The sequence below is a fragment of the Phascolarctos cinereus genome, unplaced genomic scaffold (genome assembly GCF_003287225.1).
Source record: "Phascolarctos cinereus isolate Bilbo 61053 unplaced genomic scaffold, phaCin_HiC Scaffold_4;HRSCAF=312, whole genome shotgun sequence".
Taxonomy (NCBI): domain Eukaryota; kingdom Metazoa; phylum Chordata; class Mammalia; order Diprotodontia; family Phascolarctidae; genus Phascolarctos; species Phascolarctos cinereus.
In genome coordinates, this window is record NW_027555847.1 from 474,505,989 (window position 1) to 474,578,077 (window position 72,089).

Here is a 72,089-nt window from a genome sequence, read left to right on the forward strand (position 1 = left end):
AATAAGGGGCTTAAAACATGATGTTCCAGAAGGCAAAGGATTGAGGATGACAACCAAGAATAACCTACCCAGCAAAACTGAGTGTAATCCTATAGGGGAAAAAATAGATATTTAATAAAATGGAGGATTTTCAAGCATTTTTGACGAAAAGACCAGAGATGAAAAGAAACTTTGCCTTTCAAACACAGGACTCAAGAAAAGCATAAAAAGTAAACATGAGTGAGAAACCATAATGAATTAAAGAAAGTTAAACTTTATATCCTTATATGGGGAGATGACAATGTAACCCCTCAGAACTTTATCATCACCAGGAGTTCTATAAGGAGTTTAATTTGACAGAAGGCCTGGATGTGATTCTATTATGTTTGGATGATCTCAAAAGATGAATGATGGGGAAGAGAAATTCACTGGGAGAGGGAGAAGGGAGAGGAAGAATGGGGAAAATTATTTCCCATAAATTGGACATGCAAGAAGAGTTTATACAATGGAGGAGGCAGTGGTGGTGGGGAACAAGCAACATCTGAACCTCACTCTCATCTGAACTAGTTCAAAGAGGGGAAGAATACATACATGCACAGTTGGGAACAGAAATTCATATTACCCAAGAGGGAAGTAGAAGAGAAAGAGATTATGAAAAAGGGGAGGAATAAGAGGGAAGGTAGAGTAAGGGAGGCAATGATCAGAAACAACAGATTCTTAAAAGTGAGGCAGTGCAAAAAAAGTATAATAGAATAGGATGAAAGGAAACAGCAATTGCAACTGTGAATGGGATGAAGATGGAAGTAGCTAACAGAATGGATTAGAAACCAGAATCCATCAATGTATTGTTTTTAAGACATGTACTTGAAAAGAAATATACCATATTTCACCACATAATTGTCACATCTTGCTTTGTTTTGTTTTGTTTTCAGTCCAAAAATTGGTTTATAACCTTTCATTGTGTAATTGTTGCATGGTATAATTCTGTTGGTCACACTGCTTAAAAGGTAAACAGCAGCAATGTATTCACCACGCTTTTATCTCTTGCACATTGTGAGGTGCAAGCCTAGAATTCTCAGCTTAAGTGCACTGTCAGTATATTTCTGAAAGCCAACTTGTGTGGTTGTTTAGGGCACTATAGTACTAATGGTGTTATCACTTAACCCAATTAAGAGCCACAGGAGCAAGGGGAGTGGGCATGCAGGCAAAAAGCCATGAGTAAGTCACATGATATGGTAAGTATATTACCATATAAGTATATTAACATTATTTATGAGTATTCTGTGCATCCTAATTTTGCACCAAAGACAGTTTAGTAATAAATTATTTTTAAGTAATACCAGCACTATTTTTTAAAAAAAGTTTCACATAATGGTTGCACCCCACCCCACTTTTTTACAAAAAGTTTGGCATAAAATCTGTGATGATTATGCGGTGAAATACAGTACACTCAGAATTAAAATAAGCGTCGGGTGCAGAATCTTTTATGCTTCCAAAGCAAAAAAGGCAGGGGTAATAGTCATGATCTAAAACAAAGTAAAGGCAAAAATAAACTTAGTTAAAAGAGATAAATAGGGAAACTACATTTTGCTGAAAGTACTATAGGCAATGAGTTGATATTAATAGTGAACACATAAGCACCAAATGGCATAGTATCTAAATTATTAGAGGAAAAGTTAAATGAGTTAGAGAGAAATAGTAATACTATAATGTAGGGAACCTCAATTAATCCCTCTCAGACCTAGGTAACTAACCATAAAATAAATGAGAAGTAGTATAGGGATGAATGGAATATGATCTGAATAGATATGACAGACACCTGGAGAATACTGAATGGGAAAAGAAGGGAATATATGTATTTCTCAGTGATCTGGCACCTTTACAAAAACATGTATTAGGGCATAAAATCTCACAAACGTCAAAATCAGAAATATTAAATGAATGGATCTTTTTCTGACCATAATGCAATAAAAATTACATTCAATAAAGTGTCTTTGAAGCATAGATTAAAAATTAATTGGAAAGTAAATAACTTAAAAGAATAAGTGGGTCAAAAAACAAATCATAGAAGCAGTAATTTCATTAAAGATAAATGAAAGCAATGAGAAAACATACCATAATTTGTGGGATGTAGTCAAAGCAGAACTTAGAGGAAAATTTATATCTCCAAATACTTACATCATTAAAAGAGAGAAAGCAGATAAAAGAATTGGGTATACAACCCCCCCCCCAAAAAAAACAGAAAAACAAATTTAAAAACTCAAATTAAACACCAAAATATAAATCCTGAAAATCAAAGGGGGAGATTAACAAAACTGAAAGTAAAAAACTACTGAACTAATAAATAAAACCAGGAGCTGGTTTTTGAAAAAAAGAAAAAGACAAGCTATTGGCTAATTTGCTTTTAAAAAAGGAAAAAAGAAAATCAAATTACCAGTATCCAAAAATGAAAAAGGTGAATTAACACCAAAGAAGAAACAAAAGCAATTGTTAAGAACAATTTTGCCTAACTATAAGCCAATAAACTGTCAATTTTAATGAAACGGATATTTACAAAAATATAAATTACCCAGATTAACAAAAGTAGAAGTAAACTACTTAAATAACCCTACCTCAGAAAAAAAGAAATTGAACAATCCATACATAAATGAACTCCCTAAAAAAAAAAACCTCAGTACCAGCTGGATATACAAGCAAATTCTACTAAATATTTAAAGAATTCCAATAACACATAAACTATTTGAAAAAAAAAATTGGTAAAGGGGTTCTACCAAATTCCTTCCTTGACACAGATATGGTCCTGATACTTAAACAGGGAGAGTCAAAACAGAAAAAGAAAGCTATAGACCAGTTTCCCTAATGAATAACCTCACTACAAAACTTTTAAATAAAATACTAAAAAGGGGACTATAGCAAAAAATAACAAAGATCAAACATTATGACCAGGTTGGATTTACACTAGGAATGCATGGCTGGTTCAATATTAGGAAACTATAATTGACAATACTGATAACCCAAAAAACCCCCAAGTCATATGATTATTTTAATACAGAAATTTAAGAGATACAGAAATATATTTCTGACAAAACATAACACTCATTCGTACCAGTTGGTTGGTTGGTTGTTGTTCTTTGTTCTCAAAGAGGGCCCAAATGACATCATTATGTTGAGTCAAGTTACAGTGTGCCTGACTGTGGCTGATCAGACCAATATGAGCTTGGAATGCTCTACCACAGGTCAGGCACAAATAGCTCATGTGAACATTTAGAGTGGATTCTCTAAATTTGTACATCTCACATTTCTTTTGAGCTGCAGCAATTCTATTTTGCTCATAGATCAAAGCCCCTTCTTTGATGTGGACATGGCATACTGGGTGGTCCTTTGCCAGTGTCTCCCAATGTCACACAATCAATTTTTCAGAGAGACTTTGAAAGTGACCTTGAATCACTTCTTCTGATCACCATGTGAGTGCCTTCTTTGCATAAGTTCTCTACGAAGTAGTCTTTTAGGCAAGTCTTTTAGAAAGCATAGAAATAAATGGAGATTTCCTAAAATTGCTAAGTTGTATCTATCTAAAAATGAACTACAAGCATTATCTATAATACGGATAAACCAGAAGCCTTTCCTATAAGATCAGAGATGAAGCAAAGATACCTATTATCACCACAATTATTCAATATTGTACTAGAAATGCTAGCTATAGTTATAAGACATGAAAATGAAATTAAAAGAATAAATATAGACATGAGGGGAAAAAACTACCACTTTTTACAGATGATATGATGGTTTACTTGGAGAACCCTAGAGAGTTAATTAAAAAACTAACTGAAGCAATAACTTCAGCAAAGTTGCAGAATATAAAATAAACACACAAATAAAGAATATTTCTGTGTCTTACCAATAAAACCCAGTAGGAAGAAGTAGAAATTCCATTTAAAATAATTAGTCAGTATAAAGTATTTGGGAGTCTGCCTGTCAATATACACACAGAGGAATTATATAAACACAATTACAAAACACTCTACACAAATAAAGTCATAACTAAATAATTGGAGAAATATTAATTGCTCATAAATAAGCCGAGCCAATGTAATGACAATACTACCTAAATTAATTTATTCAGTACCATGTGTGAGGAAAATACCTTATTATTTATTACTAGCTTGAACTTAGCTTTGTTGTTGTTCAGTAGTTTCAGTTGTGTGTGACTCTTCATGACCCAATTCAGAAAGGTTTTCTTGGCAGACACTAGAAAGGTTTGCCATTTCCTTCTCCAGCTTATTTTACAAATGAGGAACTGAGGCAAACAGGGTTAAGTGAGTTGCTTGGGGAAGGGAAAGGGGGGAAAATTTGGAATTCAAAATCTTGTAAAAGTGAATGTTGAAAACTAAAATTAAATAAAAAATAAGGTGAAAAAAACTGGGCATTGTAAGAACCTGGTGAATACTCAGACTGGTACTTGGGTGGGTTGAGAACTAGCCTGGATACCCTTATCAGCAAATTAGTTTTCCTTGCATTTTTTTGTTTTTATGCATGACTAATGTTGAAATGTGATTTGTATAGGGTTTTGTTTTTCTTGCTTTCAATGGAATATGGAAAAGAAGGGGGATTTGGAACTGAAAATAAAATAGAATTTTTAAAAATGACAGAGGATTTTATATTTGATTCTGGAGTTATCAAGAGAACAGCTGGAATTTATTAATGGGGTAACACAGACTTACATTTTAAGAAAAACACTTTTGGCAGCTGAGTGGAAGATGGAGGGGGTAGGGACCTATTAGAACACTACAGCAATAGTCTGGGTGAGAGATGATGAGGGTCTATATGAGCAATCTAAAAGCTTTTGGCCTTTTAAAAAAATCTCAAACTACAATCTTATTTTCAAACACACACATACATATATAATACCCGTATATGCATATATACATGAGTGTGTATATGTATTTATCTATTCACTCTCTTTCCTAATTCCAAATTGAACTCAGCAAGTGAGCATGATGTACACTTGACTTAGTTTGGAGGATCGTGCTTTTGGAGCTGCAAGGGAACCTTAGAGTCGATCAATTCCAACTTCCTCATTGTACAGATGAGGAAACTGAAGCGTAGGAGTGAAGTGACTTCACAGTTACTAAGTGATGGACCACTAAATTTCCACATACCACAATGCCTTTCGATAATTCAGTTTTTTTTACTTCATCTTCTGCAACAAATGATAATATGTTGGCTTAAGTCATCTTCATTGTGGTCTTTTTTTATGCATGCTCATCAAGAGCACTGACTGCAAAGGCAATATGACAAAAAGGTCCACGAAATGTTGTTTCATTTAGATGTTCAACGAAATGAACTTGTCTGACTTTTACTTTTCTCTCCTAAGTGAACTTGTGAGGCTCCCCTAAAAAAATTCATCTTATTAAAGTGAACATATCAGTATTGATGAATGAATAAATTTAAAAAGCATTTACTAAATATGTAAGGCAAATATTAAATATTTACAAATATTTGCTAGGCATTTGCTGATTCCGGGGGAAATAGATACAAAAGCAAGACAGTCCCTGCCCTCAAGGAACATACATTCTAATGGGGAAAACAACACACACAATGAAGTGGTAGACAGGGAAGAGTACTGGCCTGTAAGGTCACTGGATTGGTCTGTGGCACAAAAAGTCAACTGATAATGACTTTCCAGAATCAATGGTAGCGTTCATTCAATTACAGTTCCTAGAGCAAGGGAAAGCAGGAACTCTATGTACAGATACAGGGTGGAAGGCTGGAAAATGGCTGGAGTAAAAAAGTATGGTTGGATCTGGGCCTGCCTGTATAGTGAAGTCTCATCAATCAGGACACCCTCACCCCCTCCAATAGTGTACAATTTCACAAAGCTACTCTGAAGCTTTTAAACTTAATAAAGATTTCACATTTGGAACATCAACAGCTAAACTAATGTTTCTTTACTGCTGATAGATACAGATTGTTTTATTCTTAGGATACACCCTTTCCCACCATTTTGCTACCAGCACTAGAGAAACAGAATAGGACAACAAAGGACAAAAGGACATTATCTATGGGGGTTTTTTGTTGTTATGGTCGGTTTTAATCAGCTGCTGTGGCTAAATAATTCAGGTAATCAGCCTATGTGATTTTTGGCTAGGACTTTAGTATTTGGACAACAGGCTGAGTCTGGGGCTGGGACCATGTTAAACCCAGTTTGATAGAATCTAACTGTGTTTTGCCCACCCTGGATCTATCCTAATGAGGCATCAAAGCAGGGTTTTTGTTGAAGATGGTTGTCACATATTTTTAAAAGCTGATTAAAGACATATACCTGCATATACACATATAATGACTTGCTCTGACTCCACTCTAATAAAAATACAGATCGAAGAAATTTTGAATAAGAGAAACCAGTGAATTTATCAAGTACAAACTTCTTTATTAATTAGCATAAACTGAAAAACATTGTTTACACAATCATGCAAAACTACTTTTTGAGGTCAAAATTTAAAATAAATTATATTAACTTAATAAGCAAAAGTCTTTCAGGAAAACAGCATTCAATAAAGTAAAATATTATGAAGTATTTGTTAAACTAATGTTATCTCTTCTGAGGGTTTGATTTTCTTTTCTTACATGGGTCCAAGTATTTTGGAAGAAAGTTATGCATAAACATGATAGCCAATTTTATACATGCAGGCCACTCTCATCAAATGTAGAAGGAAACCCACACAAATGAAATTTCAAAGAATACAACAGGGTTGGGGCTAAATTTGTTCACAATTTTAACTTGCGTATCACCACAGGGCTGTTTCAAACTACTGGCAAGAGGCAAGTATCTCCTCTATTCTGAGTAAAACTTGGGGTTGGTGGGAAAAATTCTCTCAAAGGGAAAGGTTAGCAGCCTCATTATTAAAACTACTTGCAGAACCAGGCTCTGTCTATGTCCAACGGGAGAAAAAAGTGAACTGTTTTCATAATAGCTTTGTCAAGTTCACTTACTCCAGTGCTATAAATTTAGTAATAAAATGGCAGTGACAAAGCATAGACAGACATTCCTAAGTGCCCTTGTCATAGAACATACTGGGGAAAAGCTATGTAAGCAAAAATGGTGACTTTGAAAGAAATAAAAAAGCATTATCCCAACACTTCAGATGTTGCCATTCATATCATCACTTATCTCTCCTGTATCATAGTTCTAGTAACTATTTCAAATATCTATGTGGACAGTTTTTCAGGCTAGAAATGCCTGAAAAGGACCATCATAATAGTATATTTCAAAGAGATTACAGGAGTTACCTCTTTCTCTGGCAGTTTTGCCAGGGGGTAGGGAGGGATAGAAGGTAGTGTGTCCTAGGCTGAACAAGACTGTGGAGGACCAGCAAACAGCAGAATTCTACCACTTGACAGCATTTGCTTACATCATTACCTCTAGTACTGCTGGCATCTATATGTTTTTGTCTGGTGTTTGAGATGGTAGTAGGATTAGAATGGAGAAAAATTATATATGCTTGAAGGTCAAATTAGATTATTTGATATCACAAAATTAATGCAATTGATGGAGATGCATATGCAAAAACTTAATGTATTGAAAAATGACTTTTTGCATAATTAATCTGCTTCTAAATCAGAATATAGTTATATTTTCAATATAAATTATAGTGAAAGAAAAATTTCAGTTAAGCTGATCAAGAAACTTTTGAATGGCAGTTTGTCAACATAGCATCAAAATACTTTAGTGTAAATCTTACCAAATATAAGTTATATATTCAAAAAGGTGGTTTTATTTTGCAAGGGTTAAGCATATTTTAAAAAACTGTCATGTCACTGTGGAAGTAATTCATTTTTAGTAGAGAATTATGGAATTTATAAACATAAGGAAGTTCAGTTATAAAAAATTCTAAAAATCCAAATGAACAATTACTGTATTGGACCAAATATTGGCTACTCCTGGATACAAGCTGTATCCTCCTTTTTTTCCTTTCAAAGAAATCTATAGCTGAATATTTAGGGAAAAGTTACTGACTACATTCAGGTTTTATACAAGCCATATTTGGAGGGAAAGTGTGGCCTATATTTGGACCAACACAGAATAGAAAAAGTCCATTCATAAAATGGATTTACGTACACTGGAGCTGGAAGACAGAACAATAAAACCAAGATTGATCTGGGAAAAAAATAGTTGTGGTGATTCCTATTTTTTCTGAAGTACTTTTTTTTCCTTTTTAAAAATATGGCACATTATTTATCCCACATGCAGAGATAGGAGCAAGATTACTTTAGCTGTTGAAGAATCACAGTGTTAAGTATATCTGCTTCTTGAAGCGTCAGGCTTTCATCAGTTAGCTCTTTGTTTGGAAATGATGTAACAAGAACAAAGCCAAGAGTTGCAAATTCAGGGCGGGACTGTACAATAAATTCTCGGACATCCACGATCCTGAAGAAAGGACATCATAACAAGTTATGGTTGAAAAGATTTGTTTATTCTAAAGAGATTGAGGATACCTGAAAACAGAATTACAAACATTCCCCAATAATCTTGTTTATATGACTAATTTTCACTATGCAGATTTGTTTTCTTTTTTTTAAAAAAAAGCAATGTTCAAACCAGTCTCTTTTAGGTTGATCATAAATTCCCAAATAGTGAAGTTCAAAATGAATAAAGGTTACATTATTAAATAACGGTTTTCAGAAAAATTCAGATATTTATAATTTCTATACATTCACTCATCAATAATGTCTCTATACATTCCAGCTCTCATGTTTTAGAATCCGTGGGAAACTATGCTTTTTTTTTTTTAGGCAATTGGAGTTAAGTGACTTGCCCAGGGTCAAACAGCTAGTGTCAAGTGTTTGGTCTGAGGCCGGATTTGAACTCAGGTCCTCCTGACTTCAGGGCTGGTGCTCCATCCACTGCGCCACCTAGCTGCCCCGTGGAAACTATGCTTTCTGTTTTGATTTATTTTTGTATGAATATTAAGATGCAGAAAAATACTTGTCATGTAAAACTTTCTTACATTTAAGGGCACTTTTATTTTTCATTTTTCACTGAATATTTTCGAAGGTACATACCCACACCATTTATATTTCTATATTATTAAAGTCATTTACTATTTTGTATAATTTTAAACCAGATGTCATAATATATGCTTATTGTAACTGATAGTTTGACAGTATTGTATTAGCTTACCTATGTGTATGGTTGAATCTTTGTATCAACCGGCTTCCATCTGCTAACCTGATTTGAATTTTTGTTGTTGGCACTGAATCATCAACAAGCACAACTGCATTTACTATTGACTTTTCCTCCTCTTCAGGGGAAGAAGGTGTACTGACTATTTCAGGTGTAAGACTAGGAGAAGGCAGAAAATAAAAAGAATTCCAAACCAGAATTTGCAAAGAAACCCAGCGTTTTAGCAAAAATGTAGTTAAATAAAACACTAACACAGTAATAAAGATGATTCAACCTTTCTCCCAACTAATGCAGTACCTGATGATTCTCAATCCCCCCCCCCCCCAGTGGAAGCTGTCAGAACACTGCAACTTTTGAGTTTGCTATGCTTTCCACTCTCATCCTAGGGTTTCAAACATAAATTTTACGTTAATTATGAAATTTGGAGCATTCATCTACTTGAACTATTGTCAAAACCTTTCTCTTTCTAACCTGTTAATCAGAATATTGTCTGAGCAGAGACAGAAACGATCAAATATATGATAAAGTTTGGGAGCTATAAGCACCTTCGCCTTATTCTGTTATTTGTATAAATGTTCAAATAATATTTAAAATAGATATCTATTAACTCATTCTAATGCCTCATTATATTACACAGATAACCTTAAATCCTCAAGCTAATAAGCATAATTCTTAGTACATTTTGCCAATGGGGAAAATCTTGGTTACAGTCTCATAGCAGACTGTCCAGAAGGGCTGTCAAGCCATGTCTGAACAGGCCCATCATTAGAGGCCTGACCACAAAGGGATGATATATTTTTTTTGCCATGGCAACCCAAAGAACAAAAGCACATAGTCTAGATGGGCCTGCTTTCATAGAGTTAATGGAAAATGGCAGAGAAGGGGACAGAAGGTGCTAGGAATTTAGAAGTTCTTGAGACTCTCTTTAATTATTAAATTATTGGTTTCTAAATGTGATCTTTGCCCAGTGAAATTGGTTGACACACTACAATAGAAACCAAAGCACATTTATGCTTATTATTCTTTATATAAAAATTTGAATAATAATACATTTTAGCTACTTAGGACAGTTCGGAACTTCTCAAAAAGGTGAATAAATGAACTGGTTGGTATTTAATTACTACACTGAACCCAATTCTACCAATCAGAGATATGGAGCTAGAAAACTGGGGATGAGAAAATAAATTTTGTCTTCATAATTGTGTCTGCTTACTTTCAACTGTACACAGATGAAGACACTCTGAGTATGAAGGTACAATGATGCATATATATTGAATAGTAGGAACATTTGTTGAGCACAGAAAAAAACAGCAATATTTTTTCATATGATTTGTCAAAATTTTTAAAAAATATAACTGAATTTCTTTTATGAAGACTTTCATTTCTAGAAGATCTATTAATTGAGGTATAACTATAGCACAACAGTCTGCACATGGAGAACTTACTTATTATTTTTAATTGTATACTCTTGACTTTAGAGATTCAACACCTTAAGCCTATAGAAATTTGTTGCTCTGTTCAACTTATCCATTAGTTTTAGAACTAATTAATTCTATTAGGCTTGTATAAGTAGGACTATGGGGCAGACTTAGTTAAAAATGAGTAAAGGCGTGGAAAACTCCAAAGGAGTAAATCCTAGTAGAACTCAATCCAACTAGTTTTAATCTTGATCAAAGTCTGGCCTTCCTCTCTGTAGAGTCAATGGTGTTTTGGTGCTACCTGTCTGTCTCATTCTTTAAGTTTTTAATGTAATGGCTTTCATAATTCAAGAACAATTTCTCACAGTTGATATTTCTTTTTTCCTTTCCCTCCCAACCCTATGCTAAATATGTAAAAAGTATTTTTTTCTTTTGTGTTTTACCTTCCAAGTTTTTGCCCTTCTCCACTAAAAGCCTTGAATCGCAATCTTGGTTTTATATATTCTTGCTCCTGGTGATCCTCCATATCCAAATTCACCTGTCCACCATGGACCAGTCGCTGAAGCTCCAGAGGAATTTCACTTTAAGAGAGGGGAAAATTTAATTGATTGTTATTGTAACCAAATTGGGGTGAGGAGGGCAAAAATGTATTAGTACAATAGCCTTAAGTAGAAATTTTCCATAAGGAAATTAAAGCTTGATAGCTTTTATTTCCTAAAGTTTTATAAATTCATTATATGATTCTAGGGGTTACTTTTAATTTTTGGGATAGCAGAACCTTGAACAAGTCACATCTGAATTTCTGTTGATAAAAGAAAATTATGATGAAATTCTCACTGATTTTTTTCAAAAACTATTTTGTGAAATAAAAATAACACATTTCATATGTGAGCTCACTTAAATTTACACATTACTATGCAGACTTATGTTTTCCCTTTCTCTCACCATTCCTCTCCCCAGTACCAATTTCTGCTGCAGTGGGAAAGGCACTGCTTTTGCTATTCACTAGCTGAATACTCATATTGACTTGCCTCCAACCCCTGGCTCTGCCCCAGGCCACTAAGGCTAAATAACAAATCCTCAGCCTGGATCCCTGGTAGCATGTGAGTGATCTGTTGATTATCACTACTTGATAATGGCAGGATGGGTTAGGACTTAGAAAAGTAAGGACCTCTTGTAGCTTGTTCATAAGCATTTTTACCTGGAGAAAGATTTTAAAAATTTAAAGGTGAATTTAAACATGGAGTAACATGGCACTCCATTCACTCAGCTCAAAAGCTTTGGAGACTGTATTTCCTTCTAAGACTCATAAGTCAAACTTACCTTATGTTTCACTGACAGTATTAACAAAGATTATTTTCATATTCACATTTATAAAACACCAAAAAAAATTAATAAGATTTTAAAGATAAGGACAGTGTAATTTGTAGATACATTCAGGGCTGATTATAGTACAAATGCAGATCACAAAGTTCCTGATAATTTAGGGAAAAGGAATATTTCTATTGTTTGAGATCTACTGACAAATTAAAAAAACATAATGGTAAGACTTCAATACAAATAAAACAAACCTGACTAATAAAATTTTAAACTTGACTAAGCACTCAGTCTCAAAAATCATTTTAAAATATCAAGTTTTCACTAATATATACAGCTTCTAAGTGGAAAGTGCTACAAAAAATAACCAAGTGATTTTGGAACCAACTGACATAGTAAAAGATTCACTGATGCGTTTTCAGACTTTCTCATCATTCTTACCTAACTGTAAAGGGAGTGAGTAAAAGGAAACAAGTTACAAACTTCTTACTGTCCACTGTCAATATCAGTTAACAACCTGGTTTTTTTTTAAGGCAATTGGGGTTAAGTGACTTGCCCAGGGTCACACAGCTAGTAAGTGTCAAGTGTTTGGTCTGAGGCCGCATTTGAACTCAGGTCTTCCTGATTGTAGGGCCAGTGATCTATCCACTGCACCACCTAGCTGCCCCAACAACCTGTTGTCTTGAAGTCTGTGATGGCAAGGATATGTTTTATTTAAACTTTCTTTTCCCTTTAACATCTAGCACAGTGCTCTGTCTATATTAGGGGCTTAATGATTATTGAGAGGTATCATGGTGTAATGGAAGGAGTAGTCAGCATGGAGTCAGGAGGGACCTAAATTCACATTCCTACTCTAATGCTTCCATATTACATGACCATTGGAAAGTCATCTAACCTTTTCTGTACCTCATAATAAGGCCTATAGCACTTTCCTCCCAGGGTTATGAAGATATTAGATAACATATATAAAATACTTTGTGACCCTTAAGATACACTATCAGCCATTTTTACTATCATCAAATGAATGAATAAATCAAAAGACAACAAGAGTTATTATCTACTAGTTTTCCTCATTATCCTCAACACTTTCTCAATTACTTTAGATTGGGGGGGTCACAATATTCCTCTCCAACTGATTTCATTATCATATTCTGTGATATTCAGTGTCTATGTTTACAACACTGATAACCTAGCCTCAAGATTTCTCTGTCTTGAACTTTATCAACTTTTATCTCCATTTTATTTTAGACACCTACAAACACAATAGTACCTTAGATGACACCAACACTCAAATGCATTACTGCCAGACATTGAACTCATTAGAATGTGAACTCTCTGAGGAGGGACCACATTTCTGCCTTTCTTTATATCACCAGCATTCAGCACAGTGCCTGGCACAAATTCTGAAATTCCTCTCCCTGGTTATAATCAATAAACTACAAACTCCATGAAGGCAGAATCTGTTACTTTGAATTTTTATGGCCCGACATAGTAAATGTCATAGGTACTTAAACAATGTTGAAAAAAACTGAATTGAACTTTTTTACTTATTACTCTCTCAACACCAATCTGAATCTATTGTTTACCCTCACTGAGCACTCTAGTCCCTTGACTTCTCTCCAGTGTCTCTGTCTACTACTCAATTCCTCTACTCCATCCTTATTCTAGCTTTACTTACCTTCCTATCCAGGGTAAAATTTATATTTGGCTACTTTAAAAACTCACTATCATTTGCCCTCAGATTTTTCTGCCACATCTTCCTTGCTAATTCCCAACCCTATACACTCTCAACTTGTATCACTCTGGCTCTGAGTCAGTGATTTAGTCTACTGCAAATTAATGCTATCTCTCCTCATCTGAGAAGCCTCAGTGAAGCTTGGTAGCTTTTATTTATCTTTGATTAACTGTTTCATGTTCCCAACATCAGCTGCTCTAAAGCTTTTATACTCTCTCTAAGTCTCCCTGCCCCTATCCCCATGCATTCTTGGGATCTTCTGAGTATATTCTTCCTCACATAATATCCTAATGTTTGATAGACCCAAAAGCAAACTATTAGGATAAGGCCTCCCTATTCAACAACAACCATCAGGAAAACTGGAAAGTCATTTAGCAGAAACTAGGTTTAGATCAACGTCTTTTACACCATGAAGCATAATAAGCTCCAAATGGACTTGAAATGTAAGTACTACCAAAAACGTTTTGGTAACATTGAAATTATCCCCCAAATTTTTTAAAAAAGAGAATGAAAGGAGATACTCTGCATGATGACAGTTAGGAAGAAAATTCTTTTTTTGTTTTCTTTTTAGGCAATTTGGATTAAGTGACTTGCCCAGGGCCACACAACTAACGAGTGTCAAGTGTTTGCTCTGAGGCCGCATTTGAACTCAGGTCCTCCTGACTTCAGGGCCAGTGCTCTATCCACTGCACCACCTAACTGCCCCAGGAAGAAAATTCTTAACCAAACAAGGCATATGTAGAGGTGATTATAAAATGTAAAACAAATAATTCTGGCTACACAAATTAAAAAGCTTTACACAAACAAAAGCAATTCAAGTAGAATAAGAGAAACTGCTGACTGGGGTAGACTGGGGTAAGTCTTCAAAACAAATATCTTTGTAAAGACCATACATCCAAGACATATAGGGAACTGAAACATACATAAGAATATGAACTACTCCCCACAACATAAAATGGCTAAAGGATATAAAGAGATATACTTACCAACAACCACATGGAAGAATCTCCAAATCAGTAAGAATATATGAAACAAAAACTAAAACAAATCTGAGGTTTTACTTTATGCCCACTGGATTATCAAAGATGACAAAGGATTAAAAATGTTAAGTGTTAGAGGGAATGTGGAAGCAGGTGCTCTATTTCACTGTTGGCTCAATAAAGATTGGTTCAACCACTCTGAAAAACATGGGGAAGTATACTAGAAGCCACTAAACTGTACGTATTATTTGACCTATCGGTATCACTGGCACACAGGCCATGGAGGTCAATGACAGGAGAAAAGAAAAAAACAACACTTAAAGTCATCATAATTCTGATCAATGCAGCTTCCAATCTTGACTTCAAAAGGAATAACAAGTCATGATTCCTCAAGAAAGAGATGACAGTCTTGTAGGTGTGGAATGAGATGCATGTCAGATATGGGGTATGTTTTGATTTATTCTGCCTAACTGTACGTATAAAAGGGAAGATGGAGGGGAGCATCACTAGAAAGTGACAGATGTTTTTTAAAAAGAACATCAAAACATTAATGAAAGTTAATTTTTCAGAAAAGTATACACTACCCCTATTTCAAAATTTCACCATTATCTCCTTCACACATATTCATCTCCTTCCCTCTTGTCTCAGAGAAGAATTGTCTGTTCCATCTTTCTGCAGGCCAACCCCTCTAATCTGTACTCTTTAAAAAATTCACACATATACATATATACACATGCCTGTATGTATAGATGTGTATTTGCCCTCCCCCCAAAATGGGCAGCTAGGTGGTGCAGTGGATAGAGTGATGGACCTGGAGTCAGGAAGAAGAGACATCCTGAGTTCAAATGCAGCCTCAGATACTTATTAGCTGTGTGATCCTGGGCAAGTCACTTAATCCTATTGTCCTCATCTGTAAAACTGAGCTGCAGAAAGAAATGGCAAACCACTCCATTAAAGAGTCAAGCACGATTGAAACAACTAAACAAACAAAATATCCCCCCCAACTTTCCCCTTCCCAATTAATAATGAAAAAAATTCTGTTATAAACATACATATAGTCAAGCAAAATAAATTTCCACATTAGCCAGGGTAAAAAGGAAAAAAAGTCTCATTCTGCACTCTGAATCCTTCACATCTCTATCAGGAAGTGAATATAATATTTCATCATTAATCTTCTGAAGCTGTGGTTAAGTCATTATGCTGAATCCCTAATTCTTTCAAAGTTGTTTATCTTTGTCATTGTATTTTAATTATTTTTCCTGGCCTTGTTTATTAGCTCTGCACCAGTTCATATAAGTCTTCCTGGGTTTCCCTGAAACCATCTTCTTCATCATTTCTTATAATACAATAATGTTCTATCACATTTATATATAATAACTCGTCTGCCACTCTCCAATTGATAGATACCCTCTCAGATTCCCATTCTTTGCCACCTCAAAGGAGCTATAGATATTTTTGTATATCCTTACATAAATTTGTTTTGCTTACAGCTGTTTCCCACAATCTAATCTCCCTCTAGAATTCCCACTCCTTCCTTCTCCCTATTTCCCTAATGAGTAAAATGTATTTTTGTACTGTGAGTGTGTATGTACGTACATGTATTCTTCCCTCCTTTGACCAATTTAGATGTCAAGTGCTTCTCCCAATCCCTCCTGTTTGTTTGTAGATGTCTACTGTGTACCCTTATTACATTTCCCCTAGCCTTTCTCTCCCTGTCCCACACAGTATATTGTTCTTCCCCTCTCTTTCTATTCTTCTTTTAAGATCATGCAAACACGACAGAATTCCCAGCCCTTATTTAATTAGACTGCCTCTATGACCCTTGATGAAGACAGGGTTCAGGAGATGACAAGATTCATCTCCCCATATTTGAATTTAAGTAGTTTATCATTGTTTAGTCCCTTGTGATTTTTCATTCATGTTTACCTTTTGTGTTTCTTTTGATTTTTGTGTTTGAACTTCAGAGTTTCTATGCATCTCTGGTATTTTCATCAGAAATGCTTGGAAATTCTCTATTTTATTAAAGATCCATTTTCCCCCTATGGGATTGTACTTGGTTTTGATGGAATTCTTGGCTATAAAACCATGTCCTTTGCCATCTGGAATATCATATTGTATGCTCTTCATTCCTTTATAGTGGTAGCTGCTAAATCATATATGATCTTTCTTTCTGGCTGCTTGTGATATTTTTTAATTTGACCTGGAAGCTCTGGATTTTGGTTATGATGTTCCTAGGAATTTTCATTTTGGGGTTTCTTCCAAGAGGTGACCAGTGGGATTCTTTCTATTTCTGCTCTGCCTATGGTTCTAAGAGATTTTGGCAGTTTTCTTTTAAGATTTCTTAAATTTTTTTTTTGGTCATGGCTTTCATGTAGTCCAATGATCCTTAAATTTTTTTTCTCCTTGTTCTGTTTTCCAGGTCAGTTGTTTCTGTTATGAGATAACTTACATTTTTGTCTATATTTTCCCCCATTATCTTGACTCATATTTCTTACTGTCTTATGTAGTCACTGGCTTCTATTTGGTCTATTCTAATTTTCAGGGAGTTTGTTGATGGGGTAAGGTCTTTGTAATTCTTGTGCCAAATTGTGAATTCTCTTTCCATTTCTTTGTTCCCCAGTTCTTGTTCCTCTTCTATTTTGTTTCATACAGCACTCTCATTTAATTGATAATTTTTTTTTTCTTTTTAAAAACTTTTGCTTCATCTCTTTCAGGGATTCTAGTCCAACTGGTACCCAAGCTGTGATTATCTTTGAAGCTTTACTTGCAGACATTTCGGAATCATCCTCTTCTTCTTGGTTTGTGTCTTCAGCATCACTGTCACCATAATACCTTTCTGTGGTAGGATTCTTTTATTATTTGCTTATTCAGCTAGTGTACTTTATGACTTTGAATAGGATGTTAGGACTGGGGTCTGTGCACTTCTGGAGGGAAGGTCAAGGCTGATTGCTTTCTTGGGGGTACTGAATTTTGGGTTACTCTTGATAGCTCAGTCTGAGGATCTGCAAGCATCAATGTTTCCAAGCGGTCTGAGCCAGGGCAAAGTTTGAGTGCTGCTCTCCTGGTCTAAACTCTACAAGCTCCTGACCTGGGTCTGAACAACTACAGATTGCTGCTGGACTCAGCCATTATCGGTCAGCTGAAATGTTTTGCTGGTTCACAGTGACAAAACTCAGATTCCCACTGGCCTGAGACTCCTATCAGTGTTATTTTGCTGCAGACATCCAAGTGAACTGGAGACTGGAACTGCAAACCCATTCTACTCCTGGGTTTTGAGCCAAATTGCTACTGAATGCTTCTAAACTCCCTCCTCTCAGTACATAGCCCACGACCTGTGACCAATCCTCACCTGGACTGCCACCCTTGGGCACAGGTTCCCCCTCTTCAGTCTGTCCTGAATCTGTGAGCCACAACTTGGTAATATGTGACAAAACTGCCAGTTAGCGCCTGTTCTTGCAGTTTGCATGAAGTCACAGTGCTCCATATGGGTCTGGGACCACATCCTCCCCTTGGACACATCCTTGCCCTGTGCTTAAGGGCTCTGCAAGGGGCTTGCTCTTTGACCACACCCCACCTCCAATATCAAAGATCTATGTCTCCTTATGCTGATCTTGCTGGAAAAATGACTCACTATGACTTTTTCTTGGATTTCCCCCTCAGAATTCAATATGGCACTTTTCTAGATATTTCAAGGTTTTGGGGGGATTTTTTTGAGGGGAAGAAAGTTGGGGGAGCTCAACTATACTTCTTCCTGTTACTCTGCCATACTGGCTCCACTGCTTTGCTTTCACTCTTGATCCCATCTTCTCTTTACATAAGTGCTTCACTAATTAGGCCTCTATTTCATGTATTTTCACTGAAAGCAGCATGGTACAGTGGTTAGAATGCTGGTTCTGGATTCCAAGAACTTAAGTTCAGATCTTGTATATGACACTGGGCAAAGTCAGTGACCCTCCAGGGATTTCAGTCAGTGACACAGTCAGTCAGTCAGTCAACAAAAATTTAAGTGCTCACTATGTGCCAGGCACTGAGCTAAGCACTAGAGATACAAATAAAAGCACAAGCATATCATGAGAGAGAGCTCATATTCTAACAGGGAACTGAAATTCTAATGGGGAAGGCAACGTGCAAAAAAAACCTGTACACATCAGATAAAGAGTAAATGGAAGGTAATCTCAGAGGGAAGGCACTCAGGGGCGGTGAAGGGGAGGGACTGGAAAAGGTCTCCTGTAGAAGGTGGGACTGGAGCTGAATCTTAAAGGAAACTGGGAAGTCAGGAGACAGAACTAAGGAGGGAGAACATCACAAGCATGAGGAATAACCAGTGAAAAGGCACAGAGTTGGAAGATGGAGTTTGTGATGAATTGCAAGAAGGTCAGTGTTACTTAATCAGAAGAACAAATGAAAAGTAAATTATAAGAAGGCTAGAAAGTCAGAAACAGAGTCAGTCTGGGAATGGCTTTAAAAATCAAAAAGAAGATTTTAAATTTGACTCTGGAGGTAATAGGGAGCCACTGGTGTTTATTATGTAAAGAGTGAAGGGGTGGGGTGACAAGGTCAGACCTGCACTTTAACAGCCTTTTAAAGGGTGATGTACTAAATGGTCTGTAAGGTCCTTTCCAACTCAATATCTATTATTCTAAATGTTGGTTCCTTAGCCTTTGCCTATAAACATGCACATACTCCAAGTTAAAACAGAACAAGAAAACCCTTCCTTTGCCCTAGTTATCTCTCTGAGGTACTATCTTCTTTCTCTTTTCTTATTAACCAAAGTTCTCAAAAACGGTAATTTATATTCCACTCCTTCACTGCCAACTCACCTCTTACCACTTTGTAATTGAGCTTCTGCCAGGAAGAAGAAGGTGATAAAACCTTACTCTTCCCTGGTTAGACAACTCAAGTTTTGTAAAGTGATTGATATTAGAAAGTGCCAAACTTCACTGTTGATATAATTCACCTTTACTCCTTCTGTTTCAGTAGCAGACCTTAAGCATGGTGATTCTGAGATTGATTAGGCACAAGGAGTGATATGCAGCAGTGTGAAACCACACTAAGATCCAAAAAATCAGGTTAGGCAGGCAAGCTACAAGCATTACTAAGCATTTACTATGTGCTAAGTGTTAGGGATACAAATAAAAGTAAAAAGAATGACAGTTCCTGATCTCAAAGAACCTAGATTCTCATGGGGAAAGACAACACAAAAAAGAGAGCAATAAAGCAGGGGCGCATGGTAGGAAAGTCCAGAGAATCAGGGACATAGCAGAGGAGAATGAGGTATAGCGGCATTGGGCCCCTCCCTAAAATGAACGCTCCAGGGAGAACTCACCAATAGGAAAAAGGGACCATAAGGATATTCTAGGGATAAGAGAACTGACTTAATGTAGGGGAAAATTCCAAAGTAAGAAGGCAGCTGAGACATGGTGTTGGAGTCCAGAAGAAACCTGAGAGGCCAGAAAGTCTAGCCCACTTATTTTAAGATGAGGTAACTGAGGTTCACAGAAGCTAAACGACCTACCCCTGGTCACAAAGGTTTTGACTTCGACATTCTTGCATAAGATATACTAACACAAACACTAAAAAGTGTCTATTCTTTAAAGAACAAGGGAAGAATTTCCAGAAAAAAAAATACACACACACACACACACACACACACACACACACACATACACACATATATATATATATATATATATATATATACATACACACACACATATATATATTCTTGGGGGGGGGTGAGGCAATTGGGGTTAAATGACTTGCCCAGGGTCACACAGCTAGTAAGTGTTATGTGTCTAAGACTGCATTTGAACTCAGGTCCTCCTGACTTCAGGGCCGGTGCTCTATCCACTGCGCCACCTAGCTGCCCCTCCAGGAATATTTTTAAACAATGACTCTGTAAGGTTAAACACAAACTGTTTTCTGCAAATCTAAATAAATCTAAATAGATAAAATAAAAAATAATAAATCAAACATAAAAATAAAAAGTATTTTCCATATCTGTCTGTATTTTATAGATATAAAAAATATGTATTTATTAGCAAAGTAAATTTGTTTAAATCAAACATATATTTCTGTCTCATTCAGTTCACTGAATATAAAGTTACTGCTGATCTATAGGAGTTATTTTCTATTTTTTTTCATGTTACCCAACTATTACTATGTTAGAACAAAATTTTAATTAAAGCTCCTATAATGCATAAATAGGCAAAACTGAATTTGAGAAATTACCAAAAAGAAACCCTTTACTGTTAATGAAAATAGTTTATTAATTTTTTTTAAGATTATGTTTATATTGTAAAGCTGTTGTAGTAGGATTCTAGCAAGGTCTCTCCCTCCTGGGGTCAGGGCAAGATTAAAGGAAAGAGTCTTGAATAATAAAAGCTAACCTAGGGAAAATGTGGAGCTGTTAACTCAAGTGAGTTCTGACTTCTGGGACCCTGGACTTCTGATCTGTAAGCATTTTAAACATAATCATTAAGTTACCTGACCCAAACCCAACATGCCACTTCCTAGCCATCTCTATTACAAATAGATATACCATTCCATGTCCCATACTTCTTGTCCTCTGTATAACTCTAGTTTTGAAAGCAAAAATCAAATTTACACTATATTCCTGGAAGGGATGTGTCAATATATTGCCCTGTAACTCTAATCACTATGCTTTTTGACTTTTCTGTCCATTCCCTCTCTTTAGAATGTAAGCTTCTTGAAGGCAGGGCCTTTCAATTAGTCAACAAACTTTTATTAGGAACCTACAACATGCCAGGCACTGTGCTAAGAAATGAGGATATAGAGTAAAAACAAACAACAGCAACAAAACAATCCCCACTCCCAAAGAGCTCACTATCTGATGAAGAAAACAACATGCAAAAAAACTATGTACAAACAAGACATATACACAATAAATTGGGGACAATCTCAGAGAAAAGATACTAATATTAAAGAAGCCTAGAGAAGGGCTTCTTGCAGAAGGTAGGACTTTAGTTAAGACCTGAAGGAAGCCAGGGAAGCTAAGAAGCAGGGGGTTCAGGGATGGGGAACAGCCAGATAAAATGCTCAGAATTCGAAGATGGAGAAATCTGTGTAAGACACTGCAAGGAGGCCAACGTCACTGAATCACAGAATACACAGGGGTAGGTGGGTGTAAGAAGACTGGAAAGATAGGAGAGGGCCAGGTTATGAGGGGTTTTAAAAGTCAAACAAGGATTTTATACTTACTCTGAAGATAATAGGAAACCACTGGAGTTTTTCTGAATGAGGTGGGACAAAGCAAAGCAAAGCAAATGCTTAGAATTAATGAAGATCAACTTGATAGGTGAGCAGAGAATGCACTGGAATAGGGAAGGACTTGAGGCAAGGAGACCAAACAGAACGCTACTGCAACAGTATAGATATGATGAGACAGGCCTGTACCAGAGTGGCGGCACTATCAAAGAAAAGAATGGGGTATACATGAGGGATGTACGAAGGTAGAAACTGACTGACTGAATAAGTGGGTGGGTAAGAATGAGGAGTACAGAATTTCACCTAGGTTGTGGCGCCCACAACAGTAAGAGGGAAGTTAGGAAGAGAAGAAGGTTTGGGGGTAAAGATAATGAGTTCAACTTTGGACATATTATTTAAGATCAATGGGACATGCAATTTAAGATGTCTACCAGGCAGCTGGAGATGTGAGACTAGGCATCAGAGGAGAGGTTAGAGCTGGATAAAGACATCTGAAAATCATTCATAGACAATGAAAATTTGGCAAATGAGATTAACAAAGAGTGGTCAGACTGGTAGGAGAAGAATCAAAGTGTCACGAAAACCTAAAGAGAAGAGACTATTAAGAAGAGGGTGAATGACAGTGTCAAAGGCTGCAGGGAGGTCAAGAAGCATGAGGATTCAGAAAAGGCCATTAAATTTAGCATCTCTTTATGTAGTAATCAACATTCTGTTTATGACATTTTGACTTCTCTTCAATAATACATCTCTGTAAGCTAAAAATGGGGATATTTACCAAGGGAAAAAGTACATTGGCGACACAGGAAATTTAAAGGGCTTCGTAAAGGGATATAAACTGTAATAAGGGATATAAACTGTGATAAAAATAAGAAACCATTCTTCTCAACTTTTTTTCCCTTCTTTTTTTTGCTAGGCAATCAGGGTTAAGTGACTTGCTGAGGGTTACACAGCTACTAAGTTGTGCCCTGCTCCTCATCTTCTGAAGTCTTGATAACGATTAGTAGAGTTCTTATGGCAAAGCCCAAGCTTCAAGCTAACTCCTACTACCTCTAACCATGCTCCTCTGTCCCAGGCTCCCTGGAATTTCAGATGCCACCTTTTCTGATAGTACTTACAATTTTCTAGCCCAAGACAACTTAGAAAGTTGGCAAGAAAGGTCTAACTGAGGTGAGAATGGAGTGCAGGCTGTGCTCCTTCAAGCCAGCAGCAGGCCCTGGGGGTGATTAAATCACCAGCAGAGGCTTCCAGAACTCTCAGCCCACAGATGGTAAGAGGGCTGGACAAGTGGTCAGAAGCAGATTACAGTGGACCCTCTGCTGGCACTGGGTATGGAACTCTGTTGCATTGCCCATCCTTGGTTCCAGGTCACAGTCCCAGAGTGAGAAGGAGGGGCAGTGAGGTGGTGCAGTGGATAGAGAACTGGCCTGGAGTCAGGAGGACCTGAGTTCAAAGTCAGCCTCTGACACAACAGTTACTAGCTGTGTGACTCTGGGCAAGTCACTTAAACCCAACTGCCTCATCAAAAAAAAAACCCAAAACAAAATAAAAAACCAAAACAAAACAGAATGAGGAGGAGCACTAGAACTCTTGAGCTTATGGCTGCAGGAGAGTCACAGTTCCAGGGCAGAAAAGAATGCTTTCAGTCTTTCACAGACTAGAGCACAGGCCAAGAGAGCAATGACTACACCTCTCCTCAGATCATACTATCTTGAAAGAACTCAACCCTAAGAGACTAGCTCTGAAAACAGCAGCAGAAAAAAACTGAAGAGGTTTTTTGCATCCTGGGAGCAGTGCCCAACTTTAACGTAAAGTTAAAAGAAATAGGCTGAAAAAATAAGAAAGCAAACAAAAAAGAACCTGATCTTAGAAAGTTACTATGGTGACAGGAAAGTTCAAAACACAAACTCTGAAGACAAAAAAGCCAAAACTGCTACGTCCAAAACCTCAAAGAAAAATGTGAAGTGGTCTCAGCCCCAAAATGAATTTCTGGAAGCGCTCACAAAAGGATATTTAAAATCAAATAAGAAAGGGAGAAAAAAAATGAGAATGATGCGAAAAATCATGAAAAAAAAATCAATAGCTTGGTAAAGAAGGCACAAAAAAGACTGACGAAAATAACACTGTAAGAAACAGAATAGGCCAAATGGGAAGAGGCACAAAAATTCACTGAAGAGAAGAATGCATTACAAAGTAGAAGTAGCCAAATGGAAAAAGATATAAAAAAGTTCACAGATGAAAAGAATTCCTAAAAAATTAAAATTGGGTAAGTGGAATATAATAACCATTGCACAAGATATCAAGAAACAATAAAACATGGGGCAGCTAGGTGGCTCAGTGGATAGAGCACTGGCCCTGAAGTCAGGAGGACCTGAGTTCAAATCTGGCCTCAGACACTTGACACTTACTAGCTGTGTGACCCTGGGCAAGTCATTTAACCCAAAAAATTTAAGCCAAAAAATAAAATAAAAAAAGAAACAATAAAACAAAGTCAAAATAATGAAAAAAAAAAAAAGAAAATGTGAAATATCACACTGGAAAAACAACTGACCAGACAAACAGATTGAGGAGAGATACTTTTAAATTACTGGACTACCTGAAAGCCATGATTAAAAAAAAGAGGTTAGACATCATCTTTCAAGAAATTATGAAGGAAAACTGTCCTGATATTCTAGAACCAAAGGGTAAAAGAGAAATTCAAAGAATTCACTGGTCACCACCAGAAAGAAATCCCAAAATGAAAACTCTCAGGAATATTATAGTCAAATTCCAGGGTTCCTGGGTCAAGGAGAAAATGTTGCAAGCAGCCAGAAAGAAACCATTCAAATATCATGGAGCCATAGTCAGGATAACACAAAATTTAGCAGCTTCTACATTAAAGGATCAGACAAGGCTTGGAATGTGGTATTCCAGAAAGCAAAGGAACTAGGATTATAACCAAGAATCACCTACCCAGCAAAACTGAGTATAATCCTTCAAGGAAAAAATGGATATTTAATGAAACAGAGGAATTTCAAGTATTCCTGATGAAAAGATCAGAGTTGAGTAGAAAATGTGACTTTCAAATATAAGACGCAAAAGAAACATAAAGAAGTAAACAGGAAAGAAAAATCATGAGGGATTCAATAAGATTAAACTGTTTACATTCCTACATGGGAAAATGATACTTGCAACTCCTAAGAATTTTATCATTATTAGGGCAGTTAGAGGAGTTATATATAGAGAGCATGAGTATGAGTTGACTATGATGGGATGATATTTAAAAAAATAAAATGAAGGGGTGAAAAAGAGGGAAGCACTGGGAGAAGGGAGAAGGCAGAGGTAAAATGGTGTGAATCGTCTTGCATAAAAGAGTCACAAAAGAGCTTTTACAGTGGAGGGGAAGATGGAGGAAGGGTGGTGGACAATGCTTGGATCTTAATCTCATCTGAATTGGCTCAAATACACTAACATACACACTCAGTTTGGTACAGAAATCTATGTTACCCTACAAGGCAGAATGAAGGAAAGGAAAGGGATGACAGAAGGGAAGGTAGACTGTGAGAAGCAGTGGTAAGAAGCAAAATACTTTCTGCGGAGGGACTGGGTGAAAGGTTAGAAAGAAATACAGTTAATAATCATAACTGTAAAAATGTTAGAGTAAGTTTCTCTGATAGATGTTTCAGTTCTCAGATATACAGAGAAGTCAAATTGATAAGAATACAAGTAATTCTCTAACTGATAAATGGTAACTATATCCAAAGGGCTATATAATCTTGCATACCCTTTAACTCAACAATACCACTACTAGGTATGTTTCCCAAAGAAACTAAAAAAAAAAAAAGGTAAAGGACTTATTTGTACAAAATAGCAGCTCTTTCTGTGGTCGCAAGCATTTAAAAATTGAGGGGATGCCCATCAGTTGGGGAATGGCTGAACAAGCTGTATATGATTATGACAGAATTCTATATTGCCATAAGAAATGATGAGCAGGATGCTTTCAGAAAAACCTGGAAAGACTTTACATGAACTGATGCAAAATGAAGTGAGCAGAACCAAGAGAACAGTGTACACAGTAACAGCAACTTTGTATGATGACCAACTATGAATGACAGCTATTCTCTGCAATAGAATGATCCAAAACTCTTTAAAGAAAAATGTTATCCACCTCCAGAGAAAGAATTGATGGGGTTTGAATGCAGATTGAAGTATACTTTTTTTTTAACTTACTTTATTTTTCTTGAGGTTTTTTGGTCTGTGTTTTCTTTCACAAGACAACTAATATGGAAATAAATTTTGTATGACTGCACAGGTATGACCTATCAAATTGCTTGCCTTCTGATGACAGATGAGAGGAGTCAGGAAAAGAGAAAATTTGGAACTTAAAACTTTTAAAAAAAACCCATGTTAATGTTACATGTAATTAAAAAGAATTTTTTTTTGAAAAAGAAAGAAAAGATAGGCTGGAGCCAATTTGTAAAAGCCTCTTAATGCCAAAAAGAAGAATGTATTTTAGTCTAAAAACTAGGAAAACCACTGAAACTCTCGAGCAGGGAAGTGGCACGATTAAACATGCAATTTAAGAATATCAATTTGGCAACTGTTTGGAGGATGGATTGCAGACGGGAGAGCACAGAGATCAATTAGGAGTATACTGCAATAGTTCAGGGAAGAAGTGATGCCAGTCTAGATCAGGATGTGTTTGATGTGAGCAGAAAAGGTAATACATGAAAAAGATTTTGAGGAATACAATCAACAAGACTTGGGAACAAAATTAATGTGAAGGGTGACAGAAAGTCAAAAATCTGACAATTAGTCAACAATTGAGGCTTATGAATTTTTAGATGGAAGTCTTGAGGCTCCTTCTGTAATCAAGAAAGGAAAGAAATTCTAGCTCAATCACTCACAATATGAAACCTGGCAAGTTCCCTTGGAAATACAGATGAGGGAATTTCCGTCATTTCTAAGGGGCTTAAAATATTGCTCTGAAAACCATGTGAAATTTTCATCTTCATCCCACAACTGAAGGCAGGTGACTAGACTATTCTGTAAAAAAGGGGTCAAGTTTTTTTGACCTGGCATTACCTCAACTGTGTCACAGATTTCTATAGTGTCTTACTATTCTCACTTTTCAAGGTAAAGTAAATTTGGTTAAAATTCTCTTCTAGGCTCTTACCCTCTTTGATACAAAGATTCATCCCCTTTGATATTCTAGTGGCATCCTAGAGACATGATAAGAGCTGTGGAGTGAGGACAGAAATTCTTTCCTGCTTCAGGGGAATATTTTAAACCATTTTAGCCTTTAGAAAAGTGTCTAGTTCTGTAATTTTTCCTAGAGAAAATACAATTTTATACTTTCATAGCTTTGTAAGAGGCAGAGCAAATATGGCTCACACATATGAAGTGTTTAATAGGGTGCAACATAACCAAAAGAGTTTCAAAGGAGGTAAAATGAATAATTTTCATTACATAAAATTAAAAAAGGTTTTGTACAAATGAAACCAATGCACCTATATTAGAAGAAAAGCTGGAAACTGGGAAAAAATCTTTGCAACAAGTTACTCTGATAAAGGTCTCATTTCACAGGGAAATTGAGTCAAATTTATAAGAATAAGAGCCATTCTTCAACTGGTAGGTGGTTGGTTAAAGGATACAAATAGGTGGTTTTCAGAGGGAGAAATAAACTCTATTAATAGTCATAAGAAAAACTGCTCTAAATCATTAAAAATTAGGGAAATGCAAATTAAAACAACTTTGAGATACCACCTTACACCCATCAGATTGGCAAAAATGACAGAAAAGGAATATTACAAATGCTGGAGGGTATATAGGAAAATAGGTACATTAATGCACTGCTGGTGGAGCTATGAACTAATCCAACTAATCGGAAAGCAATTTGGAACTATGCCCAAAAAGCTATAAAACTGTTCAATGAAAACCCAGCAATACTGCTACTAGGTTTATAACACAAAGTGATGAAAGAATGAACAAAAGGATCTATTTGTACAAAAATATTCATAGCAGTTCTTTTTGTGGTGGCAAAAAAATGGAAACTGAGGGGATGCCCATCAATTGGGGGATGGTTGACCAAACTATGGTATATAATGTGACAGAATGCAATTGTGCTGTAAAAATGATGAAGGTCATAGCTTCAGAAAAATATGTGAAGACTTAAATGAATCAATATAGGGCAAAGTGAGCAGAACCAGATCTACACAGTAACAGCAATATAATCAACTGTGAAAGACTTACTAATTTTCACTAACACAATGACCCACCACAATTCCAAAGGACTCACACTGAAAAATGCTATTCATTTCCATATAGACAAATGATGCAGTACAAATTGAAGCATAATTTTCTCTCTTTTTTGGGGGACAGGGGAATAGCTAATATGGAAATCTGTTTTGCATGGCTTTGTATTTGCAATGGGTTTTATATTTCTTGCCTTCTCAATGGATGGAGGAGACTGTGAGGAAGAGGAAGAGAATTTGAAACCAAAAATAAAATAAAATTCAATGAAAAAAAGGCACAACACAAATTATGTTATTATCAATTAATATTTGATAAGGGCTTCAAAATAACCCCCTTATGAAGTCCCTAACTAGAGTATCTGAATATAATTTTGTTTATATTTTTTAAAAAACTGAAAATACCTAGAGTTTACCCTCTTCTCGCACTAACCTTTTGAAATCTTCTGCCAGTAGTAAATGCCACTTAATAGATTTCTAACATAAGTTGCTGAATTTCAGGCATACATGCACTGAGAGTCACCCTGTCAACAGTAAGCAGGACAGTGGCTTAGTGGATGGGAAGCTACATACTAATCCATTTAGTTAATAGTATTAAATCATCAAGATCAAACAGATTTGGCATAAAAAAAATAAAAGTCTCTCCCTTAGAAACAAACCACTTCTTACAAAACAAACTGTTACGAATTTTCAGGAAATGGCAATGATTCTCCCTCCTACTTCCCAAAGGTATTTCCAGTAACTCTGACAGAGCTCCTATAGTACATGAGCATTTGAAACATTGACAGCTTTACACTGGATACATTAAAAAGTAAAATAAACTATGTATTAAGGAAGTAACCATTTGATAAGGGAGAAACACATAATGATTTTTTCATAGTATATCAAATGCTTTGCATTTTAGTAGCCATTCCTTGAAAACTCTTAAGTTTTCATACTGAATCATAATGGTCTAATTAAAAAAAGTCCCCATTTTTCAATACTGCATAAAAGATAGACTACCACCAATATATATCTTACCCTCTTTTAACAGATTCCAGAAACTGGGCATTTGTTGGATCAGAATAAGATCTTAATTCTCCATCATCTAAACTGAAGCCATTGCTCCAAAGTTTGAGCAAAATTTGAACCTATTGAGCAAAAACAAATAATTAAACATGTAAAAATAATATCTTTTGGACAAATGACTATCTATATTTCAAATATTAACTTATCTAACAACACACAGAGCCATTTATTTAATCTAAAATAGGACACACTATTACTTATATCAGAGCCCAAAACATATCCGAAATCATTCTTTTGCTTGGCAGATTATATATCTGGACTACAGAATGGATATAACTTTCCAAAATTACCTGTGGGTCATGAAGTCTTGATAATGTCTTTAGAGGTAAAACTATATAATAAATTAATAAACTATACAACTTACTCAGAAAATTAAAATCAACTTTAGTCTTACAATCAATAACTTGGATGAGATATCTAATAAGGGTGGATTTTACAAAATGTGCCCTGTATCAAGTGAGTGATGCTTTTTTTTGGTACTATGCTTTATTCTAATCTGTGCCGAAATATACACATGCTTTCAAATTCATAATTTTCCAGTATATCAGAGTTGGAAGGGACCTCAATGTCCACCTAGTAAAATACAAACCTAAAAAAGAATTCAGTATACAATATAATAGGACTTAGTCATTCAGCCTCTGCTTCAAAATCCCTAGTTATTATCATTCCATTCAACTTGAATGGTCCTAGCCCTTTCTTTGATTTTTTCTTCAAAAAATTATTTTAAAAACTTCTCCCAAACCAAAACACACTTCAGCCCACAAAGAGAAAATAACACCAACAAGTGTTTTTTGTTGTTCTTTGTTTTCTCCACCACTCCCAGCTCATTCTGAGCTTTACCATTCCTGACACTATTATTACAGTATTATGCCATGCATTTATGCTCATGTACCACCTTCTACATAAAGCCTTTCCTGATTCCCCCAACTACTAGTGCCCTCACTCCTTAAGTACCACATATTTATTTATATTTATTCTATATAAACTTACATAATGTACTTGCTCTCTCCCATTAGAATGTACACTCCTTGAGTATAGGGATTTTTTCATTTTTGGCATTTATATCCCAAGTGCCTAAGATAGGGCCTGGCACAAAGCACAGATTTATTGTTTGTCAATTGAACCTGTTTCTTGTTTTTTGTTCTAGCTTTTGTGCATGAACATTTAAAACTCTACCTACACAAAGTTCTACACTGACGTAGAGGTGATTATGGGTTCTTTAGGGCTAGGCAAACAGAGCATAAGCTCTGGTAGACTCTATTATGCTGGAAAGGCTTAACATATAGGTCTGGCAACAGAATGAGTCTGTTTTCCAAGTATTAGCCTAGCTAACTAAGGAAAGACACAATAGCAGTAGGCTGGCCAACTAGTAATGAATCTGTTTGGTCTAGCAACCAATGAAACAAAGAAAAAAGTGTCTTTTAGTTTTCTATAGCCCTGCTTCCACATCTTTACTAATGGTGGCGTGGAGGTGAAAGGTGTTAGAGGGTGCTAAAAATCAGTTTTCAGTATGTCAATAAACTTTAATTTGCCTTTTGGTATTCTAAATGTGAGATGCTTGTCCAATGACTAATGAGAACATATTACTGAAAAAATCCCATCAAAAGAATCTAGACATTCTTGTTATAAATGAAATAGAATAAAGGAGGAAGGTGTAGCAAAATGGAAAGATGACTCATTGCTATACTTTATGAAGATGCAAAGAAAGGAGTTGATGCAGTAGATTTTACCATACGCCCCAAGGTAACAAGAAACATTATCACATGAGAAGTGTTGTCATCCATGTATTATAGCACAAATGATAAAGATTGGCAAAAAGACCACCATGAAAATAACTGCAGCTTACCTAACACATTGGTTGCTAAGGATGAAATACAAATAATTCTGCAAAGAAATTGCCACAAAAGAGACCAAAAAGAGGCCAGAAAGCACATTAGTTGGCAACACCTGTCTTATCTGCCAAATAAAGATGGCTGTCAACCATCTCAAAGGCAACACTAAGTAAGAATAAAAGCTAATTTGTAAAATCTCACAGAGGATGATGTACAATTATCAGCAGTATCATCTCATAAAGCAAAGAGAAGCAGTGTAAGGTAAAAACCAGTTTAATGAAGGCTCAGCAAGATACCCAATTAATCAAAATTATCTCATGTGCATTAAAGTAATGAAAACAGAAGGAAGACTATGAACAGAAGAAAAATGGAAAAGAGTTTTTTAGAAACCATTTAATAGTTTTCATCATCAAGGACAATGAAACTACCACATTTGGACCCTAATACTGCAGTACCAGATATGCTTTTAAAGGAAACAGAAATAGCATTATAGAGATGGGGGAAACCACCGGAATACATCAAATGTATAGAGAAGGAGATGTAATTGCAAGGGCAGTGAAGGTCCTATATACTAGATATCTGAAGGAGAAGAAAAAATTAAAAGGATGGAAAAAAATCTTAGACTTTATCCATACTAAAAAGACAGCTAAGAGAATATCAATAACTATTCAACTATATCTCTACTTTCCTATCTAAACAAAATCCTTATGAGAGTCATCTATACACAATTGAGGGTATCCTTGATGAGACTATCAGTGGGGAACAATCAGGCTTACAGAAGTGATATTCAACAGCAGACCACACTTAGATCCCTGTGCTTACTAATGCTGATTATGAAAAAGCATTTGAATCAGCAGAACAAAATGCTTCCTTACAGGTTCTTTTGTAACAAATTGTTTCACCTCCATTCACCGAAATCATTCATGACTCTCTGGAAGATAACAAAAGATAACAAAAGAAGACTCTCTGGAAGATAACAAAAGAAATAACCCTCTTCAATGGCCATTTGACAATAAACATCAGGCGAGGCATAAAACAGGGAGATGTATGCTCACCAAAAGCATTCACTACTGTGAAGGAAGAGATTTAGTGCAGAGTCCAGGTCAAAGAGGGATTCCTTAGGGATGGTGAGATCTTCCATATGCTCCTGTCTGCAGACTGACACTGTGCTGATTGCATCAAGCCCCAAAACATTGCAGAGCCTCCTGGAAGAGATCTATAATCACTCAAGAGAATTCGTCTTGACTATGCACACAGGTAAAACCAAGCTGATGAAGAATGTCTATTACCCAGGTTATAAAACATATTTGGACAAACAAAATGTAGAGCTTGTTCATCAATATCTACATCTGGAACAGACAATACAGATGCACAATGAGTTTGGTTCAGAGTTAAACAGGAGGAGAGCACCTTGGATGGCATTCAGAAAATCTGCAAAGTTCCTTTACTGACCCCAAAGTTCCCATGTAAGCAAAGGCCCATCTTTTTAACATCCACATCCTACTCAGTGCTGCCATATAGGAGCAAGACATGGAATATGATGTTCTCCAATAAATTAGAAAATGAAGAGGCCACCACACATAACCAAAGAAGAACCTAAGGCAAGTAGGAATAAAAGACATCATCAAAGAACCAACAGGAAGAGAAGATGGTCTGGTTATATAACAAGAGCAAGGGATGGCAGATGGTCAGCAGAAGTGCTTTACTGCTATCCTCACACTGTCAGGAGACTGTAAGGAAGGTTGCTTGAATACTGGGTGGGCAACGACAAATATGTATGAGAGCAAGATGAGACTTGCACGAGATAGAAAGGCATACATGGGCAACAATCTGCTTCATTGGAGGGGACTTCCAAGTGAGTATGATCAAAAATTTGAATTATTAAGATCTAGTTTGAATAGGGAATTTCCTATGCAACCACACTGGTCTCTTTAGACAATTCCTCCATTTCTTCCTCATTAGAACTGTTTCTTTTTAAGTCTAGAGGATTTCATTGTTCAGAGCTCCCCATCCCTCCTAGGCTGAATTCCCTTGTAGCACATTAGGTCATAGGTTTGTACCTATCCTTTCTTTGGAACCTTTAAAATATGCTCTCCAAAATATAGGGTGAATATCAGGCCATTTCCAGTTTTCCTTTCCTTTTCTTTCACAAACCCTAAGATGAAGTGGCCAGTTTCCCCTCAAGGGTCTTATAATTTCTAACTGAGCAACCAGTTCTTCCCTGGTGGTGAAATAGATCCAAGGGAGATTGATGTTTGTTCTTTAGCTTTTTGAAGGATGAAATAATGATTATGGTAAATAATCGTTCTACTTTTGGAAGAGGGCACTCTAGCAGATATGCCTGAAAGATGAAACATATAATATGGATAGTCTAGCCCACAGAGCATGTATAGAAATTCTCCGCTTTGGTCTAGTTTACCACATGAAACTTTGGGGGTATGCTTTTGGTCATTTGTTACTGAAAGATTTAACCTGTGAGATGATGAAGAGTCCCACAATTGGCTGCTGAGCTGGAAGAGCAGATGATTCAGGAGTGTGCAATGGGAGATGTCAAGGGTTCCCTAACTGCTGAGGCAGAACTCATTAGATATACAACAGCAGCAACTTGCTTCTCTGTAGCATTTTTTCCTTCATGGCTGTGAGTGAGCTACTTTCCAAGAATTAGGTAAGGGGAGGGATAGTTAGCCTCATTCCTGTATCTGACCATGGCAACCACAAGCATGTTACTACCTCTCTTTGTACTCATTCTTATTTGAATTTTGGTGAAGAACCATCTCAAGTTAGAAGTGTCCAGGCAACCTGAAAAGTTCTGAATGTCCTGGTAGGATTTTGGTGTGGCAACTGTGATATTGCAGCATTGGCAGTAGCTGATGACATGGGAAACGTCTGAATTGGGTGTAGTGGGACACAATGAAGTCAGATGAGTGCAGAAAAAAGTTACCTAAGCAATGCTGTTACAGGGAACACTACCTCTCAGAGCAGAGATCTGACTGTTTTCTTTAAGCATCATAAAGGTTCTTACAATTCCTTAAAGGGTTACAATTCATTTAGTCAGTGATAACTTAGTGCTAATAGGAAAGCACTGTATCTTAAAAGCATCATATGTTATGTCCAAGCATCTCAAGCCCAGCTTAACTACAGCATTTGGATTTTGTTAAACTTGCAATTCCTGCCATCAAGTTTCAAAACCATTTTGATTTATATAAATGGTTCAATTTGCATAAGAGATAGTAACAATAGGATTTCTTCTCATAGCTTATTGGGATGAACAGCTTTTAATACATAATACACTATTTTCTACTAGCTTCACTGTAGGAAGATGCAAACTGTTGAAAAAACTGTAAGGCAAGCTAACAATCTGCTATAATAGTCCTTATAATTAATAAATGTAATCAAACAGCTTGTTGCTACAAATAAGAAACTGAGTAATTTAAAATATATTTGAGCATAACAGATTCAGCATTTAAAGTGACTTTAAAGACCTTGGAACACAACTCACAGAGCACTGGTTCAGATATCAGGAAGTTCTGAGTTCAAGTCTTAAGACTGACTTAACAATATGCAATTCATTTATACTTTCTCAGTTCATTTCCTCAGCTGTTAAATGAAGATCATAACTCCAGAATTTATTTCACAGAGTTGTTGTGAGGATCAAATTTTACACACACACACACACACACACACACACACACACACACACACACACAACTTTAAACTTTAAAAGTTCTATATGAATACTGGCTTTTATTTTTTTTAAATGCAGTAATTGATTTGAATAGCTGGGATTTTGCCATTTGCAACATTATAAGACATTTGTCAGTGGTGTTTCCTAAACATTTTTGTTGATTTATTTATACAACTTAAAAATATTAGGTTTTTTCCTCCTTCCTCTGGATTATTTGAAATATTTTTGCAGTAAATGTTCTCTGACTTTCATTTAGGATCCTGACAGATTTTTCTACAGAGATAAAGCAGATCAAGGCTAAGATTAAAGTTTCAACACTGGCTAGCATCAAGGTGGTTGAATAACAGTTTAAAAAATGAAGGACCTCAATATCAATAAGTAGCTTAAGTTTATTAAGTGCTTATTGAAGCCTTCATCTTTACAAATGGACTCAATCGATATAAATAACACAGACCTGGACAGTATATAGCTTATAAGTTATTTTTAATTATAAATTTTACTTTAAACAATTTTAAAAAGAGCAAGACTGAGTTGGTGGTAAGGATTCAAAATGAAGTTTTATAGGAAGAGTAAAGTGTAAAGTGTACTAGGTTTGCAGTAGGCCTAAGTTCCAAATTCTAACTTTTCCACTTATTCCCAGTATAACTTTTAGCAAGTCACATCCCCCTTGGCCTAAGTTTCCTCATCTGTAAAATAATGGGGGAGTGAAATGATCTAGTGATTAGAAGCCCATTAATATCTCTTCCAGCTCTAAATCTATGATTCTAAAGTCCTGTGAAAAATTCAAAAATACTATAAACATTTTTAAATATATAAAACAAAACAAACCCCCCCCAACTAAACAAAAAAATCTTCCATCTGAAGTAAAATCATGATATTCCTTAAACCATAAAACACTGGTAACCAGAAGTTGTTTTTTAAAAATTGTAAATTTCAAATATTCCACTTACATCTTGTAGTTGATTTTCTCCATAGACATATTCTGATTTCTTTCGAGAGGAGTCACCCAATCGATATCCACCACCCAAAAATGACTAAAAAATTAAATGTATATGTAAGCTAAAATTTTATTTAGTTTCAATGTTAATTAACACAACCATTTAAGAACTAGATTATTTGTAATTAGGCTTATTTATCTAATTAATAAGGAGGTTTAATATTAGAGCAAAGGCACTGTGGTATAAAGAACTAATGTAGTAAGGCAATAAGTTAATTTGTCTATGGAAGAAAAACCCAGAGACTTAAAAGCTGATGATTCAGTTCAAATAATCTTAAGCATAGAAAAGGGAATAGGATAAACACTTACATTTATTTATTAAGCGTATAGTACATCAAATTAAATTCATCACAAAAACTTTAAAAGTAATGGTTTTATAATGAATAAATACCTCAACTAAATTTTAGAGAGATGCCACAGAAAAGCTCCAATTTTACATGTGGTTTTACATGCTATACTGGGGAACAGACATTGAACTCATCTTTAAAAATACTTTTACTTGAATGTGATGGCTCAGCTGTATCTGCAGCTTTTCTAATTTAAGGTAATTTAGTTTATGAGTTAAAAACATGGCATGTATAATGAATTCATCTACCTTATATTCATAATTCACATTCTTGAAGATGGTTACTGATTAATTTTAAATATTCTCTTCTTGAGACCACATAATTCCATTAGCTATTCTTCAACACTGACAAGAAGTTATTTAAAATCTTAATAGAATATTTCAGTGTGATTGTTAGTAGTGAACTGAAAACTAAAACTTAAGCTTCATTTGGAGCACATAAATTATACAAGCATAAAGATAATAAGTATCCTTCTTCAAAATATCCATGATGTCCCAATCTTAATAATTATGAAACCACTGTAGACAATTTGAACAAAATCAACTATTTTAAATATCTATAAGAATAAAAAATGAAATACACATTTATTTAAAAAATATGAAATAAACATGTATAAAGACTCTGCATTATAATGCACAAAGATTACAAAAGTGGAACAAGTAATAAAAATGTGAACCTTGTAACCTTCTATATTTCAGTTAAGGTCTAATCAAAAACATGATATTTGTCACTTACTTTAGATTTGTTACCATCACCTGAAGCTCTCGTGGTTTCATTCAGAGGAACTGCTCCATGCTCCTTTGCCTCTTTGAAAAGTTCATTCACAATTTTTCCAGTTGTCTTTGAAGGTCCTGATATATGTAGCCCACTGTACTCATGTTCACCTGAGTATAACCTTTAAATATTGTCCATGATTAGAAAGTATTAACATGTAAGTAAATTACTTTTTAATGAAAATAACTAATTTTCCATTATATTAACAAATGTTAACCTATAACTGGTCACTCTGTAAAATAAGAGTCATTTCACTGATTTTCTTGGAACCTTATAATGTACAATAATGTTTATTAAAGCCTGTGAGGAAAATAACAAAAACAATGAATTCCTTTCTGAGTTTACTAAATAGGTAGAGAGGTAGCAGAGGGCACAAATTGACATGGGATGGAAAACACTATCAGAAAAGGAAAAATTATGCAATTCTTTAGTAGTATAGCTGCTTTTTTTTCTTTTATTCAGATGTTTGGAGCCAAAGCTTAGGTAGGTGACACTGTGCATATGAAGACTTGTAAAAATATGTAAGCCAAAGCAAAAATTCAGATTATTAGAAACAAACTGAGAGCTTAATACCAAGGCAGTATTTAAATATTAAATTCAATTCAAGATTATACCCTGTCTGAGGAACTAGAAAAAGACATTAAATCAAAAAAGAAAAAAGATCAATATTCTATTGAATAGGTATGAAGTATTTACAACTTCTTATCCTTTCAGACTCATGCTCCCACTCTTATCAAAGACTTCAGATTCTTGTTATGCCTGCTTTTCCACTTGGGTATTTCGATATTTCAATGTTGATGTCTGAACCCTTCAATTTTGAGTACCCTGGTACATCATTTTTGAACATTTATGACAGGTCTTCATTCCACTTCAGTCACCCCAAGTTGGTGTGTTACCGTCAGGGTAATTGTCACTCATAAATGTCATCTATTACTACGTTTATCTCAAAGATCCTGAACTCTAAAATGTCCCTCTCTGATGATAACTGCCTGCCCTTCCATCTCTCCCTTTGGTTCATTCCTCCTAAAGTCATTCTTTGTCCTCATAATGATCTCTAGTCCTTCCATTCCTCCCTGTTTCCCCAGTCTAACACTACTGCTCTATTCTCATGTATCTATTTCAGTCTCGATCCTACAGTGGACCTATTAACCTATGTATACTATGCTCCAATACTGAAGTCCCCAACACCAACCCCCACTCCACGTACTGCTATTGCTCATACTCACTCTGCCTTGGAAAGACTCAGGTATCTCTACCATCTGCCTTTCTGGATATAGCAAACCTCTCTGATATGCTCTCCCAACTCAAACTACCATTGCTAGACTGGTCCCCAAAGAAGTGTTACTAACCTCAGGTTCCAGGTAAACTCCTAAAACTTTACCATTAACAATCAGCCAGTGCATCCAATTTGCTCTTAGCAAAGCATTTACTAAGATACCACTCTAAGAGGAGTAGCAATAAAACATTTCCCCCCTCAAACCCTGTGTGGGATATATTCTCCCCAAAACATGTCTAGTATCTGTGGGCACTTGACTCACTAGTTCCATGTAGACACAATCACAAAATATTAAAAATTTGAAACTAAAGCATTACTCAATAGGAATTGTCAAAATACAGAATCTGTCAAGTGAATACATAAAAACAGTGGCCTAACCATAATTATTTGGAATACTTAAGCCATACTAACTATAAAAGCTTTGGGGGTCAATTTCTTCTTCTTTTTTTTTTTAAAGTGTTTACACTCTTATAGAGGAAGATGATATGAGGATTCCCTCAGAACCCTAATGTCATCAGAGGTCATAGGTGAGTTAAATAAAACCAAAGGCTTGGGCATGGCAACTACATTCTAAAAAATCAATTTCCATTGTAGAATGAAAGGAATAACAGACTAGGCTGAATGCATACTGACTCTAAGATATAGTTTGGAATTGCTATTTTTAATTGAATCCATGATACTATCTTTTTTTGGTCATTTGTGTCTTTCTTCAAAAAGTAGAGAATGTAAAAGTTAAAAATTACTTGAGCTATTCAGGACTTACTGTATCTTACATTTGAATGGCATCTTTATTATACTTCTCCTATTGGAAGACTACAGAAATCAAGACAATTTCTATTGGATAGGCTTATTTTAGGCCTGCCTTTTAAGGTACCAAAAGCAATTCCCTGGAACTCCTTCAGATCTGTCATGGAGCAGAAGAATTTGCATTAACTCCTGAGCCTTCCCTTCCAATGGATTCTCAAAGTAGTCCCAACATTTTTCTTATACATATTCATCTTGTTATTTGCTCTATTATGTGAAATAATTTTCATTTGTACAAAATCATATTCTGTATAATGAATCCTATGCTCCAAACAAAATGGATGGTTACCCATCCTGACACTGACACTTTGTAACCTCCATCCTTTTGTGCATGCTGTCCTGTTCTTTGGAATACTGTCTCACTATTTAAAGCTCAGATTAGGTGTCATTTCCTCCAAAAAAGTCATCTCTGATCCCTCCACTCAAGAGATGATCTTCTCTATAATTTGACTGTCCAATGGCATGGTGGTGCTGACCATATGGACATTTGGGGTAGATGTGCACCTCTGCCTCTGGAAAAGGGAGCCCTCTGAGGACAGAGGTGACATTCTGAATGTGAGGGCATGGGGCGTGGAACACTGTACTGGAAACTAATAGGGATTTGGGAAACAGACTCTTGTTTCTTGTGTTGTTAGGTGAAGTAGTGTTGGTACACCACTATCACCAACACCGGAATGTGGAAACAATAAAAGCTGTCTGATATTACCCCAATCCATATACACAGTGGGGACCTTAGCACTTACAGTACTCATGAAACTTATAGCCACATGTCTGACACTGAAATACATTCAGCAGAAACTTCTGCAAAATACCACAGAAGGCAAACTTTAGGGAAGTTTTTTGAGGAAAACTGTGTTGTGAAAGGAACATGATCCAGGAAATCTAATCAAAACTCTTCTCCCACCAAAGAGGCTGCATCAGTGTTCCAATCTAAACATGACGGGTTTTTTTTCCCTTTGGGTTAATGGAAAAGCCTAAAAACTGCACAACACTCTGGCTGAAGGCCTCTCACTTTAAAAGTGTACTTTTTGGAAGGGAGGGAAAGAGAAAGACCAGAATAAGTAAACACAAGTTTAGTTACAATGAAAAAAGCAAACATTGAAAGAATTAAAAGTATTAAAAGAAGTGAAGTAGTGTGGCATAATGGATAGAGGGTCAGCCTTGGAGTAAGAAAGATGTGAGTTCAAATCCTACCTCTGACATAACAATCTGTGTAACCATGGCAAAGTGACTAAATTTCTTGATCTCTTTGGTAACTAAGAGAGTAAGAGTTCTTCTCTGTTAATTGATGTTTCCATGTCAGAGGCTATGTACTAATGAAATAACAAGTCTGCACAAAAATATACCCCCACCCACATACTCTCTCTCATACCAGAAAAAAAACCCGAAGCAAAAATGTAAGAAAAAATATCTGAAACATCTACAATAATACTAAAGCAGGGCTAAAATATTCTCAAAACAAACAGAATGAATAAGAAAAAAAATTTAAAGGAAGAAGTGAAATCAGTAAAAAATACCATGAGACAATAAAGACAAAATGGAGTATGACTAATAAAACTCTGGACAATACATTAACTAAAAAAAATAACTACTTCACTAAAGACTAGAATGGAAGACACAACAGAGGAAGCAGGAAAAATAAGTCCAGGAAATCAACCCACTGGATACAGATGTAAAAGCTACACACACAAAAGTACCAAGTCTAAAAAAAGAGAGATGAGGAAAATATAAGAATTATTGAGACTTTTGGGAAAAAATAATAATTAGCTTCTGACATTTACACAATAGCACTTTAAGGCTTGAAAACCACTTTAAATATATTGTCTAATTTTTTAAAACAGTCTGACGAATTGTTATAACTCATAACATAGGTGGTTTATAATCCATTAACAGTCTTATTGCTGCTTCCATATACAGAGATTTCTTTATTGCATCTCTAGTGTAAAGTTCAGAATATCCAAACTCTTACTTCTAAATGGATCTAGTGGAGGACACAGTATAAAGGGAAGTAATAAACCTAGCTGGGTCCCAGGAATCCTACTTCACAGGACCTCCAGATGAAGATAGGAAATTGGGGAGTGAGAAGGTAAAATATAGAAACATATCAGCTTACTAGGTCCCATGTTTGAGGAAATCTCATTTCTAGAAACAGTATCAATGCTGAGGCAGGCCTAGGTTCCTCTCTAATCTACTCCCAATGCTCCCTCTGTTTCCAGGACCACATAATAACAAAATAGGAAGGGAAGTAACTATGTAGCCTGGGCAGGGGACTATTAACTACCATCTAACCATTCTTATCCAAGTTCTCCTGGAAAACCTATCTGGGGTCAAGTACTTGGGTATTCCTGTCCCTATGACCAAGGTTGACCAAGGCTATCTAGGCTGATGTCCAAATAAGGTTCTCTTCTAGCTTTGGAGTTCTGGTTATTTCCATAGTTCCTAGTGTTAAAGTTAAGCATATTTAAAGGTAATAAAGAAAAGATTTTTCCTCACTTAATGCTGCCTAATTTTATTCCTAATTCAATCATGCTTCTCTTACTATTCTAGCAGACAGTCCTAGATAGGTAAAATATGGAACTATTCTGCTCTGAGATTTAAGGAGAGACCTCTCTTCTCATTTGCTCAGGGATATGGATTGGTTACATGAGCCAGATATAAACAGTCTTTTTCTGCTTCAGGGACCATGACTTCCATGAAGGAACTGATGACCTTTAAGGAGCAGCATTGAAAATAAAAGCTATTTCTACAGTTATTATAGCTCTGCCTTCTTCTTCAGCACTGAAAAGATAACAGAGCAGCTCATATAGTTTCTGAAATTATGGTGGGATAATATTTTCGGAGCTTCTCTGTAAGGGAAGATACCTTGCTTCAAATTATTTTATTCTTGTTCACAAATAGGACAAAACTGAAGAGATAAAAATCTGGAGTTTTGGTAGAGAGGGTAGGTCTCAAGCATAGCAGTGGGAGTGCTCACTGGCTAACAGCCACTTTGTTCTATTATCTGCATCTTCACGAGACTGAATGACTTATTTATAATTCATAAGACCAGGACTAGGACCAGGCCAAACTCAAGTCTAGTTGGGACAGCCTGTCCTCAGTCCTTACCAGAGGTTCAGGATCTCTCCTCTAGGACCTATGTATTTTCATATGATCTCTCATTATAATAACCCTTTGAAGGAGGTAGATACTACAGATATTATCCTCACTGTAGAGATTAAGAAACTAAGGCTCAACAAGGTTAAGTGGCTTGAGACTAGACCCCTCCTTATTCCAAAACTAACACTCATTCCATAGCACCATGCTGCAATGAAAGAAGGTTATTTCAGGAAATAAGATAAGAAAATTTCCCCAAAATACTTACAGTAAAGGGCAGATTGCAAATCGAGAGAACTCACAGTATGCAAGAATTAAGCTAGAAGTAGAGATGATTTCAGGGGCCTTGGGCTTACTTATTTGTTTGTGGCAGTTGACTAGAAATGTGTTGGTGCTAGTAGAGATGTTGAGACCTTTTCCCAAAAGAATGGCTCCCTCTAATCATGTCTGCAAAGGTCAGGTGGGAAGAAGGGCTGGTGGTCTCGAGATGAGCACTGATATTTATGAGGCTCTTGGACATAGGATCCTAGGTTATCTTCATCACATTCTGAGAGGATGTAACAGTCAAGGTGGTTTGATCCACCTGGCACTCTGTACCTCCTGTTGCTGCTTCAGTTAGCCTGGTTTGTTTGCCTTGTCAGTGGCAGTTAGTCATTGGTTGCTGTTGTTGGGGATGATAGGTCCCTTCTCTACAGAGTTACAACCTTGATTAATGCTGCAAGGACCAGTCTGGAAGCAGGCACAGGAGACTGGGAAAACTGCTATTCTTGAGCCTTTGGGGATTATCAATCTCTTTGTGGCACTTGACTGTTCATGTAGTATGGGTAATAAGTACTTTAATTGACAGCTATACATTGCAAATGTACAAAGAAATGGTTCTCTCAATTAAACTACCACAGGGGAATTAAAAACAACAGTAATATTTTTTGGTTAACTACTGAATGAAACTTAAGTAGAATAAGTTAATTTGAGCTATACATATCAAGTGAAAGAAAACAAAATCAGAATAAGGAAGGGGGGGCAATCCCAGAATAAGAATGGCATCTGGAATAAGAAGAAGACAAAAGAGTCAGATTTTCACATAAAAGATGCTCAATAAATGTTGACTGACTGACTAAAAGGCATTATTGAATGAATAAAAAAGCAATGCAAGAATATGTTGCCTACAGGAAATAACGTTAAAATATACGTAAAAATTTAAGGTACCAGGATGACTCATGTTTATCATACTTTTGTGAAAAATGACTTAAAGTTACTTTTTCTAGTCTAAATCTCTAAACTTATTACAAACTCAAGATTAATAATAAAATATTACAGAACTTAAAGAACACTTACTTTTGAGGTGGTGTTCTTGGGCTTTTAAATACTTTAGCTTTGGGTTTGTCAGATTGAAATGATGATCTGCACTTAACTTCATCTTCATATAATTCTGCTAAGGCCAACTACAAGACAGAAAAGGCTTGTTGTAAAAATACGTAACACTAGAAATAAACTTTTCTGGTCAAGTAAAAAGTCAAACATGCACACACACACACACACACACACACACACACACACACACACAAAACATGTATTACTAAGGAAATGGTAAAGGTTCCTTTTCAATCAGAAAAGGAATACTTGACCCTATTTATAAGAAAGGAGAGGGACATTTTTCTTTAATATATAAATAGAATTATTACCAAATGGGTTAATTTAGGAATACACTATGAATACACAAAATTCTATTATATTCACTTTTCTGTTTGATGCTTCCAAACACTAAAAGTGAGAATGATATTACTTTTAATTAAAAGAATTTTTTATTCTCTTCAATGCTTTTGTAAATTTTTTTCTAGATTTTTTTCCCTTAAATTCCACAAAATCATTTAACTAAGCTGTTAAATCACTGAAGTATAGATAACACTAAACTGTTCAAATTCCTTATACTTTATTTAGTTACCATACTATATCACTCATATTTAAGTTTGAGAAAATAATTAAGAGCTTAATAACAACACATGTAGTTATAAATGACATAAAACCATCTCACCACAAAAGCATAGCCTAGCTCAGACAGCCACTTTATGCGTAAAATGCTTTAGCAGACTCCTAACTGATCTCTCTTCCTTCAATTTCTCCACTTTCTTTTACAAAGCTGCCAAAATAAGAAATTCCCTTAGTACAAATCTGACCATGTACTCCTATGTTCAAAAAAATCTTCCGAAGTTCCTCTGCGATAACAGGATAAAACGGAAACCTCTTAGCCTACCAGACATTTAAATACCTTCCCAATCTTAACTTACTAGTCCTATTTCACCTTATTCTACTTCAATCAGTCAACTAGCATTTATTAAGCATTTATCATGAACCAGGCACTGAGGATAAAGAGCAAAAAGTAAAACTATACCTGTCCTCAAGGAGCTCACATTCTATTGGAGGAACCAACATATACCTATAAATATATACAAAATAAATATGAGATAATTTGAGGATGCTTGAGCTGAGCCTGGAAGGAAACTTGTAAGGACTCTTAAAAAGTCAGAGATAAGGATAAAATGGAGGATAGCTAGGGCAAAGACATGGAGGTTGGAGATGGAGTATCCTGTGAGACAATAAGCAAAAAAGCCAGTTTGGCTGGATGGTACCGGATGGGAAGGGGAGTAATATGTATAAGAAGACTACAAATGTGGGTTGGGACTGGGTCACAAAAGGCTTTAAAACCAAACTGAGGAGTTTACATTTCATTCTAAGGGAGCGATTTGAGTTTATTAAGTAAATAAGTGCCATGGTCAGTCCTGTGCTACATGAAAAATGAATTGAAGTGGGGATAGAGACTTGAGACAGAGAGACCACACAGAAGGCTACTACACTAGTAAAGGGAAAAAGGTGAGTACTCTATGTTCTATTTGGACTAGACTACTAACTGTTCGCCAAACCAGACATACCATCTCCTACTTCATGCATTCATGAATGCACTCCCTCATACCTTTCAAAATATTTCTCACTTAAGCTTTGGTGCTACCACCTCCATAAGCCTTTCCTTGTTCTCCCAGGTAAAAGTGTTCCTTATCTCTTCAAATTTTTCTAGAGCACTTTGTCTTGTATCTCTCCTTTGCCGTACCATTCCCCAACACCATGTATAATACTTATCTATGTACATTCCAACCAAACATGAAATAAACTCTTTGCACAGAAGTAGTATGTCATTTTTTTTTATCATTGCAGCCCTAGAATCTGGCAGAGTACGTACAAAAAGTCACTGCTTAACAAATATTTGTAGAGTGAATGGATCCAAATATTTACAAATGGAAGTACAGATGAATTTGTTTTTGAAATTGAAATTCAAAAAGGTTTTATATGTTTAGGTATATATGTATATATACATATACACATACACAGACAAGTGTATTTATATATAAATTAAAGTGTGTATATGTATATGTGTACACACACACATATATACACACACAAGTATAAAAAAGAAACTGAAAATAGACCTCTGGTGCTGGGAGAAGCCTTAGAGAGCATCTACTCAAACTTCCTTAACAGGAAAAGAAACTGAGGCCCAGAGAGGTGACTTGCCCAAATTCACACAGCTAGTTAGTTAGCAAGAAAGATTCCAAATGGGTGAGAGAGGGAAGAGTTGAAGAAAATACTGAGATTATCAACCTGATTTACTGGAAAGATAGTAGTGCCTTTGGCAAATAAGTAAGTTTGTAAGAGAGTTTTTTGGGGAAAGAGGATGAACTCAGTTTTAAAAGAGTTCAAGAGTCTCCAGCATATCCAATTTTAAATGTCCAACAGGAAACGGTAATATTGGCAGTTAGCTGGTGCAGCAGATAGAGTGTTCACCACATAGTCAGGAGGACCTGAGTGCAAATTCAGCCTCAGACATTTGCTAGTTGTGTGACCCTGGGCAAATCACTTAACCCTGTTTGTCTCTGTTTCCTCATTTGTAAAATGAGCTAGAGAAGGAAATGTCAAACCACTCCAGTATCTTTTCCAAGAAAACCCCAAATGACTGAAACAACTCAACGACAACAAAAATATGGAACTGAAGCTTAAGAGGACAGACTAGGGCTGGGTATATGGATGAGAATCATTTGCATAAAGATGATATTTAAACTCACAGGATCTTATGCCATTACTGAGAACAGAGAGGAAAGGCCCAAGAGAGAGAACCTTGAAGAACATTCACAATCACAGGGTGTGTGTGGATAATAAGGCAGCAAAGGAAACTAAGAAGGAGCAGTCAGAGAGGGAGGCAAACTAGGAGAGAATAGTGTCATGAAAACCCAGAGAGGAAAGACAAGCAGGAGAAAATGGTCAAATTTGCCAGGTAGGCTGAGAAGGATTAGGACTATGAAAAGACCATCAGATTAGACAAGTGAGAGATCTTTGCTCATTTGAGAGAATCATTGCAGTTGAAAGTCAGATTGCAGAGAGTGAATGACAGGAGAGGAAGCAGAGGTAGCAAGCATAGGGCAACTTTTTAAAGTAGTTTAGCTGAAAAAGGTTGAAGAGACATAGGATGATAGTTTTAGGAGATAGAGGGGTCTAGTAAAGGTTTTTTAAGGATTGGGAGACTTGAGAATGTTTGAAGGCAATAGGAAAGAAACTAGTTGATAAGGATAGGTTGAATTTTGGGGGGTGGTGGCAATGATTGAGGATATAGCTTGCTGGAGAATTTGGAAGGGAATGGATTTAAGTATATATGTAGAGGGGTTGTCCTTAGCAAGAGGACAGTGTGCTGGACCTGGAGTCAGGAAAACTCATCTTCCTGAGTTCAAATCTGGACTCATACACTTACTAGCTGTATGACTCTGGACAACTCACTTAACCCTGTTTGCCCCAGTTTCCTTATCTGTAAAATGAGCTGGTGGAGGAAATGGCAAACCACTCCAGTAAAAATTCCAAATGGGGTCACAAAGAGTCAGACACAACTGAAATTATAACAACAACAAGCTATGCATATATATACACACACATACTTATATACACATATATGTATATCACAGCATGGTTAAAAGCTTCTAAGGCTATGGAAGCCTCTCTTCCTGAGCATCCCAACTGTCTAATCCAAAAGTCTATTGAACAAAACATTAAATCAGGTAGAAAAATCTTGATTCCCCAATCCCTGCTCCCACCCCCTTACCTCTGCAGTGTTGGAGGGTGGAAGGCAATCTAGTAGGCTAGTCCACTGCTACTAAAACTGTACTAAACACTTAAGGAAGCACTTGAATTCAGAGTCAGAGTTCCTTTATTGCAGTTTCCCACAGTGAATCAGATTCCTGGAATAAATCACTGTCATCTGATGTCATAAGAACATAATGGCAATTTAAAAGTGATGAAGTCATAATTTATGCAAAACACAGTCTTAAAAGAAAATTTTTAAACTAGGCTATAGCAATTAAGTATGATAGTGAGTTGGCAGATTGCAAAATTTCATTCTATTGCTATGTCCTGCTTTAACAAAACACAATACCCCAAAAACTGGAACTTAGAAAATAAATTAGGGAATGAACAGTGTATTGAATAAAATTTCCTTGCTTGAAAAATATTCACCACAAAGATTCTTTAAATAGCAGGTTCCCATAAATACATTTGAGATACAATTGCAAAATGTCAAGTTACAAAAAAAAAAGTTGAGCAATATAATTATGTTTATAGAATAATAGAATCATGTTGCATTGTAAGGTTTCACAGTCTGGTACATTAGGAAAATTGTTTGAGTAGCCACGTGAAGGACATTCTCTACCAAATGAATGTTGCTGGCACTCTTTCCTGATCAGAACACATCTGGAGTATTATATTCAGTCCTGGGAATCACATTTTAATTAGGAAATAGATCAGTTGGAGAATGTTTAGGAGGCAAAAAAGCTGGTAAATAGTTTTAGAATCATGCCATAAGATGACTGGAACAGAGGAAATTTAGCTACAAGAAGAAAAGATTTGGTGGATGTGACAGCCTTCTTCAATATGAATGGTTGTCCCCAGGAAGAATGATTAGACTTAACTTGTTTTGGCCCAGAGGGCAAAAGTAGGAATAATAGGTAGAAATTACAAGCAGGAAGATTTAGATTCAATATAAGGGCATGATTTCTAATAATTAGAGATACCTAAAAGTAGAATGTTCTGCTTTGGGAAGCAGTAGGTTTCCCTTTATTACACATCTTTACAAAAAAAAAATGAAACTGATACCATAACAATATCATAACAAGATAATATGTTATTTAAATAAGCCTCTATTTCCTCTCCTCTAACCTATTTCTCAATCTTTTTCAATTTGGCTTATGACCTCATCACTCAACTAAAACTATTTTCTCCAAAGTTAACAACCATCTCTTTACTCTCACATTTTATGGTCTTTTCTCAGTCTTCATTCTTCTCGGATTTCTCTGCAAGGTTTCACATTGATGACCACCTTCTCCCGGATATTCTCTCTCTTCTAGGTTTTCATGACAGTGCTCTCTCTTGGCTCTCCTACCGACTAGCCCCTTCTCTGTATCCTTTGTTGGCCTATCATCTGTGTCTCACTGATTCAATTTTATTTTTAGGCAACTGGAGTTAAGTGACTTGCCCAAGGTTACACAGCTAGTAAGTGTCAAGTGTTTGGTCTGAAGCTGTATTTGAACTCAGGTCCTCCTGACTTCAGGGCCGGTGCTCTATCCACTGTGCCACCTAGCTTCCCTGCACCGATTCATTTTACATATATTATCCCTAGTCCACTCTTTTTTTTTTCTCACTCTTCTTTTTCTAAACTCTCCCTTAGTGACCTCATCAGCTCCCAAGAGTTTAATTAACATCTCTATGCAGATGACTCATAGATCAGTATATCCAATATAACCAACTGCCTACTGGACATTTCAAACTGTCTCAGACTACATAAAAAGGCCAGAACTCATTATCTTCCTTCTCATCCCCCAACCCATATTTCTACCAAATGTCTCTATTATCAGAAAAGGTACTACCATCCTTCTGGTCTCCAAAGTTCATAACCTTGACTTCTCCTTCTCCTTTTCACCCACTATATCCAGCCAGCTGACAAATCTTGCTTTTCTATTCCCCCAAAATAGCTTCTATCCATCTCTTTCTTGCCACTCACACAGCCACCACGTTAGTTCAGGAACTCATTGCAATGTCTCCCTAATTTATCTCTCTGACCCAAGTGTCTCCCTACTCTAATCCATCTTCCATACAATGGAAGAAAAAAAGAGGACCAGAATGCCACTGGGAAATTATACAGTATTTTTAATGAAAAACTGCTTTTTGACACAAAAAAATTTTTTTTTAAAGAATATTTTCTAGTGGACTACAGTCTAGTAACTAGTAACTGGACTGCAGCTGGATACTATGCTAAATAGCTATACATCATGGAACGTCATAAATTTCAAAGAATCAAAATTGTGAGTGACCGAAAGGGCAATGGAAAGAACAGCTGGATATATCGTAGTATTTTAATATTATGAAAATATTACTGAGCTATAAGGAATGATAAATATAAGGAATTCAGAGAAACCTGGGAAAACTTGTAAGAACTGATATGGAGCAAAGAAATGATTATAATGTAAGGAGAATATAATGTAAAAGGAATGATCATAATGTAAATGAAGACAATCTAATTCAGACCAAATACAGTGACTAACATTATTCACTGAGAACTGATGCTGGAATATCCTCTTGGAGTTGGTAGACTATAGAATGTTACATTCTCTTTATTGTGTGAGGCCTGTTGCTAAATCAGTTTTGCTTAATTTTTTAATAAAAGGAAGGGTATTATAGAGGGAGAGGCAAGTGTTACAGAGGAGTAATTGTGGTATAAAAAAAATAAATGCATCAATAAAACATTCTTAATTAAGAAAAAGAATGTACAGTTACACAAGGAATGGTGTAAAAGAGATCATCCAGGGAATGTATGAAATGTATTATTTGTAAAGTTAAGTGCGACAATCCTAGGGTGAGTAATAACTGTGGGTCTTCAGTGAGTTGGATAGATACTCTAAGGTAGGTTTATGGGAGGTTGTAACTAGAATTGCACGGGATGAAAAAGGATGGATAACTTGAAAAGAATAATATAATATACATACATATAAATACACATATATATTAATGAGATTATTAATTGACTGAAGAGTTTCTTCACTTAGGAATTGTAGTTATTTCTTAAATGGATTACTGATCTAAACTGAACGTTCTTTCGTGAGATGCAGATTTTCAAAGATGGAAAACAACCATGGGTTTACTGAAATTTGTCTAGGAAAACAGATAAAGCATTGAATTTTACTATACTATGAGCTTTCCTGAGCATGGCATTTGTATTTAACAACTCTAAAGTTGTTACAGTATCAAATTGTTTCTCTCTCTCAAGGAGAGAAACAGCCTAACCATGTTTCTCTCAACTGTTTTCAAGGCTCACACTTATACTTTCACTTCATTTCTCTACATTTATCAGCATGATGAAAGAATCTATAGAGGCTCAAAGACTGTCACTGGGCTAATTAATTTCAATAGCCAGCTCTGAACCCAGATATTCCTGACCAGAAGTTACTCTATCCACTATTTTTCTGCCTACTAGCTTCCCCCAACTAAAATCTAATCTTTTACAGGAAGCTTTTCCCGAACCTTCTTAATTCTAAAGCCTTCCTTCTTCTAATTATTCCTATTTTTCCTGTATAGAGCTTGTTTGTGCATTATTTGTTTGCCTCTCCCATTACACTGTGAGTTCCTTGAGGGCAGGAAGTGTCTATTGCCTTTCTGTATCCCCAGCGCTTAGTACACTACCTGCCATAGAGCAGACACTTAATAAATGTTTACTGATTGACCCAGGATACCACTCAACAAGCCTCTCAAGGAAAAGCGGTCCATATTCATCACCTACTAAAATGGAAGAAACAAAAGGCTATCTAGGAAAGCCCCTAAAATATTTATTAAAATTTCAGCTCTTTAAAATATTCCAGGGCTGTAGAGAAACCAAGAATTTTTTTTTTAAGTACCCATGCTTCTATGTGTACATCTTCTACGTGAGGGTTTTCTTCTGGATAAAATTTGTATTAACACTGGCTAGACCGTGAAGTCGGGTCACAAAAAATTGCAAAAGAACTACTGCTAATCCGGTTTCGACAACAGTATACGGAGATAAAATAGGCAGGCTGGGAGTGGACGAGGAGGAATGGGAAAAGCAATCTGGTGGGAGAGATGAGAAAATAAGGTCCGGGATCTAATTTCCACAAAGTTTTCACTTCCACAGGGCTCCACTGTCCCTCGTGCATCTTGACACAAGGATATAACAGGGCGACGGTGCCTTTCCGCGGTGACGATGGAGAAGGCTCGGGGAGCTAGGGAGAGCCCCGGCCTGTTCTTTCTCCCTTGTTCCTACAACGCTCAGCCCTCCCCCTGAACCCCACCACTGCCCCGAGCCCCTGCCCTCTTTTTGGGGGGAGGCGGGATAAGGGAAGCAGAAGGGTAAACACAGCAAAGTACCGGGGCGGGGAGGGGCTTGCGGGGTTGGGGAAGGTCATGGGAGGGGGGATTTCGGAGCAAGACTCTAGCTTGAGCCCCCGCCCCGTGCACAAGCGGGAGAGGGCACCAGCTCGTTGGGGGAGGGGAGGAGGATGGGCGGGAGCCCCCCTGCACCCCCCACGCTCGCCCCCAGGCTGGGCCTGGCTCCGCCGAGGCTGCCCCGGGCGTTCCTCTCCTTCCCTACCTGCAGATCGCGGGCGGTGGGAGGCCTGGGCCCGGCCCGCGACCCCGAGGGCCTCTTCTCCTGGCGATGCCCCCCCGGGGTCGGCGGGGCTGAGGCCGGGGCCACCGCAGCCTCCTCCTCCCGGTCCCCGCCCAGGCGAGCAGCCCCTCCCTCCGCCATCTTCCGCCGGGACCGCAGCCGCCGCAGTAGGTGCCACCGCGGGTCAGGATCGCCTTCCTCGAGGCTCAGGGGACTTCCGGGAGCGTGTTACCCTGGCAACTGCCGCCGCCCCGCGCGAGGACGCACCTGCTGCCCTCCCCCGCCGGAGGCGCTGGGACGGGTAGGAGTCTTTAGCGCCCGCTCCCTCTCCTAGGGTCAGTTTCCCCACTTGTCTCCGGGATGGGGGGTGGGGGGTGGGGAGGCGTAGTACACGGCTCGGGCTTCTCCTTCTAGAATGGCTGGGGGGACACCCAGCAAACTCTTACGTCACCCCACCTGCCTCCTAGCTCCGCCCCCTCCGGGCTCCTGCCCAGCTTGGGTTGCTGGCCCCGAAAGCGGGAGCTTTGTGGGCGACGAGTGGGGCACGTGGAGAATTTATCCGGATGGAGAATTTCCGTATTTCTGGATCTAAAAAATCTTGAGCTTGTCTCGTTTCACCTTCTGGAGCAGGGGTTCTTAACCTTTTTGGATGTCAACCTTTACCAGTCTGGTAAAGCCTATGTACTCCTCAGAGTAAAACTTTTATTACAGAAGTAACCCAGTTACATTGAAATATAATGGTACACACACACACACACACACACACACACACACACACACACACACACACAACAACCCCTCAACTGATTTCAAAGCACATACTTATATACTGGAAGCAGGGACCAATCCTCGAGATAATTTCTAGCTTATGTGTGATTCTGGTAATAAAGCAATTATTTTTCTCTAGCATAAACATTATTTCTCTGGGGATAGTTCTGGATACGTTATATTGCCATATAAGGTGGCAGACAAAAATGCAAACCACACCATCATGGATTAAGCCCCTGGATTAATCTTCCTGATTGGGAAGGCATTTTGATATCTCCTAGTCTTCACCAAAATCAGTCAATCACCAACCAACGAGTCATTATGTGCAAACACTGTGCTAGGCTTTGGAGATATCAAGACAAAGAATCTAAGAAACCCAACTCTCAACATTATTTTTTTTCCTTTTAATCAAAAAGCATTTATTAGAAGAGTAGAGGGAACAAAAAAACCCCACAGAAGTAACAGTAAGATGTAGTGTGGTGGTACAGAAATAGTCTGAGATTTGAGAAGAGAGAAATTGCTTATATAACCACGAAGATTATGTATGCCACAAGGATAGTCTAAATATAGTTTGCACGGAAGCATAGATAGATCTCTTTGGAATCTGGTGCATCTTTTTCTAAAAGAAACTGTGAATCATGATTTAAGAGGAACAGTAGAAGAGCCATAAGACTGGCCACTCTGTTTTCCTTAAGGAGTTATCAGGCTAGACTTATGTAACTTGAGGGATCCAAGAAGGCTTCAGGAAGGAGGTGACACCTGACCTAAACCTTAAAGGAAGGGAAAGATTTCAACTGACACAGATGAGGTTGGGGTAGGATGGGGAAGAGTCTCTTCCAGGCGTGAAGAGTTACAGTGAGTTAGATGAGTTAGAAGAACTGATAGAGGACAAAGGGAATGAAAAGTAGTTCAGTTTGCCTGAAACATAAAGTTTGTGAAAGGCTGTTGATTATGAACCTGAGAGCCTGGAAAGCTGGAAGTGCTTTTGACAGAAATAGGGAAGTTTGGATGAGGTAAAAGTTTAAGGGGAAAGGTAATGAATTCAATTTTGCACATATTCAGTCAGTTAATAAGCATTTATTGACACTGTACCTAAACACCAGGGCATACAAAGAAAAGCAACCTCCCCCCCACCAAAAAAAAAAGTTCCTGCTCTCAAGGACCTCACAGGAATGGACATATATAGTTTGAAATGTCCAATAGGCAATTGTTCATTTGAGACTGAAGCTTAAGGTAGAGCTTGGGACTAAATATAAATCTGGGAGTCAGTTGCATGGAGATGGTAGTTAAATCCATGGAAGCTGATAAGATTACTGAGAGAGTGAGCCTAGCTTATTTGTGCCCCCACGAGAACCCTGTAAGATATGTATTATCATTATTAGAGAAGCAAAATGGTATCATGAAAAGAATGGTGGAGTCAAGAGAAGCAGGTTCAAATCTGATACTGGTGTGACTTTGTACACAAACACAACTTTTCTCATTTTCCTCATCTGTAAAATGGGAATAATAATACCTTTAGTTCTTTCTTCACAAGGTTATCGTGAGGCTTAAGTGAGGTAATGTATTTAGATGTACTGTATATAGAGTGCTTTGAAATCTTCTTTGTTTTGTTTTTTATTTTTTCCTTTGAAAATTTTAAGATGTTAGTTACCCTTATAAGAGAGGTACCCCATGGTATAGTACATAAAATCAGCCTTGGAGTCAGAAAGAATTGGTTCAAAGTCTCCTTCTGATACATTCTAGCTGTGTTGATTCTAGATAAATTACTTAACTTCTGTGTGTGGCCTAATAAATGCCCTGGACTCTAAATTAAAAAGTTGCTAATTTTCATCAGTGAAAGTAATTTCTGTACCAGTTATTATCATTATCATCCCCACTTTACATATGAAGGAACTAAGGCTAATGGAGATTGTGATCATGGTTTTCATGAGTTAATGGATATATGGAATGAGGAGGAAGGAAAACTCAAAGGTGGCTCTAAGGCTTTAAGCATGATTGCCCGTGAGACTATTTGGGCTATCAGCAGAAATTGAGAATTTTTTGGGGTTGGGGAGAGGGTGTTGAATGGGGTGTCATGATGAGTTTAGTCTTGGGCATGTTGACTTTTAGGTAACACTAGTAATCCGGGGTACAGATAAGCAGCAGATAGTTGTAAATGTAGGACTAGAGTTCAGGTGGGAGATTAAGACTAGAGATCTAAATATGGCATTTGTCTGTATTGAGATGGTAATTGAATTCATGGATGCAAATAAAGTTCTCCAAATGAAGGAACATACTGAAGAGAAAACTTTGGGGAATACTCACAATTACGGGAGAGGAGGAGGAAGAATAGACCTTAAAAAAGACATAAAAGGAATGTGATAATAAAAAACATTTTCTATGTATACTTGTACTATTTGTCTTTTGTATCAGAATGCAAAGATTAGCCTCCTGTGATTAGGATTGACTATATGACTTTTGTATGTATTTAATGTGATTCATTTGAATTGGGATTTAACTGAAACAGTGATCAATTTAACCACCAACATGTATAAACTCCAGTAATGAAAAGAGGGATAAATTAGTTAATAATAATAAAGAGGGGCAGTTTCTTTTCTTCCTTCCTTCCTTCCTTCCTTCCTTCCTTCCTTCCTTCCTTCCTTCCTTCCTTCCTTCCTTCCTTCCTTCCTTCCTTCCTTCCTTCCCTTCCTTCTTTCTTTTTTCTTTCCTTTATCTCTATCTGTACTCACCACACTTTCAACTCTGTCTTCAAGCTCCCTGCCTTACCTCTTTTGCCAACCCCTTTCCATATCCCTCAACTTTGGCCCCAACCATTACTTTTGGAGAAATTATCTATGGTAAATCTCCTCATCTTACCTCATAACTCCACTATCCCCCAATTCTCTCTTCCTCTCTACTCTGGGAAGACTCCTTACCAAGAATAACCCCATTTCTGATGCCCTTGGTCCCTAATGTTTCCATCTCCTATGGGAGCTTGCCTCTTAGATGATTAGCTGTCTTTCTCTGTGTCTCTGTTTCTCTGTTTTCAATCTTTTATTCCCACTATAATGCTTCTTTTGGGTCCCTAGAAATATGGCAAGATCTCCAATTTGATATCCCCTCAAGCTATCATTCTATTATCTGTTCTTTTCATAGCTGGATTCCTGGGAGAAGTCATCTATACTAATTGCTTCTTCCTTACATCCCACTTCTCAGCTGCCTTGTAATCTGCCTTCCCAAGTAAAGTTTATTTCAGATGACCAACAATTTCTTAAATGCTCAGTCCCACGCTATTTTCTCAGTGCTCATGCTACTTTACTTTTCTGTAGCTGTTGATACTGTCAATCATTCCTCCTCCGGGATACTCTTTCCTCCTTTGGATTCCATGACAAATCCATCCTGCTTCCCTTCCTACCTACATGACCATTCCTTCTCAGACTCCTTTGCCTTCCTTTTCATCCATTCATTCACATACTAGGTATTTAATAAATGCTTGATGATTGAAAAGAGCAAAAGGCTTTTGAAAAGACCAAAAGAGACTTTCATTCATTGAAAACGCTACATTTTTTGCTTGAGAAAAGATGTTAGTTCCCTGGAACAAGATAGTCTTTTATTCTGTCTTTTAAAAATTTTTCTTAAAAAAAGATTCTGAATTTAAAGAACACAAAAAAGAATGTTTATACAAAGTAGAACAGAAAAAGAGAATTATATGTGAAGCTGCAAATTTCTATTGTGTACAACTGGCCTTTTGAAAAAAGTATATAACAAATTCAACACATTATTTTCAATTATTTTGCTTGTCTGTTTCCTTCTGCGAATTTTAAAATGCATCAATGATTCTTTACTTTTTCGACAACACTATTGCTGGCTCCCCTCTCCTTTGTAACCACCTCTCAAATAAAGAAAAAAAACCCCTGACATTCTTGAAGCAGATAAGCACAGTGAAGCAAAAAACCAAACCAAACCAAACCAAAACCCTATTTATTTGCCAGTGCAAAAAATGTATGTCTCATTGTACTCCTTGATTCTATCACCCCTCTGTTAGGAGATGCTTCTTCATCAGCCCTCAGGAGTTCAGTTTGGTCATTACATCAGTGAGAGTTTTTCAGTTTTTCAAAGCTGTTTTCTTTACAATGTTGTTACTGTCTAAACTGTATTTCTGGTTCTACTGCTGAATGATGTAATCGGTTAGAATAGAGGGCAACTAACTGGTAGATGTTCTAAAAGAAACAATTTGTTAAGATATTAAATGCTGAATAGGGTGAAGGGCCCATTCTTACAGAAAAGAACCTGTCTCTACTTGTTAGCCCTAGTGATTTCCCTTTCCAGTTTTGAGACTGATGAATCTTACCTACACTGGCAATGACATTTTCTTTTCAGAGAAGTTTAATGGAGTTCCAGACATCTGGGAACAGAAATTTGGCACCCTTCACTGTCACTTTAATTTGCATAACATTAATATGGCCAATGCTTTCTTCACACATTTTTAGAGCAGTTAATTACAATTTGGCAGCTCCTTTTCCTACTTGAAAAATTAACCTATGTGTTTCTTGGTTTCTTAAATACTTTAAAATGATCTCATTTATATTTTCCCAGACAGAGAAAGAGAGAGATGCTTTATGAAATGAAAATCTGCAGTGCACATTTGTAGCAATAATTTTGAAAAAGGGACCTTAACTGGGATATAATTAACTCCTAATTATCCATGATAATGGAGGAGAACATTAGCATAGATGGCTGAAAATAGTGAATAATCTGTCTTGGACTACTCTTAATTAAAGAATTGTACCTTATTCCCAAAGTCAGAAAAATTGATTGTGAGAGAAAGAGCCAGAAGGAGCAATTCTTAAATCAAAGGATTTTCAAGTTCCGAAGGACCTTAGAGATAATTAAGCATCCTAATTTTACAGATTAGAAAACTTTCAATAACTTTGTCCAGCCCTTCATCACCTCATACCTGGACTATTGTTTGACCTCCCTGCCTCAAATTTGACCTTACCACTCCAATCCACTTAGCTATCAAAGTGATCTTCCCTAGCACAGATCTGATTACATCACTGCCCTGTCAGTAAATTCCAGTGACTCTGCATTACCTCCCAGATGAAATGTGAAATCCTGTCATTCAAAGTCCTTCATAACCTGGCTTTCTCCTACTTCCCTAGTCTTTTTACACTTTATTCCTAGTTACATACCACCACAACCCCAATTCTGTGATCCAGAGACTACAGAGTCTTTCGATCAGCAATCTGTCTTGCTTTTTCTCAAATAAAACACTCCCATTTCCTGATTCTCTAGAATTTTCACTGGCTGTTCTCAATGCCTGGAATTCTCTCCCTCATTTATACCTCCTAGTTTCCTTGGCTTTCTTCAAATCCCAGTAAAATCTCAGCTTCTGAAAGAAAGCTTTCATGATCCCCCTTAATGCTAGTGCCTTCCTACTGCTGATTATATCCAATTTACTTGCACATGGATGTTTGTTTATATGTTGTGTCCCCTATTAGACTGAGCTCCTTTAGAGCAGAGACTTGGTGTTTTTTGTTGTTGTTGTTGTTGTTTTGTTTCGGCCTTTCTTTTGTAGCCAGGACTTAGCACAGTGCCTGGTACATAGTAGGCTCTTAAATAAATGCTTGTTGACAACTTGCTGAGTTCCAGAAGGGTTAAATGATTTGCCAAGGGTCACATGACTTGTTAATGGCAGTTAAGACCCAGGTTTCCTGATTGCCAATCCAATGTTTTTGCTATTATATTTGACAGTTGAAAGAAGAATAAAGGTTCAAGTGAGTAGGAAAAACTTATCTTTATGATACATTTCCTCCTTGATTTTTTGGCCTGCCTTTTTTTTTTTAGGTCAAATAAAGCCAAACAACTCTTTTGTGTTTGTACAGCATGTTCCTGTTGTGTGATACTCTGGATTTTCTTTGGATAATAATTTATTAATGTAGCCAAGTGTAACAAAAGAGCACCGACCTAGGGACACAATCTACTCGCTAAGAATACCCAACTTTGGGCACACACAAAGACTAAATCCTTTCCTAGAGGAGCCTGGCCCCTAATGAGACCTCTCTGGATTTTATGCTCTCTGAATCTTTATGCCCTGACCCTGGAGCCCTGAGGAAAACTTATAGCCTTTGAATAAGCCCAAAATTCACACAACTTTGACGTTTGGGTTCAGTCAAAGGGCGGCACTTAAGGAGCAGGAGGGTCGCATGTGGCCTTGAGGCCGAAGGTTCCCCACCCTTGACTTGAAGCTTACATTTGACACAAGTTGGCCCCAAAAGGGATCAGAAAGGTAATCTGTAATGTAGATTAGGTCTAGGACAGCTTTTTATTTTCTCCATACAAAAGAAATACTTTGAACACAAAAGACTCATAAACATGCATTGACAGAGACTTAAAACATGAAAGATCCATAACATCTATTTTACTATCTTGGGAGGCTGAGTCTTAAAACAGCAAATCATGAGGCTCTTAGTGAGACTGCTAAGCAATCATTTCACCTTCACCTTGGCTCTGCACTGTCTGCATATAACACCCTCAAGGTCCATATCTCCTGAAAAGATAAGAAATGGCTTGGGCTCATCCTCCTATCCTTGGTTATTTTCTTTGAGAAAGATATAGAAAGCTTCTCCTGTTTCTAATCAGCTCTGACCCAAGCTTACCCGACCTCTAAACTAATTAATTTAATTTGAACACTGGAACCACCCATCTCAAGATTACTATTTGTTCACCTCTATCTACAAAGCAGAACAGGCAGCCTGAAGCCAGAGACCCAACCCTGTCTTATCTCCCATGGGGCCAAAGCATATTTTCCATATGATTAACTATTATATGAGCATTTGTTAATAGAAGAATAAAGTAGGGGGATGTAAAGAAACTATTTAATTTTCTACTTGTTCTGGGACTACACCAAGACACTGTTTCACTAAGACACAACTGTGTCTCTCAACTATGTTCCCCTAAAACTATTATTTCCTACTGAGATCAGCTTTCCCTAGTCGCATTTCATTGTAGTTTGTCCCTTTTCATAGCCCACTACATGGGACGTCTGGTTTGTTCAGTGAGTATTAGCACCTCTGGTGTGGGGGCTAGTTGAGCTCTTTTCAGGGCTGCTCCACCTGTCACCCAACTCTTACCTGTGGCTCCAAAAAGTTGCAGCATGTGTAGTAGCTATACCCCAGCACAACCTTCTTAGCAGATGAGCTGTACCAGGTTGAGGGTAACCGACAGGTCTCAAACCTGTCAATGACGTAAGGGGATGTCTACCTCAAGCACGTGAACACTTTCCTTGGTAGAATGGATGGATGAGAAGAATTTGTCCTAACAGTCATGAAGACAGCTGAAGCCTGTGGGACAGAGCACTTAGAGGTTGGTCAGAAATCAAAAACACCCAGATCATCGACTGCATCCTGGGCCATCACCAGTCATCTTAACTTTTGTCTTGTCACTGGACTTAGATGACTCTGGAAGAAAGAGCGAGGCTAACAACTTTGTGCAATTCTGCCTTACTTAAATCCAATTCACAAGCAAGTCAAGATATCACCCTGTGATGTCATTGGTCCTCTTCAAAACAAAAGAACAGCAACAGCCCACTGCATGCACTCTTGGTGGTCCTCCCTCCATCTGTAACAAAATCTCCTGCCTGTTCAAACTTTTCCTCCAGCTCTTGGCTTCAACTAAAGTCTGGTTGTCCCTTAAAGATACTCGGTAATCCTCTTCACTGGTGGCCACTTCTACCACATCCTCAGATTCACAGGGCTAAGTGGAGGAGCTGGCATGTTTCTGGCCCCATTTCCTCTTCCAAATCATTCTTCAATATTTTTCCTCCTGAGAAATCAGCTCAATCCATTTAAAGCACCCTTTCTCCAACCTTGTTACTGTCATCTACCTAGGTACCTACTGACCTCCTCTATGACTTTATTATCTGCCTCACAGTTTTCCTCTACAGCCTGTCCTAATGTTCATGTTGATGACTTTTCTTATTCTCTGGCTCATAAAATTCTTCAACCTTCTCAACTTCAATGACCTTTCTTTTTAAAAAAATTTTTTATTAATTTATTTTGATTTATCAACAACCACTTCCATATGCTTTAAATTAAAAAAAAAGTTCAAAATTTTTCTCCCCCTTCCTCCCCACCACCCTCCCCAAGACAGCACACGATCTCATATAGGCTGTACATTTACATTCTTATTAAACATATTTTCATATTAGTGAAGTTGTAAGTAAAAAATTAAAACCAATAGGAGGAACCATTAGAAAGAGAAAACAAAACTCAACAGAAGAGAAAAAAAAATGATAGCGATTCAACTTCCATAGTTCTGTCTTTGGATGTGGATAGCATTTTCCATCACGAGGCCTCTGGAGATGTTTTGATCCTTGTATTGTTGAGAAGGGTTAAGTTTATCAATATGAGTCATCGCACAACGTGGTTGTTATTGTGTACAAAGTTCTCTTGATTCTGCTCACTTCACTCAGCATCAGACCATACAGGTCTTTCCAGGTTTTTCTGAAGTCAGCCTGTTCATCATTTCTTATAGCACAATAGTATTCCATTACATTCATATACCACAACTTGCTCAGCCATTCCCCAATTGATGGCTTTGCCACCACAAAAAGAGCTGCTATGAATATTTTTGTACATGTGGGTCCTTTTCCCATTTGTATGATCTCTTTGGGATATAGCCCTAGGAGTGCTTCAATGACCTTTCTTTACCCCAATTCAGCTGCATATTTTCATAATCATACCAAATTCCCCATCATTTTATGGGAATGAAACACCTACAGAATACTGAACTTTCAAATTCTTTTCTCTGACAACAACCTCCAGGCCTTCTACTTCTCCCCTCTGCTTAGTCACATTGTACTTACTCTTGGTCTTTGGAGCCTTGAAGGACTATTTCACTTCACTTGCCTCTATACCTATTTTTGACCTCATGAATGTTCATTCTCTTTCCACCACTATAAAATCCTTTGCCCCTCTGATCTTCTGCCATTACAGACCTCCTAATCCTTATATGTGGTTCTTCCTCCCTGCCCTCAGTCCAACTTCTCCATTCTTGCACTCAGGATTAGAATGTCATGAAACTAAATTGATTTCACTACATCTAATGTTAGCTACCATTTGTATAGTTCTCTAAGGTTTGCAAAGTGTTTTACAAATATTATCTCATTTGGTCCTCACGACAATCCCTTGAGGTGGTGCTGTTATTATTCCCATTTTATAGTTGAGGAAACTAAGACAGAGGTGGAGGGTCTGAGGTCAAATTTGAATTGGAGTCTTCCTGACTCAAGGTACAATGCTTTCTGTTGATTGACTGACTAATGGATAGATTGATCCTTATAGGCACTGGCCTGGAATTTCCTCAAGTATATCTGGATCCATTTATGTGTAATTTAGAATTATATTCCTCTGTAAAATCTAGTAGTACATGTTCCTGGTATGTCCTTTTGCAGAGTTTAGTCTGTGTAGCAATGTATAGTTATGTTATCTTTAGTTAGTTCTGTGATAATTTTTCAATTTTGAATACTACTACCTCGTCTGTACAGTTAAATCTACTGACATTTATCTGCCCCTTCAGTGAATGTACTTGATTATGGAATGTACTGTTTTGCATATGAAACCTTTCTGAGCACAGACTATCTGGCTGAATGCATTTGTTTCTACATGCTGCCTAGTAACCACTTTCTGAATCTTACTTGATTGGGTATATTTTGGGTGAGGGAAAGAATACTTGGCCTGTATCCTCAGCTAAAATCTCTCCCATTTGCCATTAAAAGCTCAATACTCAGGGGAGGGAATTGAGCACCTGAAATGAAGTTCATAGAGCTATAAGATTAAAGTGCTTATTTAAGGGGGGAAAAGCTAATTATGTAGATATTTCTATACAAATAGTGCTTGCTAAAAAATTAAATTTTCTATTGGTTATACCTTAATTGGCCAAAAATGTTCAGTCTCTGTTGTATTTGATCTTAGCAAGTATCTAAGAGATGAACAGGCTTTTGGGATAAAGCTATAGTAGGTGAAACCCCACTTTAGAAATTACTTCAGCATACAGCTAGGAGCACTCAGATAGAACAACCCCTCAAAGAAACACATATGGAGTAGAAACATTAATATTAGTCCAAGGTGTCCCCAGGCCACATCCCAGTTTCCTTAAAGAGTTTACTTGGATCTTCATCTTTAAAATGATTTAATCGCCAAAAAGGGGTTAACCAGTATGCTAGCACAGAAAGTGGAGCCGCTTGTGGAAAGAGAAGTTGTTGTGGGAAACCTTTTTAAGGAAATAGAGAGGGAGAGAAAATGTAGGAGGAGCTCCTGCTAGTGGGAGGAGCTTGCTTTCCCTGATGTCATTTGCTTTTTATAGAATCTAGATATGGAAGGAGCTAATATGAGATAAATGGACTTACCCCTTCATTACCCATATGGCTGCACTCTATTGGACATGTTTGAACTTCATCATAAGCCCAGAAACCTCATCATTGAGAAGTCCCATCATCCTGCAGGATCTAGTTGTCCCTGCTCTTCACCAATTCCAAAACCTCCATTTTAGGAGGGAGACCAGGCCAGCTATCTCTTAATTTACAGTGTGGCTGCAATCTTAGACTTCTTTGAACTTTTCCATCATAGCCTGGTATTACCCCTTCCCTCACCTTTTCAGCTTTTTTTAAATGTATTGTCTTCCCCCATTAAATTGCAAATTCCTTGAGGACTGGTGGTGTTTTTCTTTTTAGTATTTGTGTCCCCAATGCTTAACACAATGTCCCCAATGCCTAACACAGTGCCAGCACATAGTAGACACTTGTTAAATATTTATTGACTATTAGGACTGATAATACTCTAATGAAGACTTACACTATCAATGCATTCAATCAAGTTTTACTGACTATTCAACAATACACAAACCCACAGGAACAAAGCACCAACCTGATTGCTAAAGGTCTAGGTAAATATGTCTTCTAAGGATGTTAGTGACAAAGTTCTTTCTACTTAGCTGGAGGCTGGGATGGCGTTCTGGCAAAGCTGTCAGTTAGCATTGTTGAGAGAATAGGATTCTGGCATTTCCAAGTGTGGAAAATTCAGGAGTCTGTCATAGTCTGATGGCTGATTACCTAAGTTTATGATGAAAAAAACCTATCAAATTTAATGTCATTAGTTAAGTGGTTATCAGTTTTTTTCCCCCAGAATTGTGACATATGCATATTTATTAGCTGGTGTTTATCAGTCTAGGGGGGTATATTTCATTAGAGAAGTTATTTGCCAATTTGGGTGACAGACATCATTGCCAAACTTATCACTTAAGTCTTATCTTATTATACAAAAACAGCTTACATAACAACTACTTCGTCTGTAATAGAGGGTTCATACTTAGCTGATGATTTACCTTTACTTATGCTAAGTAGGAGACTGAAATACTAGTTAGACTTATACTTTTTAATGCTAGCAATCAAACTTCATTAATCAAAGAGTGAAAATAATGTTCTCCTCTAAGAACAAATCACTAACTTGATTCTTAGAAGTTTCAGTAAGTTTCTTCATAGCCAACTTGAGACAAGATTTTCTAGTCAGGCCTTATGCACACAGGCAGACATCTAGGGTCCCAGGTCAGATTTTTATTCTTTTAGCTACAGGTGTTCCTAAGTTGCTTACCACATAATTTGATTAGTAGTTTATTACATAAACTACTAACAAAGTAATTTATAACTTTTTTTCACTGGTGGTCTACCTTAACAGAGGGTCTACATATGTTTGTTGGTTGTTTAAGAATACACAGATGTTTACTACATTGTATTACACAGGTATTAATTTTATTGTTGAAAAAACAACTTATAGGAAAACAACTCACTTGAGATAGCTCAATCACAAAATAGAGGCTAAAACCAAAAAGGAATTAGTTATGCTGAGTTGATAAACTTATTCCTACTGTCTTATTAAGGTAATAAAATTTATTCTTACTACAGTCACAAAATAGTGGCTAAAAATAAAAGTTGCCTTTTTTGTGTTAACACTTATTCCTATTACAGGGATCTTAGAGGTCATCTAGTTCAACTCATTAATTTTACATGTAACTCCAAAGTTCATTGGGATAAGACTCTTCATTGGTAGAGGTAAATGTCCTCTGCCTTTGTGGAGAAGTGCAGCTGAGTTGGTGAGAGCAGATTGAGGAGAGCTTCAGTCTCTTCAAGAGTTCAAGTCATTTCAGGCTTATAGTTTTAAGAGAGAAGATGGATGACATCAATCTCACCTTGTCCATTTTCTCCCTTGAAGTTGGAATCTGAAAGCCTGAAGAGTTCAAAGTGACTCAAAGAGACTAAAGAGACCTGAAGAGACTCCCAGAGAGATTGAAAATCTCTCTCTAGCTCTCACCAAATCCATTGGTCTTTATCATGAAAGAGAGTCCCATGCCAATGGACTTAGGGACTAGGGTTACATACATCTAAAAAAAAAATTCAAATGGGAGTTAAATAACTTGCTGGAAGTCATGCAGGTAGAAAACATTAGAGGCAAGATTTGAATCCAAGAAATCAATCATTAGACATTTATCATTTGTGTTATATACCAGGCACTGGGGATACAAAGAAAGGCAAAAACAAGATCCGTGCCTTCAAGGAGGGCAATAGGAGAGAAAATATGCAAGTATCTAGAAACATATGTTTTGTTGTTGAGTTATTTCAGTTGTGTCTAACTCTTCATGACTCCATTTGGGGTTGTCTTGGCAAAGATACTGGAATGGTTTGCCATTCCCTTTTCTAGCTCATTTTATAGATGAGGAAACTGAGGCCAACAGTTGCCCTGGGTCACACAGCTAGTAAGTGTCTGCAGCCAGATTTGAACTAAGAAAGATAAGTCTTCCTGACTACAGGCCCAGCACTCTTACTTCTGTGCCACCTAGCTGCCTATATAAGATACATACAGTTGTAAATGGAAGGTAATCCTTCCCAGTTACATTTTAATCTGTTTTGGAAGGGGCTGTGTTTGACACTCTCCATATTAAAGTACTTAATGAATTGGGCAAAATAATCGCAGCAGTGCTAGATATCAATATTTTTGCAGACTCTTGGAAGACTGGTGAGATGCCTGAAGAGTGGAAAAGAACATATACTTAGAGTACCTTTCTTTCAAAAAGGGAAAATGAAAGGGAAAATTCCCAGTTGACACTGGGAATACTACTCAGCTAAACTTTTATACTTGGAAAAATTCTGGACCTATTGGCTTTGTATAACTGGTGCTAATTTCTAAAGCTAGAAACCAAAAGGCATTGAAAACATCCACGGATTTATTTGGAAATTTTTGCCCTCCTAGTTCTGCAAACCCTTGATGTTTTATACAGACACTTATTAGATGGATGGGCTTGATTGAGGTTGGTTATGGGTTTCATAATAGTTTATTAAGGGTATGACAGTAAAATGAATGAGTTCTCACTAGATTCTAGTTAGATAATTTCTTATTAGCTATTTTGTCTTTTAGCATACAAATGTTTTTTTTTTCCTTCATAAATGACAAAGTTATATTAAGATATTCCAGGATAGGAGAGTAACCTGAGCAAAGATGCAAAGGTGGTAATAACCTACATTTATATATCTGTTCTGTAGTGGCCAGACTGTGGGTTTGGAATTAGGAGATGTGAATATGTATCCCAACTTCAGAGTTTATGAGCTAGCAGGGGGAAAAGAAGAAAGGAAAGGGATTGGGAAAGGCTCCATACTCAATGCTTGGTGCTACCCTGTTTGCTCAAGCCACACTGTCATCCTAAGAGTCTCAGAGGGATCTGAGTTTTCTGCATTGCATCAATGACAAATCTAACAGCTGATGATGTTTTTTTAAATTATTATTAGTGAAAACCCCCTGAACAAACATCCTTGCTGGCTGCTCCTGGGAGTGAAGCTGAGCTTCCAGACTTTCAACCTACCTGTGGAGGATTCATGTGGGAAATGAAAGAAGGCTCACTGGTGTTAACTTCCTTTGGGTAATTTCTATTTTTCTTATTAAGAAAGACTATATTACAAGCATGATTTCATAGGAACCTTAAGAGAAACACAAGGACCAGTTTCCCTGACTAGGATGAAAGCTGAGAGAGGGAAAATAAAGAGCCACCCCACCACAGGGTAGAACAAAGAAATGAGTGGTAGGCCACCTTTAGGATGAAAACAAAGGGAGCTTCAAAGTTACCACTACACTGCCCTCTATGTTGTTTCTTGGGCATGACAGGTTGGGCTGAGTGTTGACAATACATTATTTGGTACTAGATGCTGAGGAGGACCAGCCATTGATCATAGCACCCCACTCCATTTCTTGGGCATTTTGTCTGGTTGGCCCTCATGTCAAAAATTCCCTCCCTCTTCCACTCAGACTAATGACCTTCCATTCCCAAATAAAATCCAACCTTTCTAATGAAAGCCTTTCCTGATCCTTCTTAATTCTAGTGCCTATTTATCCTATATGTAGCTTGTATGCATATATTTGTTTTCTTGTGTCCCATTAGATTATAAACTCCCTAAAGGCAGGGACTACCTTTTGCCTCTTTTTGTATCGCTAGCTTAGCACAGTATCAGGAACATAGTACGTGCTTCATAAATGTTAATTGATTGATTGATGCTATAATAGGACAATCAACTAGTACAGGCAAAATAACTTTAAATGTATATATATTTTTAAAAATTACAGTGTGTCTGAAGATGACTTCAGCTACAATCCTAGATTAGGCTTTGAGATATGCCAGAAAGGGTTTTATCTTCCCCTTCTGTAGCTATTCTCAGTTTCTCTTCACAGAAAGAATCACTATCAAATTTAATGGCTACTCTCATATATGTATGTAAGAAAAAAGAGAAAAATATCTTGGTTTGCTACAATGGAAAAAGCATTGACTCTGGAGGCAGAAGAATTAGGTTCAAATCCCATTTCTGATTATTACTACCCATAACTTTGGGCAAGTCTATTAATTTCCTTAGACCTTGGCTTTCTTATCTGTAAAAATCAAGGGTTTGGACTAAATAAATGACCTGAACTCCCTTCCAAATTTATCTAGATCTATCTCCTATTATTCTATATCATTCAGTTAGTCAGTATTTTTTAAGTATTTTCATTTGCTGCTTCTAATCACTCATCACCCCATTCCGCAACTTCTTGTAACCTGGCTCACCATAACCACAAACCTAAAATTGTTACATTGAAGGCTAGGATCCCTTCTTCTCACATGTGGTCTCCACAGAATACCTACCCCAAATTCAGGGTATTTTCCGGACGACTATGGCCGCTGAAAACAAGCCTCTACCCCTGTGTTTGTTTCATTTTTTTCCTAGTCACAATTTTCCTAGAACAATTAGTTCAAAGCAAAGGCATTAATGGAAGCATCTTCTTCCTGTTATGGGAATTTTTTATTTTCTTTAATTATTTGGGACTCAGGATTGTTACTCTTGCAAATTTTAGTTAACTAAAAGTCTATCATAATATTAGTCTCACCTGGCCAAAACCCTGTCAGGTGGGATGTAAAATTTTACTTAGGTACCTTAAGTATTCCTTAGATAAGAAGTCAGAGGAGGAACCTCAACTTTCCCAGGCTCCTAGGAGACATGTTATTTGTTCTTCATTTTTGAAGATATCTTGACTTAAGAATGAATTCGCTTTAAGTGAGGCAGAGTTGCCCAAAGTCATCAGCTTCCTTCTCTCTTTCTGAGTCATAAACCAGTGGCAGGACAAAACTCACATTTACAGTACATGGAGATTTGTAAATTGTCCTCCCTAATTAGCCTATTGTGAATCCTCTAAATGTAGTTTAATCTGTAACCTGACTTAGTTTACCTATAGAGTTTGTTTGGCCAAATTTGTTTCCTTAGGATGTATGAGATTATGACTTTAAGTTTGTTTAACTTTTGTGACATTGAAGGAAGTACGAAATTATAGATCTATCTTCTCTTTAACTTTTATAGCCTAAAAGGAATGAATGTACAAGATTGCATTATGTAAAAGAATTATTTCTCTGTGCTGACATTATCTTTCCTATAAGAAACCTTTCAAAATCTTCGAGATTGTTCAGATTTTCACTGAGACCGGAATCTATGCTTGAACATAACAATAAACCTAAGTTTTTACTTCTATGATTTCTGCATTGTGGTAAATATGAAGGGCTACTAAGTACTTTGTAGAATCACAGTCTTCTGGTGATGATGTCATGCTGCACTCCCTGGGCCTGTTCTCAGGTGCTGTATTTTCACTGTTTTTTGTTGTACTATTTGTTCTCATGATGACTCATACTGATTGCTGGGCTCATAGTATCAGCTGACCATTACTCTGTGGTTCTTAAATTTGCTGGGGATGCAGTTTCTACTGGGTGTTGCTGTTAGCTGTTACCAGCTTCTGGGCTTTATATCTTCAGGGTCTAGGGACCATTCCAACTTCAGTTTGCTAGGATAGAGCAGGCTGATAATTCTTTAATTCATTATTAGCTAACAAAAGCTAAGCAGAGTGACCTCAGGCTAAGATTAAATCTTTTCTTTCAATCCCTCTGAAGGGGAAGAGATCATAATACTTTGTCCCAGATAATTATCCGATAGGTTTAGAAATTCCCAAGATTCTCTCTGGTGGAGAATGCAAATTAATTTAAGCTAAAATAAAAAGTAAGCAAAGATGGCAAGGTCTATTTTTTTTAACCCATTCTTGACCTTGTTATGTATGTCAGTCATCAACAAAACTGTAGCTCTGCTTTTGCATTTAAAATTACTGTCTCCTCATGCTGTTGAATCTTGTGGACTCTTTATTCTCCCTGCTGTCTCTTCAGCTTTTAATACTACTGACTATTTTCTCTTCCTGAAGAAAATTTTTTCCTCGGCTTCCTTGATGATGGTCATACCTTACTCTCCGTATACCTGACCACTGTTTAAAAAAATCTCCTTTGGTGTATCATAATCTATCTTGTGCTCACTAAATGGTGGTTTTGCTTCAATGCTTTGTCATAGGTCTTCTCTACCCTAAGGATCTTATTTCTTATTATATGTTCAATTATAATTTTTATTCAGATGATGCCACAATTAATATGTCTGTCCCTAATTTCTCTTATCTACCTCACACCTGCTGTATATCCCTCCATCTGGATGTGCCACCAACATCTCAAATTCATGTCCAAAATTACTCATCATCTTTCTTGTTTCTATTAAGGTCCAACCATTCTCTTTTGTCATCTAGCTTCTTAGAAGCCTCTATGTGATACTTGTCTTTTCCACTATCAATTGCTAAATAATGTTTATTTCATCAAAATCTCTTGAATCTGTACCCTTATTTCTACCTAGAAAGTCACAAAACCTCAGGGTCAGAAGGGATCTCAGAGGCCATTTAATCTTTTCCGTACATGAAAAATACTCCTTTCTATGACATGCCATTCTATTTTTGCAAAGTACTAATTGTTAGGAATTTCTTCCCCCCCCCCCCCCGTACTCCCATATTTGCTTAAGTCTAAATATGACTTTCTGCAATTTTCACCTAGTTATTCCCTGGAATCAAGCAGAAAAACATCTAGTCCCACAAGCAGCTTTCAAATACTTGATATCTTGTCTAACCTGTTTTCCTTTCTCCAGGCTAACCTTACTCAACTCCAAATTTATTTGTATGTTTTCCAGTTCTCTCACCATCCTAGTCACTCTTTTCTGGACACACAAACTTTTCTAGTTATTTGCAAAAAAAATGTTGCTGAGAAATAAACACAGTGTTCCAGATGTAGATTGTCCAGGAAAGAGTAACGTAGAACCATGACCTCTCTTTTTCTGGGCGTGGTTTTTTTTTTTACGTAGTGTGTAGCATTAAATTTTTGGGTACCGTGCCACATTGTTGACTGATTTTGAGCGTACAGTGTATAAACCCCAAGGTAATAAATAAATAACAATTTACAGATAGGGATACAGATGTCATAGGTAGGAGTGCATGACAAAGCACAGGTAATGTAAACAGCTGCAGACTCAGTGTCACCTTTCCCAACAGAGCCGCCTCCAACACTGATTGACAAGCAGGGCTGGGAACAATGGGTCACTGAGTCAACATAACTTTCAATAATTCCACCATTTATACTAACTATATATGGAAGTGACTGAACAACAAAACAAAATATATATGGTTCAGCACCGCATTCAGTCTTATATCACACCTTTATCCCCAACTACATCAACCTAATTTCTGTTGCTTATGCCATATTGATTTGGGCAAGCATTACTGGCTGTAAATTAGGGGACTTAGAATCACAAAAGGAAACATGTGGCCATGAGCATCACAGATCATAATCCTATGTTTTCATCAACGTCACACATTTGAATAAACTTTGATATAGAGTTACAATCTCATGTATCCCTCAAGGAGGCAAACCTTGTCAAACAGGCTGTATATGTAAACTAAGGCAGGATACAGATCAAGCTGTTTAGAGGGCACACCATATACTACTTTTAAGGGGGAAAGGTACATATCAGCAAAGTGACCAAGAAATGCAGTAAACATAAATACCATGAAACAAGAGATGAAAGTAATGCAATAATGAACTTCAAGATCATTATACAATTTTAACGTACTCCCAATGTTCAGTTAATCAGCACATTTTTATCTTCAGTCTTAGCTGTCCCATGCAATTGTCTGTTCCCTGGAAACATCTTCCCCTGGACATTCCTGAATAGGCCTCATTCTCAGGCAGCTCTGTAATGGTCTGTTTTCCAGTGAGTTTGTTTCTCTGGCTCCAAGTCACTTGCAGAGATTCTCAAGTATTTCTACAAAAATATTTCAGGAATAGGACTCAATGCAATTTAGTACACCTTCCTAAATTCTCTTTTCCCAATAACTAGGTCATTGTGGTGAAAAGTAGCTCAAACCTTGTGGTTCTAATCCTGTTTACAATAGAGCTGTAAGATGAACACCAATTTAGGAACCCATAATTCACCTGAAACTTCAAAGAATTTCATGTATCAATTGCCATTTTTATATCTCTTCTTTACAATTATCAATGCAATTTTATATGTAAAATCCTGAACCCAATTTCTAGAACTTATTATCATAACATGCACAAGGTCACATATACTCAAGTCCTGTACATAGAATCATTTATAGGTGACATATAAAATTACTTGATTTCATTGCTTTCTCAAAGTTTTCCAATCTTGTTAATTTTTTGTTAATTTAGGAGTAGGAGATACTTTAACGATCTATTCCTATACATGAATACATAGTTCTCAGTACTCATGCTAAGTAAATGCTTTTTGACGCTAGGTTCAACATTATACAAATGAATTTGTTTTAAGATGCTTAATAACAAAACCAAAAGATTTGGGATAATCCCAAATTATATACAGAAAACAGTTTATATGAAAGTTTACATAAAACATGTTCAGTCATTAATCATGTTCAAATGGATATAAACATAGACTGCTCTCAGAAGCTCCTTAAACAAGGGGAACATCTTTAAAGTAACTCGAGTAGTTTGCATGTATTTCAGGACATGCTCTACACACAGATTCTAATTCCAGATTAAATAACAACCCTAAGTAAAATCAGATTTCCCATTAAGGCAACATGAGATAGTTCATAAGTTACTCTCCACTTAAATAACTGATTGAATTGAACTTCTGTTTCTTAAAACAAAAACAGAAGAGGTTTCTGACTAACCTCATAAATTGATAGATTCATCTTTGTTTCACGAGCTTCTTTATCTTTGTCTAACTATTTCATGTCATTCT

At 36.9% G+C, this 72,089-nt stretch overlaps 1 protein-coding gene across 2 annotated transcripts; it reads right to left on the minus strand.

Moving 5' to 3' along the window:
- Positions 1–6,399: 6,399 nt before the first annotated feature.
- UBXN2B (UBX domain protein 2B) lies at positions 6,400–52,050 on the minus strand. 2 transcript variants are annotated; one of them, XM_021005930.2, is made up of 8 exons: positions 51,629–52,044; positions 43,279–43,385; positions 36,732–36,891; positions 35,603–35,686; positions 29,088–29,197; positions 11,025–11,162; positions 9,161–9,322; positions 6,400–8,407 (listed from the first exon to the last, which is right to left on the minus strand). In XM_021005930.2, the coding sequence occupies exons 1-8, from the start codon at positions 51,785–51,787 to the stop codon at positions 8,245–8,247; spliced, it is 1,083 nt and encodes a 360-aa protein (XP_020861589.1). In that variant the 5' UTR covers positions 51,788–52,044; the 3' UTR covers positions 6,400–8,244. The 2 variants fall into 2 exon arrangements, with proteins under 2 accessions (XP_020861589.1, XP_020861590.1); XM_021005931.2 differs by lacking the exons at positions 6,400–8,407; positions 9,161–9,322 and adding an exon at positions 28,501–28,591 and having other exon boundaries at positions 11,079–11,162; positions 51,629–52,050.
- Between the last annotated feature and the right edge of the window lie 20,039 nt (positions 52,051–72,089).

Bases quoted from the DNA above. Each gene is read 5' to 3' on its own strand.
- UBXN2B (XM_021005930.2), bottom strand. From the start codon at position 51,787: ATGGCGGAGGGAGGGGCTGCTCGCCTGGGCGGGGACCGGGAGGAGGAG. The intron at 35,687-36,731 runs GTAAGTGACAAA...TTAATTTTTTAG, and splicing joins GTGATGGTAACAAATCTAAA to TCATTTTTGGGTGGTGGATA. The intron at 8,408-9,160 runs GTAAGCTAATAC...TCCTTTCTTCAG, and splicing joins AGATTCAACCATACACATAG to GATCGTGGATGTCCGAGAAT.